The sequence below is a fragment of the Natator depressus genome, chromosome 10, assembly GCF_965152275.1.
Source record: "Natator depressus isolate rNatDep1 chromosome 10, rNatDep2.hap1, whole genome shotgun sequence".
NCBI classification, from domain to species: Eukaryota; Metazoa; Chordata; order Testudines; family Cheloniidae; genus Natator; species Natator depressus.
The window spans coordinates 23,640,335-23,704,733 of NC_134243.1; the positions used below are offsets into that span (position 1 = coordinate 23,640,335).

The 64,399-nt window shown below is 42.7% G+C and overlaps 1 protein-coding gene across 1 annotated transcript; it reads left to right on the plus strand.

Annotated features, from left to right (window-relative positions):
• Positions 1-27,757: 27,757 nt before the first annotated feature.
• EMP2 (epithelial membrane protein 2) lies at positions 27,758-59,431 on the plus strand. The gene is made up of 5 exons (XM_074964642.1): positions 27,758-27,874; positions 49,822-49,932; positions 53,591-53,681; positions 55,778-55,924; positions 56,473-59,431. Exons 2-5 carry the CDS (start codon positions 49,855-49,857, stop codon positions 56,652-56,654), a joined length of 498 nt encoding a protein of 165 aa, XP_074820743.1. The 5' UTR covers positions 27,758-27,874; positions 49,822-49,854; the 3' UTR covers positions 56,655-59,431.
• The last annotated feature ends 4,968 nt before the right edge of the window (positions 59,432-64,399 follow it).

Here is a 64,399-nt window from a genome sequence, read left to right on the forward strand (position 1 = left end):
TGGAATGCAGGGATCTCTGCTCACTTCAAGAAACTCAGGATAATTTCTAATGCTTAAAGTAATGGAATATGCCAAGTTTGACCACCCATCTCAAACTGGGCAGGACAGTCCCAAAATGCAGAGTCGAAGTCCCGGTCCAGGGCTCAGTGATTCCAGAACAGCATTTATCCCAGATTCCCTGCCACACTGCTCCGTGTCCGCACAAGGATCAGGGGCGGCGCCAGCCTCCTCCTGGAGGAGGAGGTGGGGGCTGAGGTGGACCTTAGCTCCCCCTTGCCACAAGGCCCTGACCCCTGCTCCTCCTCTTCCCCCCCAAGGCTCACGCTCTGGCCAGGCTGGAGCCAGGCCATAGTAAAAGCGTGGGCCACTGTGGGGAGCCCCAGACCCTCCACCTGCCCTGGGTGGCATGTTCTGCGAGGACAGAGATACAGGCCAGGGGCTGCTTTTAGGCCCTCTGACCTCCCACCAAGGTGAGGTAGAGGGTTCAGGGCTCTCCCACAAAGGCCCAGGCTCCATGGGTGGCTCTTATGGCCTGGCTCCATCTTCCAACCTGGCCAGGAAGCGGGGCTCCTGCATGTGTCCTGCTTTTGTCTTTTGAAAAGGTGATCACTCTAAATATGTATAAACTGGGTACATGCATCAATCAGCTCCCCTCTCTCCCCCAGGTACAGGTTTGAGAGACCTTATGGTCAGGAGAAAGATTGTTTGTTTCACATAGAGAAATTTCACTGTAGATCATAAGCTCATCAACCCTTACAGACCACCAGCACGTGCAGTGCTCACAAGTCCGCTAGCCTTTCTGATGAGCAGGGCGGCCCTGCTGATGAGTTCCAGGCTGCTACCCTCACTCCACTCCTTTGCTCAAAGGCCACAAAAGAGCACTTCTCCTTCCCCAGCCTACAAGAGAGGGAGGGAGCAACAGGATACAGCTCAACAGGATACAGAAACATGTTTGCTAAACAGTACATTTCTTCAAAAGTGGGTTATTTTAATAACCAAAGATTTGACACTGATGAAGTTTAATGCCCTTTATTTGAACTCAGACCAAACATTTTTAATTACAGCCCTCCTTGGAGTTTACTGCTATAAATAAATGGGAAAAGAACAGGACTCATGTTAAAAAAAAATTCGTGAGCTATAGCAGTGAGGACTATTTAGGTGATGGTTAGGACCGGACTCTTGTTTTAATGCAAATTCATTAGGGAACTTGGGGCTGTGGTGGGAGGTGGAGGACTTTCAGTGTTTGTCTGCCAAAAGAGCTGAAACTTATCACTAATCACACTAGAGTTTTAGAGATGCTAGGAACAAAGACATAACCGCCTTCAAAAGCGTGATCAGAAACACACACACTTCCATCACTTCAGTGCAAAAAATGTAGCATAAAAATAACTTACTGTAGGATGTTCTTGATTTAATCACGTTAGCATCATGCTACTGTTGCATTAGGAAGCAGTTTCATCTTAAGACCTTTGCGAGGATCAGCAGCCTACAGTGTACCCCCAGTGGGAATTAATTGGCTCACATTCAGTTACTTTCTTCCAAAAGCCAGTGAAGACTCCTGTGGCTAAAGTCAAATGCAGAGCAGATGGTTTTCTTACAGCTAGAGCGCAAGCATATAGGAAGAGGGCTTCTTGCAACCATAATTTCTAAGTGTCCTTCTATATCAGGGAGAGACTTCCGCTGCCAGGACACCAATAAGTTTTTCTCCTCTCCTCTTACAGAATTCTCATTCTTGAGGGCATAAGCACACCCAGCTATGTCCAACCCCAATCTCCTCAATCCCTCTTCAGTGCTGCGAGGGTGGGAGACACCTGTTCATTTCTTGCTGTCAAATTAGGGTTTTAACCTTTTCTTTACCGAACACTGCCAAATCATTCCTGATTTAATGTCCTTAAGGGGCAAAACCACATTGGATAATTTTTGGTGCTTGGTCTCAGCCCAAACGAGGACTGCTCTGGAAAGTTTCTGTTCAGTTTTTTTGAGATATGCAAGTCCACTGGTGAAAAACATTGTATGTATTTTATTTCAACTACTCTGCATCAGCTTCTAGTGAACCTTTCTACTTTGCCATGAATTTAGGCCAAAGTAAGGGCAAGTACCTTTGACATGTTTGAAGACATGTGGTTTAAACATGTGTTATGAAATTGTGCAATTTTCTATTATTTTTTAAAATGCCGAGAGGTGGGATGGGACAGCTGTTACTCTTGCTAGCCAGGGAAAATGCCTGTTACATGAAATAAATATCACTGGCAGCATTGGTGCGTGATGTGTCTTTACAGAAAGAACACATCTTGTACTTTTAGTCTAAAATTACTTCTATTTTAGAGTATGGAAAACAGGTGAAAAAAAGTTAAATTTCTCTACAAGGGAGAAAAACGGACACTGGGCTCTTGTAACAACAACAACAACAAAAAGGCTCCTGGACGCAACACACATGGAGAGCTCTTCAAGTACCTACCTTGCATGGATTTCGGTGGGAGTTGCATGTATTCATCAGCATGATGGATCAGATCCTCAAAGGGATACGGTTTATTAAGTATAATTTGGGGGAGGAGGAAGAACTAAACAGGAGAGTCTTATAACTGATTCTGGGTGGTGATGTAACATGTATCTTGTTGCCTTGGTTATAATTCAAGAAAAAGGCGCTAGCCAGAAAGTAACCATTGAGAGCTGAGTGTGGCCTCCAAGTTTATCAGCCTTCCATGCTTCCGTCTACTCGGAAAAATTAGACATAAAATACTGTAGGTCAAGCCCTTCCCAATATGGTGGCTGAAACAGTATTTCTCCAAACTGAAATGATTATCCTTATAGAAGAGGAAGTAGAGGTAGCTTTATAGAGCAAGTTACCAGGCACTGAAGGTGGTAATTCTTTCTGACAGTAAACACCATCTACTTTCAGCATGTCTACATAACATTACTTACAAAAAGCTATAGTGAATCACACAGTTTCCTTCCATCCAGTCAAGCATGCTATTGTCACTCTTCTTGTCTTTCAGGAAAAGCTCTAAGAAAAACATCTTCACAAAAGAAGAGCCTAAGAAGGAGCTAAAGAGTTTCTACTAAGATTGTTATTTATACATCTGTGGATCGCTGGTGTCTCCAAGGGACTATAAACTCATCTTCTATCTTAAATTACTCCCCCCATATACTGCAATGTATTTCTAAAATGGGCACTGTTCTAATTTCAAATCCTTCTGACAGATGGCAGACAGTTTTATTTACAGATTTACAAACATTGCCTGTTGCACTAGCATGGGGACAACTTACAGCAATTAAAAACAAAAATAAAATATACTAAATTTAAAACACCTTGCAGCAGGGATGATATCAGCTAAATAAAGGCTTGGCCAAAACAGGTCAATTGTGTATTGATTCCTTATATTCACCCAAGGAAAACTCTGGTCTATTGCCATAGATAGTGAGTTCCAAAGGCATATTATTACACTCCTGAAAAAATATTGCTTTACATAGTGCATTTATACTATACTTCACACCTGATTGGGTTAGGGTGACCTGATAGCAAGTGTGAAAAATTGGGATGAGGGTGGGAATGGGGGGGAGGGGGAGGAGAAAGATAGGCACCTATATAAAAGACAAAGCCCCAAATATCGGGACTGTCCCTATAAAATCAGGACATCTGGTCACCCTGGATTGGGTGCAAGATAATTGTATTCCTGTGGAGAGATTTCACACTCTGAACGTTAGGTGGCCATATTTTTTTCCATGTCTGGAACATATTCCCTATACATTACAGCTCAGTATCAAGTAGGATTTTCGATTGGTTTTATATCCAAGTATGAAACTCTTTGCATTGAAGTATCCAAAACACAGTATTTGCATAGCGAGACATAGTCATTGTGCAGAGCAATATGAGTGAGCCTCAATGCCTGAAATGAACTATGCATATATGAATGTGGCCAAGAGGACACGCCAGGGAAGAGTCAGAATGGCAAGAACAGAGATATTTAAGTGTAATTCATTGAATAACGTGCATAGCTGTCATTTTTAGTATCTGCAGTTACTGACTGCCCAGCAAATATTGACTTGACTGCTTAATAATTGCATTTAGACACAAAACAGGCATAAAATACATCCAGGGCCCTGAGAAAACAGTATTCCTTTGAGTGCTCTTGCCAGTCTGCAGAACTGCACTGTTAGGGGAACCGTGAGTAGCAAAGCACCTCTCTCAGCAGCCCTCCAGGTGGCTCAGTGCTGCTCACACCACTCAGCTGCACTCCAACCAGGATTGAGATGTATCGGGCATTTCAGTTCAGCTTTCAAAATCCAGCAAGTTAAACGCTGCCATGGTGCTTTATAAACAAAAGTAGTATATTAGTTTATAATAATCACTTATACTTTATAGCTTTCCGTTGTACAGCAACTTTCTTGATAGGATCATAAAGCACTTTACAAACAAACAGACTGGACTTCGTAAGGTCCCTGGTGGCAGGTCAGCATTAACTCCATTTCACGGATGGGAGCTTATGTGATTTGCCATATATCAAAAGGCAAGACAGCAGCGGAGTTAGGAAAAAAAACAAACCAAACCAAACCAAACCAAACCAGGAGACCAGATTCCCTGTTCTGCCCACTAGAATAATTTACCTCAGCAGCAGAGGGAATCAGTTTCCAAAAACCTTTGCAATGTTCCTGCACTAATGCCAAATGGGGGTGTGGTTGCTTCTTTAGCTGCCCAGCCTCGCATAAAAGAAAAATAGTGGGTTTGAGCTAGGGTGATCAGATGTCCCGATTTTATAGGAACAGTCCCGATTTTTGGGTCTTTTTCTTATATAGGCTCCTATTATTTCCCATCCCGATTTTTCGCATTTGCTGTCTGGTTGCCCTAGTTTGAGCTGCCAGCCAGTCATTCGTGAAAGTGCCCTTTTAACAGGCTTTTTAACCTTCAGGGTTGATTAGAGGGCTGCACGTGGCCCTTTTTGTCATTTTCCTTGAACGCTCTAAGCACAAAAGGTGTGTTATATAGTATAGAATAAAAATAAATTGTGAATCGTCATGAGATTTCCTGTTATTCACCTCTCTCAGATATATTTTAGATTTCATCTACCATCAGTTCTTTATAAACCTACATACAAACTGATTATTTGCAGGAACAAAAGTGCTCTCTAGGTTTCTCAGATGATTTAGTCCTTGATGTCTTTTCTTGAATATTGACAGCCATTACTTAAATAGGAGCAGATGAACCGCAAGACTATATAAATTTCCCACTCATTGGCCTATAAATATTGTCCCACATGATGTTTTGACTAGGGGCAGGGGAGTTTAGAGTGAGCTCTCAAGAAGCATAAACTTACAGCTAGGGTTTCAAAATCAGCAGCCTAACCTGGGCATTCCAGCTGTGTTGCGTTCAGAGCGAGGAGCCTACATGTGTGCCAGCAAGGCATGTGTTTACTTAAAGCTGCCAGAATCTAGATGAGTCTAGACTGATCTCAGGATAAATGCAAGAAGCAATGAAGAAAAGGCCCCATCTGCATGGCAGACAGACAACATTTGTCTGGCAAAGGAACTGCTGCAAGTGTTCAGATTAACAGTTGTCCCAAAAGCACTGCTGGTTCTAAGGAACACTTCAGCTCCAATCAGTGAGGAAATACTGCTTGGCTGAATTAGCTTTTGAATTGTTTGACCCTCTTCCCCGATTTCTAAAATCAAACATTTTCAGATTCAGAGTAAGGGCCAAGTCCTGGACCCAGTCAGTGGACAGCCTACTGAAACCCCTCCCACATTCTCCTGCAAATATTTTCATCCACTTCTGCTAGAAAGACTTTATCCAGATTGTCAGCTTAACTCCTGCACACCCCTTCTCCTGGGTCCTAGACATCCCACCTCCTTCCCCTTCACACAAATCATCTGCTTTGCCCCCCCTGCAATCACATCAGCCTTTTTTTCCAAACCCCTCCACTGACTTCCCCCAACCTTCCACTTAACACTTAAGTCCATCCTTGCTTTCAAGACTCTATATAGCTTAGCTCCCTGTTCTCAGTTCCACTGTGTAGCTTGCTACCTTAGTGATGTCCAAGCTGACTGACCAGATGCTCCATTCACAGCCTCTCATTCAGCTCCTGAACTTCTGCCCCGCAACCGCTTGTACTTGGAACAAGGTCCTTGACTGATCTCCCTCCTTCCTTCAAATCCATTCCTAAAGCACAAATTCCTCCATCCTGCCTATTAATCTGTATTCTGTGTCTGATTTGTAGTCTATCTTTATATAGGCACCTTTGGCAGAGGCTCAGTCTACTCCATGTTCAGTGCAACTCAAAACACGCTGTCAGCACTCAGATAAATAACATGCAATTTACCAGTCAAAGGGTATTGCTGGCAGGTTTTTTGTTGTGGGGGTGTTTTTTTGGCATTTAGACACACGCCTGAATCTGACATCTCAGTATTGTTAACTCCAAACATTAAAAAATAAATAAAATAAAAGACAGACCCAGGTCTTTAAAAAATAATAAGATTAGCATTAAAATCAAGAGATTTTTAATAACAAATTTGGCGTATTATCTTTGCCTTCTGTTTTTTGAGCCTTTAGATTATATTCAAGTCATGTTTTCTACCTTTTTGTTGCAACCTTGGACATTAAAAACATACTTTTTTAATGGAAGTGGAGATGCTCATGGCTCCAGGAGCTGGGGCGTTAAGAAAAACACCTAATATTGCAAGACTCACAATAAAATTGGAAGTGTTGCCAACACCTGTGTCTGCAATCATGATAGTGCACTGACCTCTCAGTAGGAATAAAATCCTAAAAGTAATATCCATAAACTTTGTTAACACTGTCAATTCATGCCTTTTTTTTTTTTTTTTTGGCATTGCCTATATGTTCACTGAAGACAGCTTGATTCTTGTTCAGAGAAGGGTTTATATTATGCCCACCTAGTTTTATTTCTCACATCATCAGTGAAAATAATTTCCACTGTGAAACAACACTGGGCAAAATCCTGCCTACAGCTATGTTTGTAGCAACTCCTAGTTAAGTCAATGGGATTTACAAGCATGTGGCTGAGGGCAGATTTTAGTCGAGTGATGTTCCAGTGTCTCATGCAGCACCCAGTTCTCCCTTCGGCACTTATGTGCAGATTCCACTGACTTCAGTGGGGGTCAAATATGTAGGGTCCCATTTTTCACAGTGCTTTTTTCTGGAAGACAAGAGGTTTAGAAAAATTCTGGAGTTTACATTGGATTTCAGTAGAACTAGGAGCCTCAGTGCTGTGGTCTGCTAATAGAGAGCCTTATAAAGAGGCAAAATTACATGCTATACAAAGCTAGTGCATTTTTAGAAAGTATGCAGTGTAAAATAAGAATCTGTCCAATATACAACTTCTAGTCCTCTGACAATATACCTAGCCAAAATTCCTTGGAAATGACTGAATTACTGGCTTTCAACAATTTTTTAAAAGTGTGTGTGTGTGTGTGTGTGTGTGTGTGTAGCTCTGGAATAGGCCTGCTATTCCTGGGAATTTACTTATTTAAATGTGAAAGCTACAGGAATGATACTACATGGTAGAGCAGCAGTATTGTTTCATGGTTAGCACCGACTGTACAGCTGCCTATTTATACGAGTATTGCTACAGCAGGACAAATATATCTGAAAATGAATCCAAAATTATCACCCACAGGTCCCATTTAATCTATGATGAGTAAATCCCATTATATACTTTGACATTACTAAGAGGTAACTATTATGATAATATTTATACCTACCTCTTATATGGCACTTTTTACAGTAGGTCTCAAAGTGTTCTACAAAGGTGGTCAGTGGCATTATTCCTAATTTACAAATTGGGAAACTGAGGCACACAACAGTGAAGTAACTTGCCCAAGATCACACATCAGAACAGTGGCAAAGCTGGGAATAGAACCCAGATGAAGTGCTAATTTATCTTTACCAACCATGAGATAAATGGAATTTTATTCATCTCCCACATTCTAGGCATATGTTGCCATTTCAAATATGTCGATGTTTGGCTTATATATTGGTGGTGCTAGCTGGCATTTTTATCACTTCACTAAATCTATTTGAGGGTATCTGCATTTGCTCGATGCAGATTGTGTTTTTGGCTGGCAAAGTCACTATTTGAACTGACATAATATTTGTGAACTAACTAATACAAGGGGCTAGTTTGGAAAATTAATTTTGGTAGGGCACTTTGACTCAGTTTTGGATTTTGTTAGCACAATTACAGCCCATCCCTGAAGTTCTTACTCCTAGAAAACACCCACTGATTTCAGACAATGGGAGTTTTGTATGGGTAAGGTCCACTAAAGCTCTTATTAACAACCCATGAACTGGTGTTCTGTTTTCACATTTCTAGTACGTTGACTTGCTTGAAGTTGTTCTCTTCTGTATTTCATTTGCAAAGCTGACAAACAGAGGGCTGGGTTGCTACTGAAATTACTTTGGCAGCATGCAAACAAGTGTACAGGTTTATTTGCAGTGTATGAGGACCTTGACATACTGCACTTTAAAGGGCCGCACACATTACTTTTCTCAGTTTGTCTCTAATCTTTGCCAATTTCTTTCCCCAAACAAAGGTAGGATTGTCAAATGTTAACATGACAGAATTTTAACATCCAGGTTCAGTTACTCAGTATATTTAGTCAGTCATTGTCTGCACAATCACTGAATGAGGAGGAAAAAACAAAAACAAAAAAACACTCATCAAGGGGGACAAAAAGGATAGCCTGACATGCAGGCACTCAGACCTAATAGATACTTCTATCTTTCTAAGTCATTCTCAGAAATATTGCCTCCAAAAACCTGTGCTTCTAAGAATGAGATCATTGCACTAGCAAATAGCTTTGTCCGATCAAGTAATAACATTTCCAGAGGTAACGCTTTAGTTTGTCTTGGCGGTTTGTGTTAGAATTTTTACTGGCTTTCTTAAAGTACTTACAGCATTAATACAAAAGGGGCACTTTGCACGAGAACACACAAGATCCATCCCTTTCATTTTAACATCACCTCAGTAGAGCTACATGACAAGGAAAAGGAAAATTAGCAGAACTAGATTAATTGCTGCGTTACATTAATCTGTTTGACTGGGGACAATACCTCCCTGCTCTGATGTCCCTCTCCACAGATCCCATCGGCGTCCATGTCCTGTAGGGGGAGGGACTGGAATAGCAGGTAGCTTGTAGGTGCAGCAGAGCAGGCGGCAGTAGAGAGTAGAGGAAGAACAGCAGCAAATATCAGCTCCCCGGCTCCAACCTTTAATAGGCTCGCTAGCCTTTCTCACAGCCACGGCCTTATTAGACTCAGCAGATTCTCCCACGGCTAAATAGTGTTTTCAGCCCCCTTGAACCTAAAGAGCTGGGACACTAATGATCCTATTTAATCATTTAAATTAGTGATTAGTCCTAATTAGTCCTTTGTCCCCGATAAGAGCAGGTTTATCGGGGACAAAGTTGCTAAAACTGGGGGGGTGGAAGGATTAGTAAGTTTGTCCACAAAGGCCACATTAAGCGTTGTAGATGGGCAGGGGCCTGTGGGACTCCTCACAGGATCTGAGGGTCCATGGGGATCAGGGCAAAGACCCTCCTAACACCTGCAGCAGGGGAGGGGAAGGCAAGAGACTGCTGCTGAGTCTCTTAAGGCACCAAATGACTGATGCACCCACTCAGGTGGAGTTGTGGGTCTGTGCAGCTCCCCTCACGTGGGCCTCTGGAGATCAGCAGGAAGGGAGGGGGAAAAGAAAGAAAGAGACAGACAGTGAATAAGTCCAGGAAACACTGCAGCTTTCCAAAGCTATGAGGGTGATGGTAGCACTGCTATAGGCATTAGGTAGATTCTTACTGATTGCAGGAGCTTCTTGGCAGAAGGCAGGAGAACCTTTAAAACTGGCCTTTTAATGGTTTAAACTTGTACGTTTGTTTCCCCCCACACACAATTGTACCATGCCTGGAATACTAGTTATGGATTTTTCCATCAGAATTCTTCCAAGAACACATTGCTGCTCACACAGTGTCTGTTACTACCCTGTAATTACTGCCTCTGCAGTGTGTTAGATAAAATACCACAAAATAAATATTATTCTATTGATTGAAAATGAAGAGGCTCCTAAGTGAAACAAAAAACTTTTGCATGTGGCCAGAGGCAGAATTAGTCTGTAAGGTAACTCCCCCTAACACTCTGTAGGGAGATACATGTATAGGAGGAGCCTAACCATCTTTGACAACTTTTTAAAATATAATTTTTCAGAAAGAGCAGGTTGGACTAGGTCCCATAAAGAGAGTATTCACTCATTACTGTATGTAGGGGGAGGGAGGAGGGTAAATTTTTTTAAAAGGAAACCATTAAAACTTACCATTAAGTCCAAAATTTGTCATTATTTATTCTTTGTCTAAATGACTAAGAGTGTGCCACTTTATTAGGATGTAACTTAATTACCAGCACCTTAACTGTATGAAATGAAAATAGAAAAAAAGAATTAAAGAACAAACAGAAAGACACAGAAATGAAAAGAAATGAGAAAGGACAGTAAGGCAGAGTCAAAGGGGTTACTAATTGCAAAGCCAATAACTTGAGCTGGGGACCTACAATAAAGTGTTCTCATATGGGGCTTTTATGATGTGCTTTGGGCTGCAATCCCCCGGGGGACTGGGAGAGTAAGTTTAGGTTCTCCCACTAAGGCAGTCATTTTTTGACTCTACATTTCAGAAAGTGTCAAAGGAAAGCCACTTACAAAGTCATATCTAAATGAGTAACGTCAGGCCTATAAATCTAAGCAAAATCCATTAAGCAAAATCATCCTAAAAAAAGACCTTGTGCCAGTATTTAGACCTGAGCCATCAAGTCAAACAATGAGAGCTTAATTGTAATAATATATTATGCATTTTTAAAGTTTGATTTAAAAAGGTTATAAAAAGACAATCTAAGTTTATAAAAAACTGAAAGATGAAATAAGGATAAGACAATAGCTCTGATGAGGTCAACAGTGGATGATAAAAGCCTCTCTTTTTCAGTAGAGCAGTTATTTTGTTTAATGGTAGCTTAACACCCCAAATTTAGTGTGTGTTAATAATGGGCTTTTACATAAGACCGTTGTTAATAAAAATAAATAGACAATTTTTTAGACTATTTTAATTGAAACAAATGGCTGTTTAGTTTAAAACATTGTTTCCTGAAATGTGGTCAAACAAACAAAAAAACCACCCAACAACCCTGATCTCCCTACAACCATCCTGCAACGTGGAACCAAAAAAATGGAACTAAGCAGAAAGCAAAGTAAAACTGTTCTATTTTTTTGGGTCAAGCTAAATTAAATAAAAGAGGAAATAAAGAACAGAAAATGGTGAAATGCAAGTTAAATTTCTTATAGTCTATCAGTTTCAATAAATTAAGTTATGACTAATAAAATAGCTTATTTTACCTGAGTCTATTTGTTAAGAGCTAGCGAGTCCTCAAAAAATTAAACAAAAACTTAAACCCAGAAAAACAACAACAACAACAATAGTAATAAAAAGATACTGAGAGAGAGAGAGTATGCCTAAAACAGTCAAACACAAAGGAGATTATGTTGGGAAAGGCTCCTATCAAAGGGAAAACCGAAGTGCAAGCTCAGTCATTGCTGTGGGTTTCAAAGAAGCAGCAGACTAACCAAGTAACTATTAAAAAAATATTAATGTTAAATTTTAAGCCATAGGAGTAAAAGGTATTTTGAATTTTTGTAAGCAAGTTTTTTCTTTTATGCACTTTGTGGCGTACCTTCCAGTGGTGGTACCCTATACATCAGAAATGAGGGTTCCTTTAATTACTAATCCTTGTCCAGGATTGGAGTAATTGTACAAATACTTCAACTACAGACAATGGGGAGAAAATAAGAGGGATTCTAGATTTTTATGTTAGAGTTACAGGATCATGTAAAAAGAAAAGGAGACTTGTGGCACCTTAGAGACTAACACATTTATTTGAGCATAAGCTTTTGTGAGCTACAGCTCACGTCATCGGATGCATTCCGATGAAGTGAGCTGTAGCTCACAAAAGCTTATGCTCAAATAAATGTGTTAGTCTCTAAGGTGCCACAAGTCCTCCTTTTCTTTTTGCGAATACAGACGCGAATACAATACTAACACGGCTGCTACTCTGAAAAAGGATCATGTAGTATAATCTCACTGCTTCCTCCTCAGAAATCATTATTCTGAAATTATCTATGGAACCAACTGAAGGAAACTTTCCAAAAAGGTAAGTAGATATTCATTTTTTAAAAAGCAGAAAAATATTCTACTATAATTGTAATGGAAAAATAATAACTAATTAACTTTTAATATAATCTCAGATCCTAGCTTATCACTTATTTTTCCATCAGGAATTGAAGTAACACAAAAAAGTTTACGGCTTAAATTTTCAAATCTGGGTGCCTAATTAAGGCTTCCATACCCATATTTATGTCCCAGTCCTGAAATCATTTATGTCAGCCAAGACAGTCACACCCAGTACATTTGTAAACTTTCATGTAAAACCAGTCATTTGGCTCATGAAAGGGGGTGGGTGGTGGGGGAGGATGCATCTGGCTCTCAACCTCTGCACAGTGCATTAGAGGTTCAGACTCTCATGAGTAATGAGGGAAAATGCTTCCTTCAAATAAGAATAAAGCATTTAGGTCTCAGAATTTATACCAGAAGGGATCATCGTGATCATCTAGTCTGACTTCCCGCACACTGCAGGCCACAGAACCTCACCCACCCACCGCTGTAATAGACCCCTAATCTCTGTCTGACTCGCTGAAGTCCTCAGATCATGATCTAAAGTCTGCTAGTTACAGAGAATCCACCTTTTATTCTAGTTCAGGAGTGGGCAAACACAGAAGCTGTGTCTCCCCAAACAGCCAGGGGTGTCCCAGTCCCCGCCTCCTATCCAACCCCCCACCCTGCTTCTCGATCCCTGACGCCCCCTTCCCCGGAACTCCTGCCCCATCCACCACCCCCTGCTCCCTGTCCCCTGACCAGCCCTGGACTTCCCACCCCGACTGCCCCCTGCCACCCAATCCACCCCCGCCCTCATTCCTGACTCCCCCCCCGAACCTCTGCCCCATCCAACCCCCCTATTCCCTGCCCTCTGACTGCCCCAACGCCTATCCACACCCCTCACTCCTGACCACATCCCCAAACTCCCCTGCCCTCTATCCAACCCCCCCGGCTCCTTACCGTGCTCCCTGGAGCACCAGTGGCTGGTGGCGCTGCCCAGAGCACCGGGTCAGGCTGCGGCTCTGCAACAGTGGTGTGCTGAGGCCGTGGGGGAGGGGGTACAGCAGGGGAGGGGCCGGGCAGGAGGGTCCCACGGGCCGGATGTGGCCCATAGTTTGCCCACCTCTGCTCTAGTAACCCATGTTTGCCCACCTCTGCTCTAGTAACCTACCAGCAAGTAACCCATGCTTCAGAGGAAGGTGAAAAAAACCAGGGTCTCTGCCAATCTGACCTGGGGAAAAATTTCTTACAGACGCCAAATATGGGGATCAGTTAGATCCTGAGCATGTCTGGCTGGTGGGTCTCGCTGACATCTGGGAAAGAATTCACTGTAGTGACTCAGAGCCCTCCCACCTACTGTCCTGGCCACTGGAGATATTTACTACTAGCAGTTACCAATGGGCAATCTCATCATACCTTTGCTTTTTGAAGGAGCTGGAAGAGGATGATCCAGTACACTGTGTTATCAAACCAGCTGAAGGGACTTCAAGACCTGCTATTAGAAATAAGATCTTCCAAAAGGGAGCTTTATACAGATGTGTTAAAACAGTAAGTTATGACTTAATGTGGATATATAGAATAGGCTTTAAAGATTTTACAGACTGATGTGGAAGATTACACAGAGGTTAATTAGCATACTGCATACTGTGGTGAAGCTTGTCAACTAATGGTGGCACAGTGACAAACAATTATGACAACGAACCATGCCTCTCTCCAGAGACTGAATGGGGAATTTTGGTAGATGGGATACATGCATCTAAATTCACGACACTAGGGTTAAAACTACTGCTCATGATAGAGGTGCTTTGGTATCTTCAATGACCACAAATTCTAGGACCTTGGTCTTAAATATCCTCTCCAAGATGAATCTATCACTTGTACCCTAACACCCTGCTGTCTAAGCTGACTCTTGTTCACTAGTGCAGTGGGAAAAAACCCACTGGTTGGTCTACACTAGTGCTCCCACGGATGGAAATACAGTGGTGCTAGAGCAATAAGAGAAGAACTTCAGACATGTCTGTGTAGTCAAACCAAGAGAAAGTGTCAGTCACTACATCAGAGGTGGGCAAACTACGGCCCGCAGCCCACATCCGGCCCCCGGGACCTTCCTGCCTGGCCCCTGAGCTCCTGGCCCGGAAGGCTAGTCCCTGGCCCCTCTCCTGCTGTTCCCCCTTCCCTGCAGCCTCAGGACACTGCTGTTGCAGAGCCATGGCCTGACCCTGTGCTCTGGGTGGCGCGGCTGTAGCGACGCCAGCCACCGGTGCTCAAGGCAGGTTAGATAGAGGGCAGGGGAGTTTGGGGGTGTGGTCAGGGTGGTCAGGGGTGTGGATAGGGGCTGGGGTGGTCAGAGGGTGCGGAACAGGGGGGTTGGATGGGGCAGGGGCCCCGCCGGGGGGGGCAGTCAGGGGTGAGGGGTCCGGGGGTGGTCAGGGGACAGGGAGCATGGGGTGCTGGATGGGGCAGGAGTCCCGGGGGGGGGCTGTCAGGGGACAGGGAACAGGGGGGTTGGATGGGGCAGGAGTCCCGGGGGGGCCATCAGGAGACAGGGAACAGGGGTGGTTGGTTGGGGCAGGAGTCCTGGGGGAGCCATCAGGGGGTGAGAAGCAGGGTGGGGTCAGATAGGAGGCGGAGGCTAGGCCATCCTTAGCTGTTTGGGGAGACACAGCATCCCCTAACCGGCCCTCCATACAATCTTGGAAACCCAATGTGGCCCTACATGTTTGCTCCTATACTACATCCTTCATCAACTACACTGGGTCTTTGCAGTCCTTGGGTTGATAAGCTCACCACGGTCTCCAGACCAGCCCAGGCCTGGAGAACTTGTGACCTGTAGTAGAACCATTGAACAAGGTGTGTGTTCAGTGAGAAGCCTGAAGTCATCTGGCAGGATATTAAGATCTAGAAGCATCTAATTTCTAGCTAAAAAAAAACAAATGAGTAAGTAAACTGTAAGAGAAGCAAAAATATATGGAAGAGAAAGTGAGGGAGCAAGAAAGAAGCTGATTATGCTTATTGGCAAGATTAAGCCATTTATCCTACAGCGAAAGGAAGAAAAAAAAATTACTTTTTAGTAAGTTCTATTTTTTTTGGCATGAAACACATTAACTTACCCCTTTCTAGTCATAATTCACAGCCAGAAATACTTCATTAAAACCACCATGCTTTTAAAAAACACATTCTCTCTGAAATGCTTTTGTATGTATCAAAAGCATGGTTTAAATGACTTAATTTCCAGCTCTTCAGCCCAAGCAGTCAGCTGTTCACGCTTATGCTAGCAGGCACAGCCTTTAAAACGAGGGACTGGTTTTTCTCCCTGTCCCCTTTCAAAATTCAGAGGCCCAGCCTCCATTGCTCTTATTCCACAGTTCCAGCTTTTCCCTTCTATTTACCTCTGCAGGCTGCTTCTTCAGGCCCAAGGGTATAAGCAACTACCTCTAGCTCCACTAGCTAATAATATTCTGTACTCAGGCTAGCAACAACGCGGTTATTGAAAACATGTTTGTCCTCCCTATTGACAAAGGACGCAATCACTTCAGGTCTCTGCCAACTTCCTCCTACCTAGTAACTTGGAATACATGACTATACAAAACCTGAAGTTTTGAACACAGGAACTGTGTAGGAAGAGGCCAGTTCAAGACACTAGATATTGTTGTGAATCACACTGAAGTGACTCATGGACAAACACATTTATTTAGTAGCTAAAGCTAAAGTAATAAATCATAGAGGGAACACACACAGTGAGGGAGGACTGCCTATGTCTGAACTCCAAGTTACTCCCAGTGCTCTATATCAGTGGCTCTCAACCTTTCGGGAGTACTGTACCCCCTGCAGGAGTCTGAATAGTCTTGCCTACCCCCAAGTTTCAAGTTACTTCTTACAAAATCAGACAAAAATACAAAAAAGTGTCACAGCACACTATTACTGAAAAATTGCTTACTTTCTAATTTTTACCATGTGTGGCGGTTCAATGACAAGACAGAACACAGCTTTTAGCAAGCAAGCAGGCTGGTCTCTGCTAACGGGCTTCCCCTGTCAGCTTTCCACCTTCCCCTTTATTCTCTCTCTCTCCCCCCACGCATTACATTCTCCAACAGATAAAAGGAATACATTGGCTTTGTTTAACATTCTTATTTACCAATTTCTATCTACCGCATTCCTTGCTCTCGGGCCTTGAGCCCAGTCCTGGGAGGCTTCCCATGGTTCATATCATCTTGGCGAGATTCCAAGGTTGATGCCCTTGGATGGAGCAGTGTGTGCACTACTCCTACACAACACTCCGGGTGTGCCCTGAATGTTGCCAAGCGCATAAACCTTTATGAATCCTACATCCCCTCCTTTTTTGTTTATTTGTGCTCGGCCATCTCATGGTAGCCATCAATTTGCATTTGCAAGCCAATTAACTCCCGGACAGACAAGGTCATAACTCGTGGAGCCTGCCAGGGTGGGTCTCGACAAAGCCTTAACAAAAAGGAATACATTGTACACAGCAGCAGCAAAAAATAAGCTTAAGAAGGTAAAGTGTGATTGGCCGGGCCCCAATTAGCCATGCTAGAGTACTGGGAAGAGAGGTTCGAGTAAGCGGCGAGCATCATCTCATTCCCAATTTCCTCAGGGTGATGACATACTGGAATAAGGCACATACCTAACAATTCTTCAGCTGCTACAAAATCAAACAAACAAAAGTGGGTAACATTTGCTATTGAAGCCAATCTTTCCCATAGGTTATATGTCATTCGGGCCTGTAACGGAGAAAGCGCTCCCGAATCAACCCCTCCAGGAAATAGCAGGCACAAAAGGCATACAATCAGTACAGAATTAGCAGTAATTTGGGCGAGAATTGCCACAAACAAAGTCTCAAGAGTCTCTGGCTGTTGGTTTGCTGCCAGTCTTCGTTGAGCCGCGGCGACCAATGCTTTTACTGCTCCCCATGTCACGGGCTGGCTTGGGACGCTACGCCTCTTCTGTTTCCATCCCGCCGTTGTCGACCCGGGAGGCACCGCGGTCTCCTCCAAGGTCAGCTGAAAATCCGGTATGGGGTTCGACAGCCCTGGTGCCACGCCATGCTGTTTCAGTGCCGGTCGCACACACCAGGCCGGAGCCCACAACGGTCCTGCAGGGAGAAACACAGCAGCATATCCCCGACCCCAAGTGATTAAAGGCACTGGGCCCAACCATTGCGGATCGGGCAGCTGATGGTAATAGACACGCGGTCTTTCCATTTGTGAAAATGCCGATCCGCGGGGGTCTGCTGATCTGCGTTCAGCGTTAAATTATTTAAAGTAAACAAAAGGATATGCAATTGTTGCTGAATGTCTCCTAAGATTCAGAGACGCAGCTCCCCTTGTTTTAATTGTTTGTCGAGCAAGATTTTTAGCATGCGATTTGCACGTTCAACAATAGCTTGGCCTGTGGAATTATAAGGGATCCCGTGTTTGAGACGGACGTCCCATTGGGCACAAAAGATGAAAAGTGCTGTGGAGCAATAGGCTGGGGCATTATCCATTTTTATCTGGCTCGGGTGACCCATAACAGCAAAACAGGCTAGCAAATGGTGAATAACTTTGGGAGTGGCTTCCCCATGCTGTGGGGTCGCCCAAAGGAATCCCAAATAGGTATCAATGAAAACATGTAAAAATGAATAGGGGCGGAATTGTGGCACGTGAGTGACATCCATTTGCCACAGCTGATTCGCTGCAGTACCTCTAGTGTTAACGGCATAAAAAAAGGTAGGGGCAGCAGCGGCACAGTGGGGGCAGGAACGAACAATAGAACGTGCATGATCAGCAGGAATATGAAACTGTCGGGCCAAAACAGAGGCAGACTGATGAAAAAAGGAATGGCTTTCAATGGGGTCAGAAAAAAGGGAATTTACCTGACCACGTAACGCGCGATCGGCGCGCGCATTGCCTTCAATGAGTAGCCCAGGCAGAGGGGTATGACTGCAAATATGAGCAACAAAATAAGGGAAATTACGAGTGGTGATGAAATACTGTAAGGACAAAAACAGGCGAAGGAGGTCCGCATCGACCTGAGGGGTAATGAGGGCAAGGGGTAAATGATCAATTACCTGATAAACATAATGCGTGTCCACGATCAAATTAAAGGGACAATCAGCAAAAAGTTGAAAGGCCAAAATAACAGCAGCTAGTTCCAAGGACTAGTGAAGCTCTCCAAGCGCTGTGCATGCAAATATTGTTGTACAAGTGAATGAAGTGCTTTCAGCTTTTCTAGAGGGAGGGGCCACTGGTCAATCCATACGGGCTCTAAGGATTGCCATACCAATGGTAATGCGGATGGCAAGGTGGGTGAGGGAGGATTTTGGGCCATTATATATTAATATCGAGGGTGGTGTCCAGCTTTGTAAGTAAATCATGGCCCCAAATATTGAGGTGGACAGGGAGTACAAAAGGGCGGATTGTAGCAAGGGCACAGCCTCCTGGTTTAGAGACCGTGACCCAAGACAAACTTTGGCGCCCGGGTTTGCTACCCCCGATCCCCCACAACTCTTTAGAAGGAACTGTTGGCCAACCGACCGGCCACTCCGGATCACGAATCACCGTAACATCAGCTCCAGTGTCCACCAACCCTGTAAAAGGAACATTATTTAAGAGAAGTGTTAACTGAGGTTTCGAGGGGCAGACCGACATTGTCAGAGCAACAAGTGGAGAGGACGTATTGTGAGACGGCGACTGAGACAGCGTCGATCCAAAGCCGTTCCCGCCCCGGGTTCGATCCTCTGCGGCTGGCACCTGATAGGGGACTAAAATCAATTGTGCAATTGACCGTCCACGCGGGAGCGATTGCGGAAGATGGGTCCACACCTGAACCTTAATAACACCAGTGTAATCAGCATCGATGACTCCTGGGATGACAAAAAAACCCTGTTTCCCAGCGTGTGAGCGAGGGAGAACCAGACCCACAAATCCGGCAGGGAGAGGTCCCGTCACCTGTGTAGGTATGGCGCAAACCTCCCCTGGCAACTGAAAATCAGCGTCCTCCTGCATAATCAAATCAAGCCCTGTACTTCCGGCAGTCGCCGCCCTCATGGAATCTATGGATTGTAAGGCAGAGGAACAGTTGTCTGAGTGGGAAACACCCCCGTTTGGCCCTGGGTTCGGGGGGGACCCGTCGTGCGGTTTCCCGACCCGCTACGACACTGATTAGCCCAGTGATAGCCCTTCCGACACTTGGGGCACTTCTTTGAGGGGCGGGCGGGCGCCGTCGATGAGCGGCACTCCCTCTGAAAGTGACCCTCCTTACCACAGCGGTAACAACGCTTCCCCTCCTTCCCGGTTTTTCGCAGGGCGGCAGCCAGAACTCCAGCTTTATGGGCTTGGGTTCCGATGTTTTGGCACGCCCGCAGCATGTCCGACAGCTCTAGAATTCCAGAGGCTTGTGCAGCCTGGAGAGCACGGCGGCAATCCTCGTTCGCATTTTCAACCGCCATTTTTAACAGGATCTCCTGAGCTGCCGCAGGGTTATCCACCTGTCGGAGGATAGCCTCCTGCAATCTGTTGGTAAAATCCATAAAGGACTCTGATGCACCCTGACGGATACTGGCAAAGCTTTTAGTAGGCCTGCCCGAATCCGGGACCTTCCGGAAAGCATGCTGGGCGCAGGCGGAAATAATGGGGAAGACGGCCTGAGGGAGTTGAGACTGTAGCTGAACAGTAGCAAACTGTCCCTCCCCTGCCAAGTGCTCATAAATGATACCTTGCTCTCTATATACCTGGGCTTGGCGTTCCGCCATCTGCCGATACTCACTAAGCCAAATAACATACTGACTAGGTGTCAGCATCATGCGCAACAGCGCCTTCCAATCTTCAGGGATCAGGGTGTACCCAGTACCTAGCCCTTCAATGAGACCACGCACATACGTGCTAGTCAGGCCGAACTCGCGAATCGCTTTCTTTACCTCTCTGATCACCGAGTAAGGCAAACTGACCCAGTTTGCAACCTGGTTGCCCTGGCCATCATCCTGCCAGGTCACCGGACAAACTGAGACCAGATCAGCCAGCTCCTCTGCTGTAATATCTGAGCGAGTCTTCGCTGCGTGAACCATTTGTTGCACCAGCGAAAGCCTCTGAGCAGACGCAGACGACCCCCCGGGGGGCCCCGGAGCATGGGGCCCCACGGGCGGAGGGCGATCACACACCGGCTCTGGTGGGGAAGGCCAGGGAGGCGGTGGTAATAGAGGCACTGGGGGCGAAGCAGGGGGAGGGATGGTTGCAGGAGCGGACGGGGGTGGTGGGATTGGCAGCCCCTCTATTGGCGCGGGAGAGGGTCTTTCTGAGGCGACACACTGTTTCGCATTGTCAGGAGGGGGGATGGCTGCAGGAGCGGATGGGCGTGGCGAGATCACCAGCCTCGCAAGGGAGGGCCTGTCTGAGGCGACACGCTGTATCGCATTGCGGCAGAGGTGCCAGGCATGTAAAGCCTGCACGGACACCCGAGGCTCTTTGTGCAATGTCTGGCCCAACCTCTCCCAGTCCACTAGCTTAAGGGTTCCGGCTTCAGGGTACCACGGGCATTGGGCACTCACCTCCTGTAGCAGGAGAGTGAGTTCTCGAGTGGGGCAGTCATGCTGAGCCTTACGCAGCAAATACTGTAGCTCATTGCGGTGCTGCACTTGCAAAGCAGAGAGGGAGCTTCCCATACTTACCACAATGAAAAATACTCACCGGGATCCACAAAGCGGATGAGTGACGCGTCTGAAACCCTTGCCGGGCGAGGTGAGTGCTGAGGGCCCCACATTTGGGCGCCAGTTGTGGCGGTTCAATGACAAGACAGAACACAGCTTTTAGCAAGCAAGCAGGCTGGTCTCTGCTAACGGGCTTCCCCTGTCAGCTTTCCACCTTCCCCTTTATTCTCTCTCTCTCCCCCCACGCATTACATTCTCCAACAGATAAAAGGAATACATTGGCTTTGTTTAACATTCTTATTTACCAATTTCTATCTACCGCATTCCTTGCTCTCGGGCCTTGAGCCCAGTCCTGGGAGGCTTCCCATGGTTCATATCATCTTGGCGAGATTCCAAGGTTGATGCCCTTGGATGGAGCAGTGTGTGCACTACTCCTACACAACACTCCGGGTGTGCCCTGAATGTTGCCAAGCGCATAAACCTTTATGAATCCTACAACCATGTAATTATAAAATAAATCAATTGGAATATAAATATTGTACTTACATTTAAATGTATAGCATGTAGAGAAGTATAATAAATCTTTGTCTGTATGAAATTTTAGTTAGTACTATCTTCTCTAGTGCTTTTTATGTAGCCTGTTGTAAAACTAGGCAAATATCTAGATGAGCTGATGTACCCCCTGGAAGACCCGTGTCCCCCCAAGGGTACATATACCCCTGGTTGAGAGCCACTGCCCTGTATGTATAATGATCAATAGAGCCCTGGCTTCTCTCGGACTATAAGAGATAGCAGGCATTCTGAATTCTTGTCTCCTATTTCCTACATTTAAACATGAAACACAAGGACCTAGCTACCTAGGGTTCTAGCCAGGTGCTGATTTCGTACACAAAATGCCTCAAGTGAAAGGAACCCAATATTCAAAACTTGAGTAAGTCCCTACTCAGGTAATTGGGCTGTTAGCATATGGTCTCTGGCTTGTATCATTTTCTATACTTCCCCTACTTAGGGCAAGTCAGTAGGTTATATGCCAAACCAACTAAGCAAGCCAAATCTAATTCCTTAATGCTTGCAGTAAATAAAATGTTATCCTTTCCAGGGACCAACTTGATGGCCTAAATGGCCTTTTACTTTGTATCCCAAAAGAGCAGTATAGCTTGTTCTAATATAGGTGACCCTCTTTCAATAAAAGTAATACCAAATACTGTACTCAGTACAGGAATCTGACATGTACTCAGTTTGCAGGGAAAATGAAAGCACATAACAAACAGACCTAGGTTATTACAATCTGAATGGGAAAGCAGTTATCTCCAGTTTTGAGACTAGAGTTTTGATTTAATACAAAAAAGGTAGCTCAAGCAATACCCCTAAATGCTCATATTATAATTTGTTGTATTAGTAGCAGAATTTCCTAGTGTCATGCCTGTGACAGTCAAGGATACTAATATTCTGACTTGTATGTCTGAAAGGATGGAAGAACCTTTTCCCATTCAGGTCCTACTTGGAAGCCAATACTGGAGCTCCTACTTGTTCTTAATCATATCTTGATCCACCTTTACCGAAGGGGAAAGCAGAGAAGATGGAGTGGCGTATGGCTGAGAGTTAGCACTTTTCCCTGTTGGACAGAGACCCAATGATCTTGATACCAAGATGGGATGTTAGACGTATGGATGCTATTCAAAGTACAAGAAGAATGATTTTAATACTGCCAACAGGACACTATGATTAGTCTTATGCCCAAATATGTGTAGAAGCCAAGTTGCATGGAGAGGCAAGGGTAAGATATTGTACCTTATTGTTGAATATTGCAGATTAAAATAGACAAAAGAAGTCTTTCATGAGCATACATAATAAAGAAAACTCCAAAAATTGGTTGTGGCTACAGTACAGTCATCAAGTTAAGGGCTAGCTTTAGACCTGATTTCACCTCTTCTGGATTTGAACTTTCCTAGTTGATTCTCATTAACCTTCTCTGTTTAATTAGATGTAACCATTTAGAGAAGATTGAGGAGAAAGTGTGTATTCAAAATGTCATGAGTGTCATAGCTATATATAATGAATCCATAGAGTAAAGACTTTTTACCATGGTTCAATTAACACTATGTCCAGGAGATATCTTCAGATTTGCTTAAAAGCTTAGTATGTGAAAGTGACTCTTGTACAGCAGCACTGGTATCTCTCCTTGTCCTGTTTGGCAGTTGGCATTACCCAGGGGGGAAAATATGTAAAACATGGCACGAAAGTAGTAGTCACCATGTTAATGGTATGGTTACAGAAGTCATCACCCCATCCACTAGGTGAAAGGTTCTGTGCAAGAAAGGAAGCAGTGGTGCTTACTGATGAAAGCAAGAGATGGTACGTCAGAAAACCTGGGTTCCGTACCCCGCTCTGTCACTGACTTGTGGTGATCTTAAGAGTCACTTGAGCAAACTATGCTTCACTGTCTCTAATAGTCAGCTGGAGATTACATTACTGGTAAGGAAATGTTCTTGGAGATGCTCTGACTGAAGGCGCAACAATGGCCAAATATTTAGTTTCAGAGTAGCAGCCGTGTTAGCCTGTATCCATAAAAAGAAAAGGAGTACTTGTGGCACCTTAGAGACTAACACATTTATTTGAGCATAAGCTTTTGTGAGCTACAGCTCACTTCATTGGATCATTGATGAAGTGAGCTGTAGCTCACAAAAGCTTATGCTCTAATAAATGTGTTAGTCTCTAAGGTGCCACAAGTACTCCTTTTCTTTTTACAAATATTTAGTGGGACATTTGAATACATCCATCAGAATTAAGACATTTCTTGGTGAAATGACTGAGCCAAGGAACAAATCCTAAAGGCTGATAGAGAGGCTTGGCCCACTTTAACTGTGAATAGTACTCTTCAGCATGGTTACAAAGCACCTAACATCCATATATTCTGACAAGCTTCACAAACATCAACTCTCACCTCATTTTTGAGAGGTAGGTGAACAATCCCAACTTGAAACGGAGACATGGAGAATAAGTGTCTTCCCCAAGGTTGCAGCGAAGTAACAGAGCTGGGGAATAGCACACAGGCATTTTAACTTCCAGTCCCTTGCTTTAACCATTAGAGGCGCTTCCTCTTTGTGGATGCTTTCAAGCACCGTATCAGTCAGACAGCATATAAATACTAAGTATTGCAGGAGCTGCTCCTTTGGCCAATAATGGCAAAATATCATTTAAGGTATAAAAAAGTCACTAGGGTTGACATAATTGAGCAATCACTGATAAGGAGCTATCACTGATAAGTGATTGCTCAATGGATCAGTCACGATGATTTATTATGCTGCTTGTTTGCTTTAAATAAAACCGTAAACTCTACCCCAGGGAATTTCCCCCTAAAATGGAATATGGACGATGCTTCAGTTTTTGGAAAAAACAACAGTATCCACCTATGCAGTGTTGGTGGAGCTGCGTTGGTCCCAGGATAGGAGAGAGACAAAGGTGAGTGAAGAGATATCCTTTATTGGACCAACTTTTGTTGGTGAGAGAGAGAGGGCAGCTTTCAAGGACCTGAAGAAGGGCTCTGTGCAACCCAGAAGATTCTCTCACCAGCAGAAGTTGGTGCAATAAAAGATATTACCTCACCCACCTTGTTTCTCAGAACCTGTGGGCTCTCAGAAAATAAAATTATATAGCTCCAGAGACATGAGGTAGCGTAACAGTTCTGCTTTAACCTCACTACATGGGGCCAGACTGCAACCTGACGTATACCCCAGTAGGGGGAAGAAGCCGGGGTAAATGAGCACAACATGGCCTATAGTGTTGTACAAGACAGTCTTGCACCAGTGCTATTTCAGCTCCTTTTCCCCCCTCCCTCGGGGGCAGGAGAAACTGACACAACTGCAGCTCCTTCACTCAGGGCCCTCTGCTTGGGTAAGGTAGAGGTGAAAGGCTAAAGTCTCATTCGGTTACCTTGCAAGTTGTATCTTCGCTGTGCAGTTGCTCACCAGCTGGTAGTGGATCCAACATTCAGCAGTACCTGCCCCATGGAGCTCAGCATTACCTCCTGCCCAGGACAGGTTTTACTTCCTGCTGGGCTGCCCCTGAGGCATGCCTTTGCATGCTGTTGCTCCACAGGCCAGGGAAGGGTTCTCCCTCCTGCTGCAGCTTGCAGCTGCTAGGAGACTCCCTTCTCATCTGCTGCAGCTCCAGCACCAAGTCCCAGCATGGGGGAGAGGGGAGCTTCAGTGCAGCCCCTTTCTGCTGTTCTTTCTTTTCCTCTGGGGAATCAATTGCTTGAAACCAAAGAGCACAGCCTCTCCCCTTCCTCTCTCCTCCCTCATTCCAGCTGCCCTTTCAGTTGCATACATGACTGGAAGGGCAGAAGGAGGGGGTGGTGGAGTGCGCACTCACAGGTTTGGAGCTCAGCACAGGTGTTCATTCATTCCACCCAGGGGAAAATATTGCTTCCCCTCCCTTCTAACAACAGGTGCATGGGGAGGCCCAGTCAGGCAAGTAGAGGACTGTGTTGGGGGAAGCCTTACTGCTGTCAACCCATTATGGCTTTGGTAGACTGGCAACCTCCCCCCCACACCACGTTTTGCTGTAAAGATGGTGAGGAAATAATACACTTAGGTGGAGGAGGCTCAAGTCCTCCCTTCATATGCAAAGACCCCCACCTAGATGGAGATGAGGAGCAGAGCTCTGGAGAGGGTTGAGGGTGGGCACCCCCAGAGTAACAATCAGGAGTGGTGTAAGGTGGGCGAGGTAATACTTTTTATTGAACCATCATCTGTTGGTGACATAGAAGCTTTTGAGCCACACAGAGCTATTCCCGGAGTCTGAGAAAGGTACACCCAGCAAAATGCAATGTGGAACAGATTGTTTAGCATAAAGTAGTTAGCGCATATTGTAAGGGACCATTCATAGAGTGGCCCATTAGCACCTCTGCAGGCACAAGACAGAAAGAGCGGGGTTAGTGGGTTAGAGATTGTTGTAATAATCCATAGATCCAGTGTCTATTCAGTCCATAATTTTTAGCGTCTAACATGCTAACTAATCTGCTCCACCATGCATTTTTCTGTGAGGCTAGGAGCCCCTCTGTGACCTGAAGAAAATCTCTATGTGACTTGAAAGCTTGTCTGTCTCACTAACAGAAGTGGGTCCCTAACCCTCGCTCCCCTTGTCTTGCTAATGTCTTGGGACAGCCTTGACTATAACTACACTTCATGCAAAGAGTGTTGCCAGTCTGCACAGCAGTTGGATCCTCCGTGCATGAGTAGACCCTGCCACTACTTCCACCCCAGTGAGGTTAGTGCTATGGTGCAGGGCCCCAGGGGTCTGTGTGTGGCCTTGATCCAGCCCTGGGTCTCCTTTCCACGGTACTGTACCTCTTTCATAGAATATCAAGGTTGGAAGGGACCTCAGGAGGCCATCTAGTCCAACCCCCTGCTCAAAGCTGGGCCAATCCCCAACGAAATCATCCCAGCCAGGGCTTTGTCAAGCCTGACCTTAAAAAACCTCTAAGGAAGGAGATTCCACCACCTCCCTAGGTAACCCATTCCAGTGCTTCACCACCCTCCTAGTGAAAAAGTTTTTCCTAACATCCACCCTAAACCTCCCCCACTGCAACTTGAGACCATTACTCCTTGTTCGGTCATCTGGTACCACTCAGAACAGTCTAGATCTCTCCTCTTTAGAACCCCCCTTCAGGTAGTTGAAAGCAGCTATCAAATCCCCCCTCATTCTTCTCTTCTGCAGACTAAACAATCCCAGTTCCCTCAGCCTCTCCTCATAAGTCATGTGCTCCAGCCCCCTAATAATTTTTGTTGCCCTCCGCTGGACTCTTTCCAATTTTTCCTTCTTGTAGTGTGGGGCCCCAAACTGGACGCAGTACTCCAGATGAGGCCTCACCAAAGTCGAATAGAGGGGAATGATCACGTTCCTCAATCTGTTGGCAATGCCCCTACTTATACAGCCCAAAATGCTGTTAGCCTTCTTGGCAACAAATGCACACTGTTGACTCATATCCAGCTTCTGATCCACTGTAACCCCTAGGTCCTTTTCTGCAGAACTGCTGCCTAGCCATTCGGTCCCTAGTCTTTAAGGAGTGTGATTCGCCTTGCATACCCCAAAGTTTCATCTCACTTAAAAACTACTTGCTTACAAAAATCAGACAAAAATACAAAGTATCACAGCACACTTACTGAAAAAGAGTAAGTGTTTTTACCATATAACCATAAATAAATGGACTGGAATATAAATACTTACATTTCAATGTATAGTATACAGAGAAGTATAAACAAGTCATTGTATGAAATTTTAGTTTGCACTGACTTCCTAGTGCTTTTTTGTAGCCTGTTGTAAAACTAGGCAAATATCTAAATGAGTTGATGTACCCCTGAGTACACGCAGGGGTATGTGTGCCCTGGGTGGAGAACGTCTCTGTTAAACTGCAGAAACAAACAGTAACTTATTTGCAAATCCCACAGCTTTTTTAAAAGGGAAACCTAGGCCTGTGTGTGCACTCTCCCTAATCTCATGGGTGATTATTGTAGCATCCCACCTTTCTCATTCCTCTTGGACAAAGCCAATTTATTAGGCTGGCAATATTTAAAAAAAAAAAAAAAGGGAGGGGGGAGGTAAAGAGGGGAAATCCTTCAAGTCTCAGTGGAGACTGAAATTAGAAATTCTAGTCCTCAGGAGCTGTCTGTGACCCCCCAATACAAAGAGTTTGGAAGCCAAGCCTAGCCATTAACATGCAGGAAAGGGAGACCTAACTATCTGTATGTGTTCAGAGATTGAAACGGGCGGGAAAAGTTTGTTCCAGGTTTCCCTCCATACACACCCCCCTCCGCATTTCCAGGCAGTTGAGAGGCTCTTTTGAAAATTATTTTCTTTCCACACCCAGTTTGCTTCTGACATCATTCATCCAGGGAGGGAGGGCTGGAGAGAGCCAGAGTCAGACCTTCAAAACAACCCAGAGTCCTGCAGCATCTTCCCCTCGGATCTGCCTTGCTCGCCACCATCTCCCTGCTCAGATCTCTGGGCAACTCCTGAGGACACAAGCAGCCCGTGAGTAGCCTTGCTGGTTAGTGAGGGAGGGGTTGGTGGGGGGTGTTGCATTTTATTATGAGAGAAAGGTTTTGCAAGCAGTGCTGGCTGCCAGATGGGATTTAGTGGAGAGGGAGAGGAAAGGGATCTCTACACTGCTGGAGGGAGAGGAATTGCTTTTCCAGCAAAGAAAGGGAGAGACCAGGGGTTTGTCTAGAACAAACATTTCTAAAAATGGGACATCCACAAATGCTTTTTGTTTAGGCTTTTGCTGCTTAGCTGGTCCTTCTAAAGCTGGCACTTAAAAAGGTAAAAAGAAAAGGAGTACTTGTGGCACCTTAGAGACGAACCAATTTATTTGAGCATAAGCTTTCGTGAGCTACAGCTCATCCGATGAAGTGAGCTGTAGCTCACGAAAGCTTATGCTCAAATAAATTGGTTAGTCTCTAAGGTGCCACAAGTACTCCTTTTCTTTTTGCGAATACAGACTAACAGGGCTGCTACTCTGAAACTTTAAAAGGTGTTGCCCTTCTCCTGTGAAACTCTGCCTAGAGTGGCCTTGAAAACTATTCACTTCCCCAGAGAATCAGGCAGCACTTTGGAAACCTTTTAGTTTCTCTGTCAAACTATCTTGCTTTGAAATTTTAGACTTTAAAAAAATATGAAGAGAGTCTTCATCGGAAGATATTGCTCAGCCTATCAAAATCCAGGAGGAACTTGGGGGCGGAGAGGGAGGGCAGAAGAAACTTGAAATTCACTTTATTGCAAGTAACTTAAAGCCTGGACAATACAATTGTAAACTTTTTCTGGGATAGTCTCTTTCTATGTGATTCACTGCAGGGTTTGCTACGCTCCAACAAGAACTTGGGCTGATCTTGACTACTGTGCCCCCCCTAGTGGAAGCACAAAATATTTAAACATAATTCAGTACAGATTTTTGGCTTATGAAATTCTTGCTGGTGTTAAATGTTTTTTCCTCTTTAACTAGACTAGAGTTTTTAAAAGCCATCTGCCTTCCTACAGCTGCATGCTGGTACCTCTTTCCAGATGTGCTGTCCTCTCTCCTTCAGAGGGACTAATTGCCAGATTCAGGCAAATGGCCTTTAGTAATTTATGTTGCTCATAACACTCCGTAGTAAATTTTAATGTCCTGTTTGGAGATACCTGCTAAGAATGTTCCAAAGCCCTCCCCAGTTCAGCCAGGTAACACTCAGGAAGCTACTAACTCTCTGTTCATGCTGCCAACAAGAAATGTTCACCTGCACTGAGGCAGGACCAAGTAAACCTAGACCAGTGGTTCCCAACCAGGGGTATGCATACCTCTAGGGGTACACAGAGGTCTTCCAGGGGGCACATCACCTCATCTAGATATTTGCCTAGTTTTACCGCAGGCTATATAAAAAGCACTAGTGAAGTCAGTACAAACTAAAATTTCATACAATGACTTGTTTATACTGCTCTATATAACATACAGTATACACTGAAATGCAAGAACAATATTTATATTCCAACTGATTTATTTTATAATTATATGGTAAAAATGAAAAAGTAAGCAATTTTTCTGTAATACTGTGCTGTGTCACTTTTGTATTTTTATGTCTGATTTTGTAAGCAAGTAGTTTTTAAGTGAAGTGAGACTTGAGGGTACTCAAGACAGATCAGACTCCTGAAAGGGGTCCAGTAATCTGGAAAGGTTGAGAGCCATTGATCTTGACCATCCTTGATACGTGTTTGTCAAACCTGTTCTTAAAAGCTGACAAAGATGGGGATGCCACAACCTTCCTTGGAAGACTATTCTAGAGTCTTTATAACCTTTGTAGTTAGAAAGTTTCTCCTAATATCTAACCTAAATCTCCCTTGCTGCAGATTAACCCCATTACTTCTTCTCCTGCCTTCAGTGGATATAGACAACTGATCACTGGCCTCTTTTTAACCGCCCTTAACATATTTGAAGACTTATCAGGTCTCTTGAGACTTCTCAAGACTAAACACGTGCAGTTTTTTTAACCTTTCCTCATAGGTAAGATTTAGAAAAATCTTATTTTTTGTTGCTATCCTCTGGACCCCCTCCAATTTGACTGCACAGTGTGGCGTAAAGAGGAACAATTATCTTACATACAATACACCCCGGAATGATATGAGCCTTTCACACAGCTGTATCATATTGTTGGCTCATATTCAATTTGTGATCCACCATTACCTGGAGATCCTTTCCAGCAGTATTACCACCTTGTCAGTCATAGCTATAAAATGGGGAATAAATTTGATTTTTCCTTCTTTGCACTTGTCTCTAGAATTTCATCTTGTTGAATTCAGACCCAATTCTTCAATTTGTCAAAGTTTTGAATTCTAATCCTGTCCTGCAAAGTTCTTGCAACCCCTCCCACCTTGGTGTCATCTGCGATTTTTAGAAGCATATTCTCCACTCTATTGTCCAAGCCATTAATGAAAATTTTGACTAGTACCAGACCCAGTACTAACCCCCTTTGGGACCCCACTAGATACACCCTCTCAGTTTAACAGAAAACCACTGATAGCTACTATTTGAGTATGGTCTTTCAACCAGTTGTGCACTCATCTTATAGTAACTTTATCCAGACCACATTTCCCTAGCTGGCTTATGAGAATGGCAACAGCCTTACTAATATTAAGATATGACCTCTACTGCATCCCCCCTGCCCCCATCTACTAGGCCAGCAATCCTGTCAAGAAGGAAACTAGGCTGGTTTGGTATGAGTTACTCTTGACAAATGTATGCTGGCTTTTTCTTATCACCTTATTATCCTCTAGGTGCTTACAGATTGATTGTTTAATAATTGGTCCTAGTATCTTTCCAGGTGTTGAAGTTGCTGCATTCATTAATATGCAGTTGACAGCAACTGCTTGTTAACAGGATGCATAGAGACTTCCCTCTCTAAAATTTGATTGTGCATCTCTTAAATATTACATGAGTGCAGGTTTGAAAGAAGTTCCTCCTGCATTTTGTAGATGCCTGAGCATTCTGCTTATTTGCAGCCTGGGTTCTCTGAAGCATCTGATTACATAGAGACGACTATTACTTCAGAGGATACCACATACTCCTGTGGAATGGCTGTAAAAATGCATGCCAGATCTTCCTAAATGGGATTGAAAATCCACAACCTTATTTTCAATCTCGATCAACAATGAAAAGCAGCATATTATACTCACTTTCAGACTCATCAGCCCACATTAGTATGACAGCTATACAGAACAGGATCAATTTCTGCCTAATGAATGGTCCATTCGTTTGCCAAACAAAATATTTGTAATGCATCTTCTGGAACAGCCTGACCGCATGACAGCCACGAGTTTCACTTTCAATTGCACCAGATCAAAATCAAGATGAGAAGAAATAATCACTAAGAATAAAGCTGCTTGTTCTCAATTGAATTTTAATTCCAATCATATGCTACAATAACTCATGGCCCTGACAGGATCACTATGGAATGAAATATTAGCAGTTGAAGAATCTGCTCTCTTCAGTTTATGGCTGATTGTTTTGCAGGTAATAGATGTATTTATCACCCTTGTTCTTGGCAGTTTAGTTGTAAATTTTACATTAGCTGAAAGCAAAAATTCTCATTATCTACAGAATTAGTGTCTGATTCTAAACCAAAATCAAAACAGTTTGAAACTGTTATATTCATGAGCATAAAGCATTAGATAGCTATCAATATTATATATCATTGGCCAAAGTTAAAACAATTATATCTTTCTCTTGTACTGAATTAGATGCATTTTGCTTAATTTGGAAAGACAGACTCTTCTTTTGTTTTTGGCGAATTAGGTGGAACAGCATAAGTCACACTAGCTGTTCTAGAGCATCTGGAATAACAGTTTGAATAAATGGCAGTCTGTTTTCAGTAGCGGTCACTTGTTGAGCTGTACTCTTACAAATGTGTCTAGAATTAGGGCAACAAAAGTAATTTGGTCAGCCTTTTCAGTAGTATTCTGAAGAGTTCACTGAGCCAGACTGACCCCAGATTTCTGCCAACATAGACACTGCTGGAGGGCCTGATAGAACAAAGTCTGACACTTTGCACTGGGGAGATTCTGAAAGAGGGGCCAGTCACACCAAAAAAAGTGGCCAAGCTCCTTCCCAGTCAGAGTGGGGCTAGGACATGCATGGATTCATTCACTCCCTCCATGAACTGGCACTCACAAGGCTTTTCTGGAGCTTTTGGGGAGTTACAGCTACTCCCCAATTTCCCTGCTCCAACTTCAGTAAAACTGGCCTCAAGTCTCTTGCTCCTCAATGTTAGAAAGACAACTATGCCAGAAGATTCCATAGAGTCCCACATACTTCTTCATGAGACCTGGTGACCAAAGTGCAAAATGTGGAAGGAAACCTTTGGAGCTCCTTTAAAAATGGAGAAGACCCCTCCCCAAAAATATAAACCTAAGAAATTCTACAGTTTCTTTGAGATGGTTGATTTGTGTTAGTGATCAGTTTTAGGTACCACCACTCATATTGATCACCCGGCTATATAGTTCAAAATTGAATTTCTAAAATACTTTGTTTTCTCTTATATTAATCAGTGGGACTGTAGGTTGAAGGAGCAGGAACAACGTATGTGATTTCTTCCAAAGATAGGAAGGAATTTAGAGGCCTGTGGATCACTGCAATCCAAGAGAAGGATTTTAAAGCATGTGGGGGTAAACTGCTGGTATAACCTGACTGACCTGCCATGGAACTAAAGTGCCTAGTAGAACTTGTTCTGTCCTTGAAAGATAGGTTGTTTGTGCACTGAATAAATCTGTTGTTTTTTTTTTTTTAAAGTAGTAGTGATTTTGGACCTCATTACAGTTAAAACATCAGTTTTGCTCAATTTGATCATGAAGAGATTTCAATGTATGTGTGACCCAAGAACCTCTGGGTGCCAACTGGCAGAGGGCATAGACGGTGTATAGAATTTTACAGGAGCCAGTAGCCACTATTCATCTTAATCACTGCAAAATGTGTATATGGATACTATTTAAAAAGCGTTGTCTGTACAGGCAGTCCTCGGACTTATGACACAATTGGTTCCTGAAAATTGCATCATAAGTTGAAAGGTCGTAACTCAGAACTGCAGTCCACTCCATTGCAGGACCAAGTGTCAAAGTCAAAACCAATTGTTGTAAGTTGAATCAGGGTGTCAATTCAGAAATGTCATAAGTACCGTGCATCATAAGTCAAATATCAGAAAAGTCGAGGACTGCCTGTTCTGAAAATTATGTTAAGGCAGGTAACCAGGAGGTGATATGTGTCAGACAGGACGCTTCTCTCTCTCTGTCCGGTAGCGTGTATTGGACATTGTATGTCTGACAGTGAATGCCTGTTGGCATACTGAGCCAAATGCTAATCAAGAGATTATGAAATCTTCAAGAGGAAATTGACAGGAAAAAAAAACAGCAGGAGGGGTCCTTGTGTATGAGTAAAGACAATGGATTGTTGAGGGCAACACAAGTATTGCCCTGTAGGCCTATGCAGGCCCCCCTCTTTCTCTCTGTAGGTTAGAGATGAGCATACTCTAACCCCTGAGCATTCCTGGAGTGTCCAACCCCTCTTCCACTGGACACTCGCAGTATTCACATATTTGCTGCTACCAAAGAAGCAGTACACCCCAGCTTGCCAGTTTCACCTCAGATCACTGTGCCACATAATGCAGAGTACTTACATATGTATACAGCGAAAAAAGTAACAGTTTATTGAATAAAGTGTAGAGATTCAAGTGATAGCAAGTAGAAGTATCAAATGGTTACACATGAAATGAAACATCCATTCTAGAACCTAGACTGACTTAACTAGATACTTTGGGGGAGCAACGTTCTGTAAGACACAAAAGTCCTTCCAGTGTGTTACAGCCAGGCTTGGCTGTGACCCTCTGTTCATAAGACACAAACACTGTTAGCTTGTCTCCTTAGTGAAGGATCCAGGGTGTACCTCAGCAGTCCCCCTTTCAGCTGTGTGGAGCACAATCACTAAACCAGAATCACTTCAAATCAGTTAGGGTACAGCGTCACATGGGTGTTTGACAGTTTTATGCAGTGTTACAAAGAGTTAGTTCAGAATATGGTTGGCATGTGCACCACATTTAAACCATTCACTGTTCCTAAGTTCTCCAGTATGTTCAATTGTCTGGGAACCAAGTAGGCAAAAGGAAGATTATAGAAATGGGGGTGTTACATTGGCTTGTAAACAGGAGCAGCAAACAGGGAAGTTTTGCAAGGGAGTTCTCCAGGCTAACAAGGAGGAGAGCCTAAGTGACCCTCCCCCATCTGTTACCAACTCCCCACTACTCTAGTGAGACTAGGACTGCAGGGTTCCTTCTTGCTGCTCCTTCTTGCGCTTTATACTGGTTTTATACTGCTCAGGCTTCCCCTGCTGAGTGGGGCTTCAACGTCAGTTAGACCTTCTCAGCCCTGACTCTCTTCCAGGTGCAGCCTGTCACAGGATTAATTGGCTTTTTTTGCCTACTTAGGCTTTGTATGGGAGCGGGGGACACCCATTCACATCCCCTCCCTGCAAAAAAACAACCACCCCCACCCAGAAAACCCTTCTAAGAGTAGGAGATGTGCAGCCAGAAGTCCAGCAGAGTGGAGGCTATACAGGGCTGAGCTACACTAGAAAATTAGATCAACCCAGCTACATCACTCAGGTGTGGAAAATCCACACCCTGAGCCACATAGTTAAGCCAGCTTAAGTCCCCATGCTGCATGTGTCCCAAAAATCTCTGGCTGCCAGAAACTGGGACTTGCTGACAGGGGAAGGATCACGCAGAGTTGTCCTCTTCTGTTCATTCCCTCTGAAGCATCTGCCACTGGCCACTGTCAGAGACAAGATCCTAGCTTAGATGGACCATTTGTCTGACCCAGTATGGCCATTTTTATTAGTAAGGACATTTTTAATTTTTCAAATTAGACTAATTACAAAACTTCTGTAGAACATAAAACTACACTTTATAGAAAGAGGTGATGAGCAGGTTGCTACAAACCTAACAATAGCAGCTCACTTCTTTGACCAGAGAAGTGCTGATACAAGTACAGAATCCAGCTTGCAGTTTCTTGGCAATGTCTTTATATGTGTAATACATTGTATTCATTTCCCTGACAACTTTACATATCCTCAGGGCTAATAATTTGAAGAGTATTCAGAGGCTAACACGTTAAAATCTAGTTGCCTAAAGTAAATTTCTTAATTCAATAGCTAAACACCTAACTAGAACTTGGCTGTTTTGTTCCTGCCCCCTTGTGCCCCAAAGGGCTAACATCACCCCAGTGAAGGGCTGTGTGGCGGGAGAAGGAGAATGCAGCAGGGCCCACCCACCCATCCTCCGAAATAGATATACTCTGCCTACAGGGGTAGGTACGGTGCATGGAGTCCTTGCTGCAATCACTGAATGGAGGTGGGACCCTGTTGCCACTTAGTGGAGAACAGAGCCATTGAGGGTGTATGTGGTTTACCTTATGTTGATTACCTTAATCTAACCCTGACTGGATTTACTCATGGGTAAGGGTTGAATGACTGAGCAAAAGAATAGATATGAACTTTGGGGCAGGAACATGTCTTAACAGGACCACTCCTGGAATACTTAGAAATGGGTCAAGGGGCCAAATGCTTCTGTTACACCAGTGTAAATCTCACATTCTGGATTCACACCAGCATAGCAGGGAGAGGGAAGGAAGAATTGGACCAGAATTTCATTCTTGACTAAATTCCTCCTATTATTATGGATTTAATTTACACTCTGACAAATACTAATGAGTACAAAATAATTACATTCGGTCAAATTTTTAATACCATTGAAGGCTAATTAAAGTAGAACCACTAACACTTCAATCCTTGGCTTGTTCAAAGTTATCATGGAGGCTGTCAAGGCTGATTCCCCATTCTGGCTCTTCGAGTGCAGAAGGTGGGGGCCCGCAAGGATTCTAAAAATTAATACTGGCCACTCCAGGCTCGTATTAAACTCCCAAGGTTACAGCTTCTCTGACCTTGGATTGGTAAATGCTGCCACCATTCAAGTGCAGAACCTCTTTGAGAGCCCAGAAAGGCGTACTTGGGAACTCCTTCCTGTGGGGTACCCTCAAGCCCTTTCACCCCCTCTCTGGGGAAGAGCTGAGGAAAAATAAAAATAAAATTAGCTGTTGCCACCAGCTAATTAAACAACAAGTGCACAAACCTCTTAGGGCACAAAAATCCAATTTTGTTCTTAAAAAAGGTACATTTTATTATTAAAAAGAGAGAAAAAAATACATTTGGGAACTCAGGCTGTTGCTAGATTTTAAAAGAGCAACTACAAGGATTAAGCACCAAGACTAGCTTTCTTGAGGTCCAGCTTAAAGCTTAAAAGCAAAACAAAAGCACCTGGGGCTAGCACAGAGCAGTCCACAAGCCATAATGAAATAAAAGGGATAAACCTAATCACGTCTTCCTAGACATTTCCTGATCTACTTACATAGCTGGGGTTTTAAATGAGTAGTTTCTAGGTATGATACTGATGATTTTTCATACCTGGCCCAAGCTTCTTATTGCATAGCTGCTGCCCTGTCTGCCTCTCCCCGGGAGAACGACCGACAGGCAGACAAAAGGGGAGTCTTTTCTCCATTTTAAAAAGTTCTAGCCTTCCCATTGGCTCTTTTGGCCAGGTGCCCACGCCCTTTCTTTTATCTATGCATAGCAGTGAGACTTTTTAACCCTTTACAGGTAGAGCAATTAGAGAACAGCTACTAAGAGGGATTTTACAGCTAACTGGCTGGGTGGGTGTCTATAAAAGGGAGCTCCACCCACCCCCCTCAATTTATCACAGAAGCCCAATCACAGTTTATACTTGCCAGAATACTTTCAATCATCACAGCTGGCTAATGAACAACTTAAGCAAATAGTAGGCCTGTTTTTTCCACTGCCTGGAATCTGTTGTAGCTGCATACTTTGAAGGAGAAAATAACTGCAGAATGTGCTAGGCAGTGTCCCAAAGAACATCCGAGAGGCACTTCTATTTATTTGGTTTTATGATGCTTATTTTAATAGTCTAGCCTATTTAAAAAGTCTGACACATTTATCCAAATGGAAAAGCATCCAGAGTCTCTTCTTTATCTGTCCCTCATCTTAAAGAATGATGCTCAATTTAGTCCCAAAATTGCACCCTGCAAATGTAATGTTAAATAGCTTCAGCTAATGAAACTGAAGTTAATTCTTTTCACTAAAAGAATTAATCTAACAGTATTAAGTTTCCTGAATTTTGTGTCTTGAATATTGTCCCATGTTTAGGCCTCAGCAGGTTGACAAGTGTGCAGAGAAAGCTTTTGCTAGTTTGAAAAAAAAATCCACTAACTGAACCAGCTTATTTTACCTTTCTAACTGAAGATTATTGGCCATGGAAAAGAAGTCCTGCATACTAGATTTTAAAAAATCTAGTAAGTTTCCAGTCTGTTCTTACAAACCACTGAATTTTATACAAGTTTAGGGACAAAGGTACAATGAAAACCTGAACTGGCTTCTATGTTACCATGTGATATGTCACAAGATGCCATGAGATGTTGCACAAGAACTCTGAGTAAAATAAGTTATTGTGATTAAATCAAAAATCTTGTGATACATCATAAGGTAACAAACCTCTCATGCCAATCCATAAAAAGCTTTTTCTTCTAACTTAAAAACATGTAGCTTTGACACTACTTGGAGTTCCTAAAAAATGAAACAGGCTTCTCCTGATTCAGTTTTGAGCTATAATGACGTAGAAAATACAGCTAAGGCTTGAAATCATGAGTTAAAATTTGGACATTTGCTCTTCTTCCTGCACTCTAACAAATCTCAAATGGTTGGGAAGTTCTTTACCAGATGCTGAACAACAAGTTAGGGTAAGATCCTCTCCCTATCTTACACTGAATTCGCTCAGTTATTCAAACTATTCAATGTCCCTATGAAATTGGGATAATCACCTTGATTTGGAGATGCATGGACATGATCTAGCTGCTGCCATAGAGTCGGAATACTCCAGGGTTTTAAGCTTCCATACAACTGCTTGTGGATTAGAATTTGAAACTCTGAAAAGACTGCACAGAGATACTGTATCTCTGAATTTTGGATTCTGTGTACTCTAAAAACTCAGGGGTACTCTTGCTTTCTCCTAAGTACATAGCCCAGATGGAAATGATATGAAGAGCTAGTTTGTGATTAATAGGCAGAGGACAGGAGTTGACATTGCAGGGTAAAATTACCATCACCTAAATGCAGTGAGCACAGGATAAAATAAGTAGAACATCTTTCCTTGGTAAAACTCTTTTGGTCCCAGAAAATGAAGAATTGACAAATAGTGGAAGAGTTTGACAAGCAAAGGGTGGGATGCTGAAGTTGCCTTCCAGAACTCAGGCTTTATTCAATGAAGGAGGTCAAGGTAGATATATCCAAGCTTTGAACTTCAGTAAAAAACAAACAAACAAACCAGAAAAACACTGGCCATATGAAGGGGGAGGAACAGTTGATACAGAGGGAGAGAAAAACCTAAGTGATAAACATCATGGAGTTAAAGTTGTAGAGGTCTTAAAAGGGTGTTCCAAATAGGAGTAATGGAATTAAGATGAGAAATTTAGGCTGAATATCAGGAAACTTCCTGACAGGGAGAAGTCTCTCAGTGGAAAGAGTTATACCATCAGAGATGGCATCGAGACTGGAAAGCAGTGGTAATTCTTTTGCAGAGAAGTCCTGCATTAGCAGAGATGGACTCTCTTCTACTTGCTAATCTAAACAACAAGCAAAACTTAGTTTTTCCTGTATTGTCTTACACTTAAATAACAGAAAACAAGTCAGGAGGCTGAAGCTGCCTTATTTTCTTAGTAAGAGTAAGGGACTGGTATTGATCCATATACTGCTGCTAACATGGCATGCAGAGGCAAGTTATTCCCTGTCCAATAATGTGTTTGTTGAAAAACTGTCTACTAGTTACAATACAGTATTCCATTTTGAAATAGCAAGGGGAGAGCCAACATTGAATACAGTGCCAAATGCCATGCTGTTGGCTTGCCAAGCTACAACGAGGGGTTGATCTATTGCTGAAAGAACTGGGTACAACTGTGAACATGAAGAGAACTCTTGGAAAAGTGTTGTTGGTGGCTGACAAGACAAAGTGAACAACTAGGATACAAAAAAAAATGGATAGGTTACTGTACTATCTGGACAAGTAAACAGTCAAGATACAGAAGTGTCTGAATATTGATGGATGGAAGTCTTCTCATCTGAACCCTTCCTAATGTTCAAGAGCTACACAACTAAATCACTTGAGACAAAATCAAGCGATGAATGATCTGGTTTCCTCTGAGCTTTAACTGGCTTCTGGAAGGAAACTGGCCATTGTTTATGTAAATGATACAAATTAAAGGCGGCATGTTACATGCCAAGGGATTTGAAGGATAGAGAAGCAGAAGTAGCTGCTTATAGGAGGGTATAAGATAAAGTGCATGTAGCCTGATTTCTCAACCTTTTTGTCACCTTTGAATTTCAAACCAGCATGTTTGGCTGAGAGTTAGTCTGTCTCAGATACAGTAGATAAATGGACATGTGTCTGTGAAAAGGAGAAGTTATGAGAGAAGCAATATAGGCTGAGGCCTGGTCTACACTACAAAGTTATGTCACATAAGCTGCCCTCCATAGACCTCATTGTTCATGTGTCTGTGCTTAAATTTGTCTCCCACTGACGTAAACGCCCTGTCAGAGAGATGCAGTAATGCCTCCTCCCCAACCGGCACTGAGCTGCGGTCGATGTACTGAGGTAGCGTGAGTGTAGACGCTGCATTACCTATATCGATCCTAACAGTCTACTAGCAGCTGTCCCATAATGCCTGACACTGACAGCTCTCATCACACTTGTGAATTCCACTGCCCAGGGTCACAGACACCAGAAGTCCCCTCTCTCTGCCCCATTTTAAGCCCTGCAACTTTTAAAATGCCTTTTCCTGATTGCTCAGCTTGGCGAGCACACACAGCAGCTCTCCATTGTTGTGTGCAGCTGACCATGCCGGCTACATGCTCCAGATGTGCTCTGGCTTGGAGTAGACAAGAGAGATTGGAGCCCGTGGGGAGAAGCGGCTGTGTGGGCAGAGCTACAGACCAGTTGTGGAAATGTGGACATCTACCGGCAAATTGCACAGGGGATGCAGGAGAAGGGGTGTGACAGGAATCAGCAGCAATGGCACATGACAGTGAAGGAACAACAACAGGCGTATCAGAAGACTGGGGAAGTCAATCCAGTGCTTTACAAAGAGCTGCATGCCGTACTTGGCGGAGACCCCTCTACCTCCCCACAGACTGACGTGGATACCTCTGAGGATCCAGTCACAGACCTCTGACATGAACAGTGAGGAGGTGGTGGGAGACATGCAACCATGGGCTCCAGCTATGCCATGCGCCAGGACCAGTTTGAGACACCACCACAGTCCAGTCAGTCCCAGAGAACGATTCTCAGGTATGTGGGTAAATGTATTTCCCATTACAGTTTGGTGCCCCTAACGTAGCAAGACACAGTTATTGACCTTTCATTAATTTACTTACACTAGGAAAGGTAGCTGTACAAGGAGAAGTAGTTATCAGTACCGAAAAAAGTTCTCTTCTTTTCTTTCCCCTGTAGAGTTAGGCAGGGGTGGGGAATACAGACCAGTTTTTTATGTACACAGGCATGTCCCTTACATCCTCCTGAGAGATCTTGAAACTTTGATGGGGTTACTCTGCAATCCTCTCCTGAAGGTTTCTAGGGGTGGCAGCCTTATTTCTTCCTCCATGGTAGGACACTTTCCCACACCAGTCGGTGATAACTTCAGCAGACACCATCGCAGTACACAGGCTAGCAGCAAACAGGCCAAGGTGGCTTTAAGATGCCAGCAGCAGCTGTGCTCTCTCAACCCATGTCACCTTAAGGAGAGATATCAGCTAAAATCACCACTGCCTGTGGAAAACGGTGCCAGTATTCAGTGCCATTGCCCTATGCTTAGTTTCATGCAACTGAGCGATTCCTTCTTCATTTCCCTCACCCTTGACAGGCCATATTCACCCTGGCTGGTGTTGTGAGCGGTGTCATGCTCAAGCACTTCAAAGCAGAAGTGTCAATAAGCATGTCTTGTTTAAAACTTTAGGGGAGCATGGAAAGGGAGTTCTAAATCTTAACTTTCGCTTTCTGTTGTGACTATACTGACAATAGTTCCTCTCTGTGTTTTATCTGTAGCTGCTGCCACTGCAGCCTTGAGGGGTTCCCCCTCCACACCTGCAGAACGCCTGAGGGCAGATGAGGAGAAAGAGAGGACTCTGGATGACATGTTCAAAGAGATCCTATTAGCCAGTGCTGCATCAGACTGTGCGCAAAGGGCCTGGAGGTTGAATATTGCAGACAGCTTAGAGAAGGAAAGAGTGGACAGGAGAAAGGCCCAGGATGCCCATCAGGAAAGGAGACAGAGATGAACCAGGACATGATGGGGCTTCTCCGACAGCTAACATGGATGCTGCAGACTCTTGTGGACCTATAGGTTCAACAATCAGTCACGGGCTCGTCTCTCTTTGCAGTCCATGGAAAACTTCATTATAGCACCTTCCTGCTTCCTCAGTATCCCATGTGGCTTCAGGGGCTGCACCCCTACCCATACCACTCCACACCAAGGGACATTAAGGACAGCCACAGCTTCACATAGGCTGACCTGTGAAAGCCATGGTTGCTGTATGTGTAGGTAAAATGGACATGCATGTTCTTTCCCCTTGTTAAGCTCTGTTCCATTAATTTATTAAATTGTTAATGTACTTGCTTTAAAATATCACAGATTTTTCATTGCACTGGTTGTGTTACTCAAAATTCTATTATTTGGAAAATAATTCTTCTTGATTAGTTCACAACGTATGCTACAGAATGCCTAGTGGTACCGAACACACCCACTTATTTGTCACTGCACAGCGTGACAGCTCATAGGATCAGTGACAAACAGTGGAATAATCCTAAATATATAGCAAGCGCCACAAGATTAATATGTCCATTGACAATGTTATATTCACAGATGTACACTAAGCATCACACGAATCCTAACTTTCCCCAAAATAACTGGGCCAGGAAGAGCACAGTACACCACAAGGCATTACTGTGGCTCCCTGAACAGGGGACCCATCACTTTTAAAAGTGGGAGGGTTATGCCCTCCCAGTTTTTACGGGCCATGAGGGTGAGCGATGGGAGGGAGGGAGCAAAGAGGAGTGAGCAGGGGGTGGGGCTTGGGAGAAGGGTTGGTAGGGGCCCTGCCCCCTCACACACATTTAGGGAGTTTCCGCCACTCCTGGTTCACGCTATGTCCCACAGCAATCTGCCCTCCAGGAATCATCATATTCCCCCTGATTCAGTTCTTCTTGCAGCTCTGTAAATTCTAGAGGATTTTGCACTCTGTGCTTGCAATGCTTATGACAATAGTGCAGAGCTGTGCGGGCTCCATGTTTCTGTCAAGATGGCAGACAGTGAGGAGAACCATGTGGGTTCATGGAATTTTTAAAAAAGGTGTGAAAATTACAGGCTATGGTTAATGTTATGGGATGGATACAGTTGCATGCTGGGAAATTGACTCCTTCCTCCCAATCATCCCTGCACAACTTGTTTCTGTCCTGCCATGCATTGCCAAAACTTCCCAGAAGATACTGTGTTGGATGATGGTGGGTTGTGCACTAGAAGACCTATCCATGGTGTATTGCACTGTACATTGACACGAGCACACCCATAGGTGGCGAGTTATATGGGCCTGTGGTGCCAGGGCCCCACCAATATTTAGGAACGTAGGCCTGGCTCCACGAATGTTTGGGCTTATATTTTCAGAGCTGTCCCATCCATAGGACTGGCCAGGGCAACCACCCTAGGCCCTGTGCTTTGGGGGACCCCACGCTTCAGGGGGATGCAAGGTCCAGGGCAGCCTGGGGAGTTAGCAGGGGGCCTGGCAGCAGCAAGCAACTCGGCCCCAGCCCACTCCTGCTATGCCCCACCCACAAGTCCCCCCCCATCTCTTCCTGCCCCTATTCCACCCCCTCCCTGCCACCATTCCACCCCTTCCCCCCCAAGAGATGCGGGGAACCAGAAGGGTGGAGCAGGGTGGGTTGGGGGTGGGTTGCTCACTGCTGGCAGCACTAGGCCCCTCACTAACCTCCCAGGCTGCCCTGGATCCTGCATCCCCCTGAAGTGCAGGACCCCCCAAAGCGCAGGGCCCAGGACAGTTGCCCCAGTCCGTCCTATGGATGAGACAGCTCTGCTTGGACCTGTTCTGGGCACCACCAAAAATTATACAAACCTGGCGTCCACGAGCACACCTGGTGAAGATGCGCAGCACTTATACAAGAAGCCAAGTGTGCACATGCACAAAGATATGCTAAGTGCAGCGGCTTTACACGGATATCAAGGAAATCGAGGCTCAGGTGATCTTAAAGTCTATGATATTACTTGTAGGTACAAAAATTTGCAGCGTAGCATGGATTTGTGACTCAGGCCATGGCAACACAAAGCTAGGAGTAGTAAAAGCTTGTAATATTATGTACAACTTGGCAATTCCATGAGAAATGACCATTCTGACCTAAGCACTTTTATCAGGTAAGTTATGCCCAGAGGGGTTTGGATGGCCAAGGCATGGCTTGCTACAACAAAGTTCCTTGGAGAAAAATGGTCCATCCAGTGTTCTGCACCAGCCATTTTCATACAGATCCAACTTTCCTGACCCATTGCCAGATTTACCTTCTAACTCTCCACAGTACAGTATTGTTATAGATAGCTAGGGGGGAATCACTTTCCTACTTCTGGCCAGCCCTTCTAGTCTGCACTTGGGGAATACATGTGCCTCTTTCTTCAGAGGAGGGATTTTAACCCCCTCCCTGCCAGCTTGTGGACTGGGTTTTTCCCCCTTCACATAATGGAATAAGTACAGGGCCATGTGAATGGAGGAAGAAGAGATTAGTCAAATGATATATAAAAAAAAAACCTACACAATTTTTACACCTACTGTCTCCTTCCCTACCCCCACAAAATACTATATAGCAAAGATCACCACCAGCATCCAAGAAGTGACTTAATTTTTACAAAGGCACCACTGCTGTTGCAGCATACTGGAACGTGGGATGCCTACAGATGCACAGCTGAAATCTATTCATTACTTCTGTCACAGGGCACATAACTCGCGATGCCTCCTGCTGGTCGCTCTGGGGATTTGCTCATTCAGTTAACACCCTGTTCCGTGGTTTGCAAACCACCTCTCTCTCCAACTCTGCAGCCCCACATTAACCGCAGCATCCTCTCCATGACTCAGCCCTCTGGCTAGGTCACTCAAAGTTCCCCCTTTCAGGGTATAGCTCCTCAGCAGTCCTAGACAGCTGTGGCCTCTCAGGTTAATTAGCCTCCTTATTGGCCCTCATCAACCCTAGCAGCAGAGTGTGTGTGTGTGGAGAGGGGGGGACCGGAACACCCCATCACAACCTCCCATTTTAAAAAACCTGCACAAACTCTGAAGAGGAAGAATGACTGAAAAACACTGCTTCAGAATCAAACTACCTCTTTCTCGATTGGAACAGAATTGGAGCTGCTCCCCTAGGATTAAGCATGAGAAAGCCAGCATCTGACCCTGGGGAGGGCCTACAGGGATTGGGTGGCGTGGCCTGGCCTCTGAGAGTATGTCTATGCTGCTGTTAAACATTCACAGCTGACCTGTGTCAGCTGTTTCAGGCTGTGGGAGTATACAACTTCAATGTAGACAGCCAGGCTTGAGCTGGAGCCCAGGCTTGGGAACTCTTAAGGGACATCTACACTACAGATTTATAGCCTTGCAGTTGAGTCAGTTGATATGGGCCAGCTGTGGGTATATCTACACTGCAGTGTAAGCCTAAGGTTCAAACTCAGGCTCAAGCCTAACTCCCGCTTCTTTCTACACACAAAGCACTTTAATCCAGTGTTCCAGGATCCCCCAGGGATGGAGGGTCCAAGCTTGAATCAAGCTGGGACTCAGGATTCAAGCTCTATTGCTTTACCGTGTAGACACAGCCCTGTGGGACTTGTGCTCTGGGTATTTGTCAAAAGTATTCCACAATCCCATGAGCCAATTTTCTTTGTTCTCTAGCAATCAAGTTTGGTGGACAGTCAAGTTTTCCCACACTGCCCCACATACAAAGGGCTACAGCAGCCACATTTTGGGAGGATGCTAGAAAATCTGGGCTATGGGTGGTTGGAGTCGGGGCTATATAAAGCAATGTGGACCCTGGAGCCACAGGTTGGGACGCTGAGTCCAACTATTCCTAACCTGGGGTTACAAATTAGTGTAGCTCTCAAGCCCTTGGTTAACAAACCCAGGGTCTACTAACTTGAGTGTTGCTAACCCTGGGCTTACACTGCAGTGTAGACATACCCTGAGGATGTTCTTGAGATGAGTGTTGTGCCTCTTGCTTTTGAGTGAAGAGAAATGGAAAGAGACGTTCCTTTTGTTCTGTGCTGATGGGGGCGGGGGGTGTCTGTGCACACAAAGCTGAGGGGATCTTTTCCTCAAAGGTGGGGAGAGCTCCTCTGCATTTGTTTGAGCTCAGGTGCCTCTCCAGGAAAAGCATCTAAAGTCAGGCCACCTTAGGGCTCTGTATGAACCATGTTGGACTTCACTGGGCAGAGGGGAGAGCTGAGCAGAAAAAGCTAGCTTAAAAGGCACAAACCCTCCAGAAGGCCCCCAGTGAATCCCATCTTCTATTCCCTGTCCATAGGACCTATCCCTTCCTGACGCTCAGTGTTTTCCTCTATTCCCCACTGCCTCAGAACTTCTCTCAGTGAAGGTCCAATCCTTTCTTTTTCCCTAGCTCAGCCAGGGAAGGGGAGCCGAAGCTGCCTACTGCTATGAGAAAGAGGCTGCCTGCAGAGGAGGTCAGAGGGAAGAATACCTCACTCACGATCCCAATGCCCTAGAACAAGACATTGTCCAGGCTAAACTAGCAGTTCGCAGTGTTGAAGAGCTCAGTGTAACTCGAAAGCTTGTCTGTTGCAGCAACAGAAGTTGGGTCAATAAAAGATATTACCTCACCCACCTTGTCTCTCAGGTTAAGGTAGGACAGTTGGCTAGAGGAGGAGGAAGCTGCGTCTTCTTCCTGTCTCTTGAGTGGTGTGTGAGACCTGCTGTTTCGGGTGTTCCCTTTACTGCAGGCTGGCCTCAGGGAGGAAAGCAGCTGCCTGCTTCTGCTGGTGCCCACATTCTATAGCACTTAGGTAGAACATACATCCTGACCGCTGCTGTTACTTTGAGGGCAGGGATACCTCTGCTCTTCTCAGCCCTGAGGCAAAGGGGAGCGAGCTGTTGCTAGTAATGTCTGGGCCACACAGACCTCTTCATCCTCTTCCTGAGTTTCTGCCCTGCTACAGCACGTTGGGGTGGCAGGTTTATTCCCATTGCTGCTCTGTATTGTGCTAGCACTTGAGGCATCTCCCTCTCTTCCCCAGTCTCCTGAAGGGCCAGTCTCCTTGGTTTACAGCAATGCATTCTGAGACATTCCAGAAGGAGGCAGTTGAGGAAGGGTTATTTCTTTTCAAACCTTAAAAAGACAGGCAGCTTTATATTTAAACACAGAAGCCCTAGTTTAGTCTATCAAGCCTCAGTGTGCTTCATTATGAAGGGCATGTTAGTCCAGAAATTATGTGTATTCCACCCAAACTTGCTGACCCTAGCAAATCCTAAACCAACCATGCCAGCAATGAAGAATCCTAAAACTGCCGGTCTAGAAAGCTAATTGCATTAAAGACTTCAAGCATTCTGCAAGAGGGAAAAAAAATTCCCCTCATTGTAGGTCTTTGTCATGCATTGCATCCCAAGTTTGGGCCTTATTAGTTTGGAAGGTATGATCTCAGTTAATGAAGCTGTAGACTTCCTGGATCCCAATAAGGCCCCTTTACCAGCCCAAACCTGGAGAAAGCTCTTTAGTATAGCTCTGATTTCAGACTTTCTTGGCTGGCTTCCAAACAACAAATTGGGAGATTTGAGTCTATGTCAATTACTTGAATGTAGGTAGAAGTTCTGATGTAATAAAAATGTAATTTATAAAATAGGTTAAGCTTGTCACTGCTGAAGAAGCTGCATTTTTCATTGACTTGTGTTTAATTGGATAGTTGACAACAGGTATTGGCATTTGCATGTTATCTTCTGGCTGCCACGAGGAGGGATCTCCCTGCTTGGCCACTGTTAAATTCTTAGTGCACCCGGGTGCTGAATTTGACAGCTGTAAATATTTTTTGCTCTCCTATCAATTAAATGTACCTCACCAGCAGGGTTTTCTGATTCTTTGAGCATTGGGTCTTGTAAACATCTGTGTGGCCAGGCTGAATAATTTGACAGGTGACTAAAATCATTAGTAGTTTCATTATTTGCATCATAAGGGAGCTGTTGGCCAGTGGATTGAGCACAAAAGAGTTTAGATTCTAGTGGGTTGCTAATCTATATGGGGTGATTTTTCTTCAAGCTTTGGCTCCTGGATTCAAGTTATTAGAAGATTCTAAACCAAATTTCATTGGCAGAAAATCATTTTTTGTTAAAGATTTTTTTTGAGGACCTGATTGAAGTGTTTTGAAAGCTTAAGGTTAGTAATACTGACTTCTTGTGCCTTAACCGAGTTAATACCCGATCTCTAATTCCTTATGACCCATTCTGTGAAATAAGGGGGATGTTTATCTATAGCTTTCTAAAGTACTTAAATCTATGGCTAAAAATCAGTAAATCAAAACCATTAACTTGGTTAAGTTTTTTGTTATGTTTTTTTCCCCCTAGGCTTATAAAACTTGATTTTACAAGGCTGACTTTAATTTGAGCAAATCTGGTTAGTTTGTACAGCAGGATAGGAGATATGAATTGAACTCAGAATTGCATCATACTGCTTTTTATACTGTAATACAATTTGCTTCTCTCATGGTGTGGCAACTGACCTGTTGATTTCTGATTAAGTTCTTGTTTGGGAATAATTTGTCCAGCAAATGAAATCTTAAACTGGGGAGGGAGTGTGCTCTCCATTCAGTATGGAGATCAGTGGTATAGATGATTTCAAACTACCTGTATACAAAACCACAAGACTTGCACTTCGTTCAAGGAAGAGTTTGGATGACATTAATAGGAACAAACATGACTAGTGGCTTCAGTCATATAATAACCTAAATTTGTTGGTGAAAATTAGCACACAAGGCTAGATGTGGAAAAGGCAAAGTTTAACAGTGAGTAATTAGACCGGCATAAACAGTAGTTTCCTTTAATTTAGAATCCAGATTTAACTTTGCAATATTCCAGTAGGATTTTGCCAACTATATATGGAAAAGACCTATCGGATCAGTCTTCCTTTTCTCAAAAAAATGCTTTGTTAAATGGGTTTGTACATCTTATAATACTCCATAGTAGACTCAGCACATTAGTCTGGAACTCCTTGTTTCCAGTATGTCTATATGTTGTCAGCTTTTTTGTTTAAACTTTCGCAGAGTAGTTGTATTTTGGAGGAGGGGAATGCTAGTAGATCCATTGCTCATTAAAAATGCTGTCAAAATAGTCTTTTATTTGGTTAAACTCACTGTCTGCATTGCTGAGTGTACATGTAGTTCATGAGTCCAGCAGATAAGGCTGGGGTTGAGATGATTAGACATGCAGCAACTTGGCTGTGGTAAATTTGTAAAAATAGATTGACCATTAAATTAAGTCTGTTATGTGAATCTGGTCATTTAAAAAAACCCTCCATAGTAAAGGAAATGGAGAAACATCCATTAATGTAAACATCTTAATTTCAGTCACATATCAGTGTTCTCATAATGGTATATACAATAGCCTTATACTGAAATATAAAGAGCTTGAAACAGAAAAATACACAACTGAACATAACTAAAATACACTCTCATTGACAAGCATTCTTAAATAGCAAGAGGGAAAAAATGCAATGGATAGCAGGCAATAACACAAGTTTAAATATGTTAAAGACCATACTTTCCGCTCTGTGTTTGGTGACTACCCATACCTCTTTCTTAGTGGTCCCTTTCTGATTGCTCTTGATGTCAAAGGGAGGCTGACTGCGCAATAAGATAAAGGTGGAACGGAAAAAAAATTAAGTGACTGACAGTAAATCAGCTACAATGAGTATGAGCAAAGCTACACTTTGGTGGGAAAAGTACTAACGCTCAGCAATAGACCTAGAATAGTTTTTCCATAAACAAAAACTAAGACCTTTTTGGTATGGTATAATATAATATAGTATACCATGGTTATTGATAAACCTAGCGAATAATTCCTGAACTGCTTAATCTTGTCCTGGTTCGATCGGCAACAGCATCCTTTCGAATCCAGTATTTCTTCCTTGAAGATTTAGGGTGAAATCTTGACCCTACTGTAATCACTTTGCCAGGACTCCATCATCTTCAGAGGGGCCAGGATCTCACCCTTGGTCTTTAAAACACTAACTTTCCTAAAAGTAAAGACAAGATCTCCTAAGCCCTGTTTGCTTGCTGGAGAGGCTCACAGTCAGAAATATACGTGCCGCTAGGAAATTCTGTAGAACTGTGTGTCACCCAACAAGGGTAGCACAATGCATCTGTCTGTAATTGGCATATTTCAAAATGTAACACTCCCATTTGTACTCTTGTTTTTTTTAATTATAACTCATTGCAACAGGAAAGGACATAAGGAATTCACTAACTAATCCTGTATAGCCAGTGAAATTGTTGCATTATGCTATTCTATACTAAGATTGACCAAAGCTACAGGTGAGCCTTCTAGCTTTTATAAAAGCAAGTGCTCTAACTTCCTGGCTCAAAATGTACAGAATAGTAACATTTTGGCAGGTACAGTATTTCCTTACTCTGAAAGTAATTAATACTCAGACCTTCCTATTCCACAAGCAACTGAGATCATATCCCTGTTTTAAGATGTCAGCTACTCGGTTTATCACTACATAATCTAATTGTATATATTCCTTGTTTTTAAACAGCTTTATCTCAGGCTAAACCTTCAAGGAGCAAACATGTTGATTCTTCTGGCTTTCATTATTGTGTTTCACATAACTTCAGCAGCGCTGTTGTTCATCTCAACTATTGACAATGTAAGTTTCATTCCACCTAGAAATTGTAATTCAGAGCCATAGGTTTCTCCATGTTATACTGACTCAAGCTTCAGATTATGTGTTTTCTAGCTGTGCGTTTGCAGAAAAAGCAGCTTCCCCAGTGTGTGATCTGGGCACAATCATAACTGAAATATAAATACACCTTTTATATAAAACGTGAAGAAAAACATTTCCTGGCCCTAGAGTCTAGCTGAACATTAAAAATACAGTCAGATCAAAAATTAAATGAGTTGCTCATCAGGCCAACCCAAAATGTAACCAACTAGCATATTTAACCTCAACAATGCCCCCCCTTTTTTATCAGATCCCTCACTTCCCAAAAGCCTGGGTAAAAACCAGCTATTTGTAAGTATAAAACAACATATTGCAGCTCAATCTCTTCTCTCTTGGTTTTGTGTTTATTTCATATACTTATCTTAAGATTTGCTTTTGAGCTCTCAAAAGCATTTGACAGTGTTAAGATTTAGTACGCTTGATCTACTTAATGGGGAAATTCTAGGCTTCTTGTACTTGCTCGAAAGACCTGAAACGTCCTGCTGCCACTGTGCCTGGAAGAGGCGATCCAAATCAATGCCACGGCACTCTGTTTCACAGAGCAGCATTCTGCAGCAGGGCAGGGGCATGTGGCCCATGGGCCTGCACTTACATGGCTCTATTAGCCAAGAACCCTACACAGAAGAAGTGTAGCAATCTACAAACACTACTATAGCTTGGAGGCTGAAGTTGTGGCTTTGGGGAGAGGTGAAGATTCTACTGCACTTCTGCCAATGTCACATACACAAAGCCAGTTAATTTAATATTTGTGTAGGGGGAGACTTTCAGCCTAATAAGCCTTCAGAAAGAGGCTTATTAATACATTTATGCAAGATGCCTAAAACAGTACCATGGAAGACACACTAGAAGCTGAAATATGTTACAGCTTCTGTGCCTGCTTGGAGTCAATTGAGCCTCAAAGTTTAGAAATACTTTAGTGTTGCTTGGAAAGGTGAATTTTCCCATTACTGACCTTTTGCTCTTACATAAAGGGATTTTGCTCTAGCAATATCTGTACGTGTCTGGCTCTTCATCTGGATCTTTTCCTTTTGCTGAACACCCTTTGTCCCACTGTTGCTACTGCAGTTACTTATCATGGTACACTCTTGCTAAGAAGGCAAATGTACACACAGGCTTTTGGGATACTGAAAACACAGCTTGTATCTCCATCTGTTTTTCAAGTAGCTCAGCAAAGCGCCCCCCTCCCAACAGTAGCAGAAACTTTGTTTGCAAAACTTTGACTCTCTTTGATGGGGTTGCCTGCGATAGCAGGGGACTGGACTCTGATCCAGGAGGTCCCGTTCAGTCCTACATCTCTATCTTAAGAACTCAAGTTCTACCAGTTGTCTCCTTTATAAACACTTTGGGAAAATATTGACTGAAAGACAGTTAGGAAATATGTTAACTTCAGTGCAAATATCATACACTAGTGTCCAAGCAAATGAAACCCAAGTAACCCTAGCTATAAAGAAACATGCATTCTTGGTCATCTAGTTGCATTGTTTAAAAAAAAAATAATAATGAAACCTATAGGTTTGTAACCACCTTCTCAATTTTTTTCTCATTGCCTGAATTGGTTTTGTACAGTGCTGAATATAATGAAAAATAAAACTGTATAAGAAATGGATGTTCAAAATGCTATATTGAACTGTAACACTTCTTTGTGCCATCCTTAAACTGCCAGTTTATTTAGTCTTGAACAAAGGCCAAGAATACAGATAAGTCAATACCATAATAAAACCTGATAGTGCAGATGTGAAACTGTCTATCTGTGTCTTCCTTGAATTAATATCCAGCATTTCAGGACACTATCCAGTCTGAATTCTCCTTGTAAAGTGACTAATTCCAGAACTGCTTTCCAAACAATTGTTGCATTAAGTGACTTAACAATCTCTCAGGTTTCTTATGGGCTATTCCACAGCAGACACTACAGTAGATAATATTTAAATGGCATATTTTCCCAAGCCCAGCAGAATAAAGGCCTGGGTAGGTATTTTAACTGGTCTGGATTTCCTCAGGAAATATGCTTGGCTGGACAGCTTGCAGTATTTGTAGTGTTGCTATGAAGAAGGCATTCAGTCACTACAGTGCTAGTTTGTTTAACAGATGGTACGCCAACAATAGTAATATCACAAGTGGACCTTAATGAGTCACTAGTCGCTTCCAGTCTGATGTCATACAGTTGGACATTGTACCAAGAGTACAGATAAGTCAATACCAACTTTGCATGATGTCTGATGTTAAATCAGTCAGGAAATTCATGCACAAGGTTCCAACTTCCCACGCCTGTAGTTTTACTCCCTTGCTCACATGCATTACAAGAGTATCTTATATGCTCACATAACATAGGGCCCCACCTGAATGTACCAGGGAAGGCTTCACTTCTGTTCATTAAAGGAACAGACACTGGCATTTCTGGCTGGTGATCTCCTACTGCTGGCTAGGAGTAGCAGATGCAGACATCAACTTCTGTTTTATAGTTCTGGTCACTATAGACTTGTGCTCCGTGCACTCGCCTACCTTAACCTCACTATACCCACCACACTTCGCTGTTGCCTTGCAGAGATCTACCATGTAAGCCTCCTGTAGCATAGATGGGTAGAAAGATTTGTGCCCCCTTTCCCCACATGGAGCTCTATTACTTTTCCAACCATAGCAATGGAGCAGAGATTAATAGTATTCCAGTAGTGCCTACTACCCCAGCGTCCGTCACTGGATATATTTACAGTAAGACAGTTCCCACTGCTCTTCACCTGTTGATTGGGTTTTAAGCCATAGGGAAAAATACAAATGTTGCAAACATACATGAGAGGTTACAGAAAAAGAAGCAACTTAAACATGTATGAAAATTCCAACTCCTGGATCCTCAGGGGGCCACATTTGAAATTTAGAAAATGTGAACTCTGGGAGCTGGAGCTAGGAATCTGATCTCTATTTTTTCTTGAGGGTAAGGGGACTTCTCACCAGCAGAAAATTGGTGCTCCTCCAGACACGGTAATGTTCCTCACTTAGAAGCAGGTATATGGCATGAGCGGAGTTTTAAATCTGAACAACTTATGATTTTTAATCAGTCCTTAAAAAAGCACCTGAAACACTTGCCTGAGCAGCAGAAAGTCTCTCCAACATCTGGACAAAGTAACTGGATATTTGTTTCTTGCCCATTCCCTTCCCACTCTTCACAGAAGACTAAATTGTACTTAGCGATTGGAATTGTAAGATTTACTTAATTTCAAAATGTGTAACCAGTTCATGCAGGAAATGTATGTATGTTTATTGCAGAAGCTGTTTTTATTCATTTGTATCCTAGTGAGTAGCAATTGATCTTTGTGATCAGTTTCTTGGTTGCTACATAATTGTATCCTTAGACTGTGTATCTCTAGGCTGAAACATCACTTCCAAGTAATTTAAGTGGCTGAAGATGGGTGCTGAGAATGTTATTATACACGGATGCCCACTTGTATAGCTGTGAACAAGTGCAGAGTACAGTTTTTGGACATAGTTAATATATTTAAGCCAAACACTGTTTTTATAAAACAATTTTAAGAGGTGGTCTAACTTTCCTGGTCTGAATTTTTTTTTATATTTCCTTTATATTGTTTTACAGGCCTGGTGGGTAGGAAAAGACTTTTCTATAGATGTCTGGAAAGTCTGTATCAATATCACCAACTGTACAGTCATTAACGAAAAGAATTCAGGTGAGTATTAGTACATACTATTAAGCTGTCAAACTAGAAGCTGCTTTTAAACAATATCATGTAAATAAACTATAAAATGTTGCAAGACAAAAAAACCTTAATATCGCCATTTCTCTGCCTCCGTTTCTCCATCTATAAAATGTGGATGCTATTGCTTTCTCTCCATCCTACAAAGGAACTGAGAATTAATGTTCATAAAGTGCACGAGAGTGTGTTTTGAAAGGTCTGAGATAAAGTACGCCCCCTATTCTCTGGCATCAAGAGTCCACGGCAAACTAGTGAGACTAAAACAAAACGGAGGTCCCAGGTGACTGCAATGAAGGGCATTAAATGCTAAAAATACGTTCCAGTTTTCAAATTCTAACTTATTCGCTATTCAGGTTCTTCTAGTATTAATGGTAGTTACCAGAAATACTTCTGAGGAGTCTAACTTAAAGATTAACAAAACAGAACGCAATGCAAAATCTTAACTAAGGGAAAACAATGTACAATATGGACTAGATTATCCCATTTTTAACATGAGTGACTTCACCGGGAATAAAAGATGTATTTCAGTTACGAGAGAAACAGTAGTAACAATTTCTCTTCTCCCATCCATTCATTCTTGGTCTATATCCAAGAGGTGAACAACTTGACAAGTATAATCATGGATGGATAGAAAATCATTGTATTGTCTGTCTATAAGTCCATTTAGGGAGGAGTTATGAAGATTATTAAGGTAATTTATGGCCTCCACCATGGTATGGTTATAGTAAGGACCTCAAGTATTTAAACACAACAAAACCAAACTAAAAGTCCCCACAGCCTTTCCATTTCAGTTTATAGAGCAATAGCTGGATTAATTTACAGGGTTGTGAGACTAAACTGAGGAAAAGATTAATGGAAGTAGAGTTTTACACTGAGTTTTGAAAGCCGGTAGGTCCGTGGTCACTTACCTCTTCTAGGTCTGCTGCAATGCCCTGCTCTGCATTCACGAGCCATCTCCACGGTGGTGGTGGAATATACCTGGTACAGGAGGACACTATTTTGGAGCAAGACAGTGTTTTTAATAACTAAAGTCAGTTCTATTGAAGGCTTTGCATATCAAGACAAAGGGTGTCTACGCTGCAGTTGGAGGTGTGACTGCAGCGCGTGTAGATGAACGTGAGCCACGGTTAACCTAACTAGGTCAGGTATCGACAGCAGTGAGCTAGTTGCCTGGGTACATACCCAGGCTCCCTGGCAGGCTTCTACTTGGGCGGCTAGTCTGCACTGCCGCTCATGCTGCCGAAGCTTCACTGCTGTTGGTACCTGAGCTAGTTAGATTAAATCTAGCTCAAGGACATCTACATCTGCTGCAATCCACACCTCCAATTTCAGGACAGACGTATCCCTTCGCCTTCAACTGTACCCTGTATTATAGGGCCACGGTGTAGAAAGCAGAACAATGAGCCATTCACACTGGCCTGTGTTACAGTAGCTCGTCTGCTTAGCATTGCACTGTCCACTCTTCCTTATTTAAGAAAAGGCAACCAGAGAGACACTAGCACAGGAATCCTCAAACACCTGACCTCAGGTACTTTCTAAAGGACAGCACTGCTGGAATCCATCCTGAATACTGTAGATCATGCTTGCACTGCTATATTCTCTGACTTCACTTCTGTATAACAGATCAGAAAACATCTGAAGGGAAGCAAGTGATGAAATTGGGAAGATGTAGTGTGAGAGGCTGGGGAAGCTCCATTTGTGCATTGTGGTTGCAGGGCTGGCAGAGACTGTTTAAAAAGCTGCCTTTAATGGGAAAGCAGTAATAGATTCTAAGACCAGAAGGGATTATTGGGATCATCCAGTCTGACTTCCAGTATAGACCACCAAACGTCCCCCATGTAATTCCTACAGCACATCTTTTAGAAAAGTCAGTAAGAGGGGAAGGGTGAGTGGAAGTAGGAAAGTGGCACAGAGGCAGTGGCTTAAACAAGAAGGGAAAGCTGCAAGAAGGAGGGTAGCCAGCAAATCCCAGTAAGAACAGACTACCTGGGAACAGGTAAGGGTTGGTGCTGGTAGTGGAAGCAGCTGGGGAGGAAGGTTTACAATAAAACCTGCTTTTATTTTCACAGAATATCAGTCTGTGCAGGCTGTTCAGGCCACCATGATCCTGTCTACTATTCTGTGTTGTGTGGCATTTCTGGTTTTCATTCTTCAACTCTTCCGCCTAAAGCAAGGAGAAAGATTTGTGTTGACTTCTACGATCCAGCTGCTGTCATGTGAGTGGTTCTTTGACATGTCTCACTTCAATAGCCCTTCCATTAAAAGTGGGAAGTAGGGTTCAGAATGGAGCCATGGTACAACACAAAGCAGAAGCAGAAAAATGTTGTACATAATTGGTAAGCTTTTTGCCAAACATTTGTTAGATTTCTAGCTTAACACTACATTTTAATTTGAAATTTATGTTTTAAATTTAAATGTTCTGATTTTTTTTTTTTTTTGGACTTTGGTTTTGACAATTTAAAAAAAAACATTCACAAAACATTTCGGTATCACAATCTCCATTTTCTGCCAAAAATGTTTTCATTGGAAAAACTTCATCCAGCTCTACTGACCGTATTTTAGTAACATGACTATTTCAACTTGGCTTAAGAAAAGGATTTGGAAGCCCTGAATTACCCTAAATACAGTTATGATTGCAAAGAGCAGCATCTGGGCAGGGGATGAATAGAGTGGTTGAACTACACACTGTGAGCCTGTATAACTGCTTTAAATCTTTTAAAAAGTAACAGACATTGTTTTAATGCTTTCTTTCTTTCTCCTCCAGGCCTGTGTGTTATGATGGCAGCCTCCATTTACACAAATAGGCATGAAGATCTGCACAGGAGTGTTGGATATGAGTTTGATGTTAGTGGCCAATATGGATATTCCTTCATCTTAGCCTGGATTGCATTTGCTTTTACTCTGATCAGTGGTGTCATGTACCTAGTATTAAGGAAACGTAAATAAATGTCAGCAGGTAGTTATTTCTGTCATTGCAGTCCAGAAGCAGAATTTCAGTAACCATTTTGTATATAATCATTTGTGTTTTGTAGTAAAGGTATTGTTTCTCTAAAAATGTACTGTGTTCTTGGTATGAAAGACTATATGGAAAAAATAATGCAAGTTGACTGGAACACTTTGCCAGATAGGGTCAAGAGTCTGAACAAGCCAAGGCCAAATTAGCTTTCCTTTGTACATTTCACAACTTTAAAGGGCTGCCACTAAATTAGGCATTCATAAGAGTTTGATCCTGCCCTCTAAATGGTTCACACCATGTATAGTGGAAAAGATACAGTACGTGCTTATTACATTGTTAGCAATGTGCTACTAGAAGTTAAGATCTATCTGCTTGGGGATAAGTATGGGGAAAGAATAAGACACACACTACATTACCTAAAAAACCATTAGAGGAGTTCAAAGATATGCTCAGTGCCTATCATAGTAGGGAACCTGCATTCTTGCTGTTTATAACTCTACAATACATGCTCTACAAGCTTTTATTAAAACTCCCTTTTGTATGCTGAATTTTTTCAGATTGTGTCCAGAGCATTCTCAAGCAGTACAAACTGTCAATAATTCATTGCACATTTTGGGTCTGGAATTGGTTCTGTTTGTACATGCTGAAGCTAATTTACAAACAAAACAAACCCTAAATGCTCTTAACTCTGCATTGTACATAGTTTTACTCAACTCTTGATCTACCTTAAAATTTGCTTGCCTCTATTTCAGGCTTTTTTTAAAAAAAAACTTTTTAAGCCAACATATTCCCCACTGATAGCACACGTAGGTTTGGATGTACAAGTTAGCATGAAGTATTTACTTGTAAAGTGACTTCATGACAAAACAGGAATGTCATGCTAAAGTATTATTCAGGACTGCCCATTAGGAAATCCTGGCAAAAGATGTACAGGTGGCCTTTTTCTGTTGGAGATGTTTAAAGGAGCCTAAACACACCTGCTCATCACATCAGGATGGGGTTTTCCTAAGCCATTTAGCCCTGTGTACTTAAACTTCCTCAAAGTGACTTAAGGATTTTTTTAATATGGAAATAACTGATATAAGCCTGTACTAGGTATTAAACTTAAATAATCTCTACTGTAAAATACAGTTTTGGTTAATGGTGATTTTAAAGGTTGATCATCCTTGAAGGTTGTCATTTTTACTTGTCTATTGTAGTGTGTGTTTATGCCAAACTATAAAATGTTACTTTAATCAATCATGGCCTTTTTTACCTACCACAGTTGGACAAACCCCATGTCTAGAAAAAGGAAAGCTAGTAGGTTTTGAATAGGCCTGTAACTAGTTACACTTGAGTCAGATCAGTAGTAGCATAGCTCTACTGAAGTCAGAGCTACACCCTATAAATCAGTGAAATAGTTGACCCACACATCTTCAGTGAGACAACACTTGTTTGACTACTCACAAGGTAGGAATGGATACAACTAAGTGAACCATCTTAAACATGGGAATGGGTCTTACTCTGTTTCCCAAATTGGTGGTGGTTATGTATTACTTGCAAGGGGCAGGAAAAAACTACTGGCTTAGGGTATGTCTTCACTACTGACCGGCTCAGCAGGTAGTGATCAATCTATCAGGGATTGATTTATCGCGTCTCATCTAGATGAGATAAATTGATCCCCAAATCGATGCCTGTACTCCACCTTGGCAGAGGAAGTAAGCAGAATCAAGGGGGAGCTGCCGCCACCGCGGCTGACTTGCCACCATGAGGATGGCCAGGTCACTCGAACGAAGATACTTTGACTTCGGCTACGCAAATAGCGTAGCAGAAGTTGCATATCTTAGTTCAAACCTCCCTCCCTAGCGTAGCCCATGCCTTTGAGAACAGGTAGAGTAAGAGGGAAACTAGATTTAAAATAGTCCTAGTACTATGGGGCTTTCTTGCCCTTGTAACATGACAGTGCTAGTCTCTTACCTGCATTATTTCCCTTCTAAGTGTGTCCTAACTTGTGAAGTTCCTAACTAACACTCCTTTAATTTGTAATATTTGTCCCCTAATCTTCATTCTGTTAAAGGAATAATTAGATACACAGAATAGAATTTGTTCTGTATATAAACAGATGTACTATAACGAAAGGGTTAAAGTAGCATTCACCCCCAAGAATTTGATATTCTGGCTTACATTTCATGTAATGAACAGTAAAATGATCTAATGAAATTATAAAGCAAATACTTGGACCAAAACTATGTAACTGACTGATGGCTAACAGTCCAATATTTTATAAACGTTCATACATTACAGTATAAATACTAATTGTGCCACTGACTGGCTACTTGACAGATACTTCAGTTACTTACAGTAAATCATTTTACCTGGGTCATTTTATATTTGACTATTTAAATATGTAAAATACAGCATGCATATATGTACATACATGTATACACAATCATGCTTTCATAATGAAAGCCCTAACACCCTAAAACAAATAGCATATGCTGGAAGAGTACATACAGCTATCTATAGATGCTGCCATATTTTAGTTAGACCAAGTGTGAATCTTTTGTACACTGAAAGCTCAAACTTTTCTTGACAGTTTCTGTGTCTTGTGACAGGAAAACCATGGTTTTAGGATATTCTTTTTACCTACTCTGCCTTGAAAATATTCCATTTTCTATGTTTTATATACTCTGAAATTGTACATGAAAATAAAGCAGAAACAACTACTGTACTGTAACAGCAAGCTTGATACATTTGATAGCCCTTACATTGCCTTAAAGTTCTGGATCCATTTAAACGTTGTGTGTGAGTATTTCTGTGCAAATAAGTAAAAATTAATAGCTCTTTACTTTCCCTGTGAGATCCTCATTAAGACACTATAAATGAAAACAAGTTGGTGGTTCATTATGGGAGAAGTAGCAAGAAGAATTTAGTCAGATAAGGTAGATTTTCCTTAGTTGTCTCTAGGTGACTGGAAGTAGCTAAGCAGCTGGAACTTCATGCTCTCACGGTGTGGCTATGAAGAGGGACCCTTTGATTAAAGTGGAGCCTGCTCCTTTAGCAAAGTAAAACCATATTGCCAGCATATAAATTTAATAAGGCTTTGGCTGAGTGTTTAAACTAGGACATAAGGGAAAGATGACAGAAACCAGAGAGCACATAATTTAGACAGAACTTAGATCAAGGAAGTAGGTAATACAAAAATCTGTATCCAGTGAAAGGAAGGACCCAAAACACAAACCAGGCCAGGAAAAGATCACAAGAAGTGTGTGGGGCATCAGCAAAGTATAAGGAGGTAAATGAACAAGGCATCTGTTAAAAAGTGAAAGTGAGGTCTATGTACAAATGCAAGAAGCTTAAAAGCAATATTAAAATGCCTGGCAATGGCAGAGGCCTTTCAGATAATAAGCATTACTGAAACATGACATCAGTTAGGCTAGGACTTGACTATGAATTACACAGAAAAGATAAGACTATACCAAAGAGGTGGCCGAACAGCACATTATTTAAAAGATTCAATTGAATCCAATGAGAAGTATTGAATGGAGAACACCACGTGACTGAATATGGATGGATACAAAGCTTCTGCAGTCAGATGTAAATATATTAGGAGGGCTACACTAATAGTTTCTGACTCAAAATGATGAGCACACACTACTCAGAGGTCAAACTACTAGCCAAGGCTAGGACATTGCTGGGGGAACTGGTCCAATGGCACAACAGGACAAAGTTTTGTTTGAAGAAGCAATCACTAAAATTGTTTCTCTAAACAACTAGTTCTAAAAACACACAAGAGACGAGGCTTTCTTCAATTCAGTCTTATGCACAACAGAATAGCTACTGTTACATAATTCTCAAAAGTGAGTCTAACAGTGACCACAATATACAGTAGTTAAGTTCAACTTCTTAAGGGGAAATAAGATTCCAGAAATTGATACAGTAACTCTAAACTTTAGAAAGGGAGATTTCAATATGGAGAGAGCTAGTCAAAGGTACTAAAGTAAAATTCTTGGACTATCTTATGTTTTTCTTAAGTCAAATCCATACCACATTTAAGAAGGCATGCACACTACTAAGCAAAAAAGAGACAGCCACACAAGAAATATATAACTAAAAGGCAAGATTGAAAAAGTTATTCAAGAAAAACAGATCTTTCAACATTTGGAAATCAAATCCTAATGAAGCTAACAAACAGGAACGTAAGTTACAGCAGGCAATAAGATATCTCAGAGGGAAGTTATGAGGTATAAAATAGATTCTGAAGAGTAAACAGCGAACACTATAAAAGAAACAAGGAATTCTTTAAATATATCAGAAGCAAGGAACCTGCAAAAGAATCAGTGCATCTGCTGGGTCAGTTGGGGTTAAAATTAAGGACAATAAGGACCTAGCTGCAAAGCTAAATGTTACGGGTTGTTTTGTTGTGTGTGGGTCTTCACCATAGATGACGTTAGGGAATTACCTACCCAAAACTCCTCTTTGTTGGTTAATAAAGAGGACCTGGAACAAACTGATCCAGATTATATGTATCCAAGAGTTTTGAAGGAGTTCATCTGTGAAATGACTGAGTTGTTAGCAAAGATGTCATTAGAAATAATTTCTATGCCACAGGAGTGGTAAAGTAGAAAGTGTTGTATCTGTATTTTAAAAAGTCTCTGAGGGTATTCCAGGGAATTGCAGAGCAATAAATCTTACATCTTTACCTAATCAACTAGTTAAAATGATAGTTAAAAAAAAATTCACAATGAGCACATTACTATGGTAAGGTAGGGTCTAACCAGTATGGTTTCTGCAAAGGAAAATCATGCCTCACAAATCTGGTAGAATTATTTTAATGTGTCAATGTAGTATATAAAATAGAAACTGCTGATAATGTAGACTTTCAAAAAGTATTTGACAAGGTCTCTCACAAGAGACTATTATATAGGTATGAGGTGACAAGCAAAGTATTGCAAGATACAAACAGAAAACTGAATAGATTCAGAGAACACCCTCAGAGTAGCTAAAGTTCTATCATTTTACCTGATCAGGCTGAAGTCATTCAGGAGCAACCCTAGGCTACTTCTTGTGTGGAAGACAGAATGAGGGATCAAGCAATGCCTACCTAAATGCTGTGTTAATGGATGCTTACTTGTATTAAATCTTGCTATGAGTTAGCAAGATTAGATCCACCCACAGTTTAAAATCCACCAGGGGTCAAACAGCTTCTGCAGCTTCCCAGGAAAGCATACCAATCTCTGAAAACTGCAGGGCAGCTTCACTGTGATCTGTCCACACTTCTACACTATATTATTCCCTAGCCACAGCATTAAGATCCAATGTCTGGTTTGGCAGAAATTCAAATAAATTGAGCACCCATCTCCAACCTACAAAATCATTGCTTTTGAGTCATTAGAAGTGGAATACATGCAAACATTCACTCAAAAGAAAATGACGGTGGGCTGTTACTTCAAACAGCCTAAGTTCCCCATCCCAGGGTGGGATGTGCTGCGTCCATGCAGTAAGAGATAGGAACACCAATTTTGGAAGAATTAGTTTTCATGTATGTGTTGTCTGAACTTGACAGGTAATTTATTACCAGTCAATGTTATAATATTCTCATTCTGAGAAAAGCATATGGAAGAATATATTACTGAAACCATAAGGCCTATCACTCTGAGGAAGAATATTACAGTTGGTTGGAATTATCTTCATGTTTGAGAATGGCAGACTTGCCTCTGGAAGGAAAACCTTTCTTGCTTGAGAATCTACACATCACCCAGACAAAAGACTTTCTGTATAAGAAGGTAAGATTTCTTTCAATTTATTCCGAGTCCCACTTTCTCAAAAAGTAAATATGTACGATGACTTCTGTAAGGCCTTTGTGAGCCAGTTATACAAATAGGGGTAAATCTAAATAGTCTGACACCTCCAATGCACTGCCAAATTCACTGCTGGATTGGACCACATTGTTCTGGCAGGTTGTAAAAGTCCTTTTAATACTGGTAGAACGATCTTGGAATTAGAAGGGTTCCCAGAATATCAAAGTCAAGATGAGTGATAAAAGATTATTTCCACAGAAACTGATGTTAAGTAGAAGCCCTTCTAGATACCATCTCATGAAATTTTATGGCATATTTAGACAGGGAAGATGCTGCAGCAATTCCACTGTCATCTGGGGATGTCTGGTCCCTAGGCTTTAGATCAATGTCCTGAAATTCCACAACTCATAGGTGGTTATTCTGATAAAATGTCTGGGACAATCAAAGGATAGCATTCCAGAGAACCGGATCTGGTGAATGGGGCTTCCCCTGAGGTCTTGGGGGGGAATGACTCCTCTATAAAGGCTATTCTGAACCTCTGTATAGTATCTCAAAGAAAGCCAGTAGACCCATCCAGACCAAGGAGGAAACTGAAAGACACCAGAATCAGGTTCTCTGTCATAGAACCTACCAGGATACAGGCAGAGTCTGTGTCTGTTTGGACTATGTAGAGCATTGGTCTAATGTCTGCTCTAAAATGGTTTTTTGTCAGGTGACTGGAACTGAGGTGGTAGAATAACTTGCCTGTCCCTATCTGACTAATCAGACCTCAGATCAGAAGCAGAAGATATTGGTGAAATGAAAGGTCTTGGCAACTTTAAAACTGAAAGGGAGAAGTAAACTTGTGAGTTCACAGAGATTTAGGACAGGGAAACTGGAAAATTTGAATATGCTATACAATCTTTTATTTCTCTCCACCTTGTATCACCTGTATCTTTCCCTTCTGGAGATACTGTAGTCCAAGTATCTTCTGGATCAGTTACTATTGGCTACTGTTAGTTGGCGCTGGGGTGTAGAAGCTCTAAGATCCTAAGAAATGTAAATAAATAATTATATTGTTTTGTTCAAAGTTTTTAATCCTAACTAGCTAACTATGACTAAAACTACCTGAAGATGCTGTCTTGCTTGAAGAGGTTGTTCTGGAGAGGTTCTAATATAGTCCATTCAACCTTGGCTGGAATGAACTGAGGTGTCCTGAGTGCCATGCTTTTACATAGGCTCATCCTCAGAATGCTCTAACCGGTGAGGGAAAATGCAGAAGAGCACTCCAACAGGCACTGCTAGAAAACATTCCACAACTCAAGATGCACCAAGGGCACAAACCCAAGAGTGGGAATATGTAGAGGCCATTCAAAGAACAGCAAATTATTGCAACAAAATGATCTTTCAAGTTGCTTTTGTGAGAATTTTTCCATATATGAAAACTTTTGTTTAATACTGAAAGAATCAAACTTATTGGGTTTTTAAAATATTTTGAGTAACCTACATAGCGTGATTTAAACTGTATACGAAAAACTTGCGTTGCTTGTAGTTATTATTAAAATTAAATTAATCCACATATTTTCTATTTCTTTATATCCTTGCTGTAATGGACACACTACAAATATCACTGAATTCATTTCAATATGCATATTTAAGCAGAAAGCCAACTGCCACCACACCGACTTTGTAATTAATAATTTTGTAAACGAATATTCTAGAACCATCACTAACATAAGTAATGGGTCCCCTACCTCTTTGTGGCATTATGAAATGTCTGTCTGGATGAGTAATGACTACCATTGTACCACACCTAAAGGCAAGTGAAGCCTCTTTAATACCAGAAGATACAAGCAGGTGAAGTACTTATACAGCACTGGAAAACATTTATTTATCAACACTTTTATCAACTTCCCCAGAAGCTTAATTCTTGCCCAAAATGGGTGACAACGAAACAATCTCACTTGGTGTTCCTT

What these genes read in the sequence shown, in the direction of transcription:
- EMP2 (XM_074964642.1), top strand. Translation starts at nt 49,855, where the DNA reads ATGTTGATTCTTCTGGCTTTCATTATTGTGTTTCACATAACTTCAGCA. An exon ending in TCATCTCAACTATTGACAAT is followed by an intron (nt 49,933 to 53,590) that starts GTAAGTTTCATT and finishes ATTGTTTTACAG; the next exon opens with GCCTGGTGGGTAGGAAAAGA. An exon ending in CATTAACGAAAAGAATTCAG is followed by an intron (nt 53,682 to 55,777) that starts GTGAGTATTAGT and finishes TTATTTTCACAG; the next exon opens with AATATCAGTCTGTGCAGGCT.